Source organism: Scardinius erythrophthalmus (assembly GCF_964197995.2).
Source record: "Scardinius erythrophthalmus genome assembly, chromosome: 9".
Classification (NCBI taxonomy): Eukaryota; Metazoa; Chordata; class Actinopteri; order Cypriniformes; family Leuciscidae; genus Scardinius; species Scardinius erythrophthalmus.
The window spans coordinates 40,613,339-40,685,427 of NC_138229.1; the positions used below are offsets into that span (position 1 = coordinate 40,613,339).

The window sequence follows — 72,089 nt, forward strand, 5'->3', positions numbered from 1 at the left end:
GCAGACGTGACGTGAACACTCTCTGGATCAGCAGTCTCAGCGAAGCGAGATTCTGGCCTGGCGGTCTGGGGAATAGATAGTGCTGAGACTCGTGAAAATCTCAGGCTATTGGCTGCTCGGACAGATCTCAGTGGCAGATCGGCCAGCCTGGACATCAGTTCACTCCACCCTCGGATGGTTCCAATGGAAGTGATTGTGCTGGCTGATGGTGCGATCTGCAGTGGACCACATTCCGTGGACGACGGAGACACTGGCTCGGCGGTGGCCATCTTGTCCAGGGACACAGGCGCAGGGTCCGTCCTCCCATCAAGAGATGCCGATGTGGACTCAGCCTTCCTGTTAGAAGAAACCAACGGGTCTGACGTAATCCACTGGCTACGATTCTGCAAGTACTTTGTGAACCCCCAAAAGTCCAAAGTCTCCAGCCCCATCATCTCACATTGAGATAAAGGGTTGTCAAGGCAGTTGTTAAAAAGGTCCTTTAGTGCCGCATCATTGTACCCCAAACCTCTTGAGAGAGTCCAAAAAAATTGAGATAGTCCACCCACCGACTGGCCCTGCTGGCGTAAAGCCATTAAATTACTAAATCGTCCCCTCCTCTCCTTCTCAGTGGTTGGGGAACGGATACGAAAACCTGTACTGCTGGATCTATACATTTTGCTGGTATCCTTCTGTCACGACACGCACACGAAACGGCAATAGTCCAAGTGCAGTTTTATTTAGGGTAATCCGTATCATAATCCAGTAACAAGCAAAGGTCAAAATCCATATAGCAGTCCAAAACACAGAAAATAAACAGGTATGAAACACAGAGAAGCGGGTGACACAATACACAAGGATACCAGAACGAATGATACAACAGGCAGGGTATAAATACACAAATACTGACAAGGTAAGTGAGAACAGCTGAATGCAATGACAGTGATAAGTGCCGACAAAGGATTGTGGGAATTGCAGTTCATGAAGATGTGGTGACGGTATGGGGAGAGACCTCTAGAGGATAACCAGGGAACACCAACCAGACACTGTGACAGTTTCTACATATAAAGTTTTTATACAGTAAGACAGTTGTGATTGTGATCATTTTTTTTTTATTCATTGTCACCAAATGGGTCAATTCAAAGCCTTTATAAAGTCCCTCTTCCCCTGGAAACTGTCTCCTAATGGCTGACACACACAACACATGCAGGTAAGGGTCTAAATACTAGCTTTGCTATTGCCTGATACATGATGATAATAATCTGTACAGTATTGTGATCTGAGCATAGTGTTGTACATATCGTCGGCTAACGTGAATACATCTATAAGCTAACACTATTCTCTCGCCCTGTTCTCCTCACACCACAACTCACCGTTGTTCTGTCTAACCCTGGCCTGTCCTGCTCACTTGGCTTCATATCAGGCTCATAATTATGATATCATCATATATATCAATTATATGAATTATATATATCATACGAGTTAACATTTAGGCTACAATTCCCCCAGCTTTCCGAGCTGTCATTGCGATCCATTGCTTTCCTATTGTTTACTTTGACCGCTCTCCCTCACGTTACGTCACTTCCGGTTCGGCGGTTTTCAAATGCGGATGTAAAATTTTCTCACAAAAACGACTCCAGAAGCATAAATAACGTTTTATAAGTATATGTTTATATTTAAATCTAGTTCCTACATTATTTTTCTATACATTGGCTTACTGGGTACTCTAACCTGCAACATGGGCTTTAAAGGAGAACTCCGGTCAATTTTAACCCTCTGAGGTCGACAAACGCGCCGGCGCGTTTTGCTGGATTTTCTCCACATTGTAGCACTTTAAACTTAAATTTCTCCGTCATTTATGGTCATACAGAAAAAATAAATATAAAAAAAGAATCTGTGGTATTTCTACTTTTGTATGTGTCCACTTCCAATCAAATCAAAACATTGTGCTTTTGTAAAATAAAGAAAATAAACAGTGTGTGCGTTCTGCCTCTCCGTCGCGGTGAACTTTTTTTTCTTGAGCACGTCTATAAACTGAAACAAAACTCAGCGAATACTTGTTACACATTTATGAGCCATACACCTTTCTAAACATTTAAGTGTGTACTTTTAAATGATCGGATTCAAAACGAAAACAAATATTCTCTGTTTAAGTAATTTGTATAAAACCAACAAGATGTCCAGCTTCTCAAACGCTTCCTAATTATTTTTAATTCGGCCACGCCCACTCGCGCAAAAGATATTCACATGCAAATCTCCACAGGGAACGCGATCGCCCTCATTACCTCAACAACAAAACACTTCACTTCACTTTTCGTCGAGTTTGAAAGACGTGCCTGAGCTTACATTGGATTTACATCAGAAGAAGAAGAACGATATTTGAAGACAAGAAAGATAAGGTAAGAAATTCTTACATATTAGTTTGCTATTGTTGCATAAATTTCACATTGCAGTTGAACTGTTGCTAAATATATGGTGAATATTATAATATTTAGACCCGTGTTTACTGTTACTGTGTTTGTGGATATCTGCTCAAACGTAGATAGGCTATGTATATGGTAGGCCTAACCATAATGTTTTATATTTGATCGCAATCGCGTTTTAATGTATCATATTTTTGATTGCGATCGCGTTTTAATGTATCATATTTTTGATCGCGATCGCGTTTGAATGTATCATATTTTGGAAAAGCAAAACGCTCCAAACGGCTTCATGTTTTTACTATTATCTCATTTCATATCATCATAACGAATGGAAACATTTGAAGTAACATGATAATCAATATATTTTTCTCTAGCTTAGTTGTTACTGAAATCTTTTTGAAAATATATATAGGCTGCTAGATTGTTATTATTTTATGCAGCACTGCGCATAGCCTATACCTACAAGGCACAACAAACCTGGTGTTCATTATATATTGTTGGAAACATTTGTGTGAGTGTGTGTGTGTATTCTGTGAATTAAAAAGCAATTTTAACAAGAAAAATCTAAAATGTATTCCCAAAATCGTGCAGGCCTTTCTCTTGATATCAGTATGTTCACTTTTTTTTTTTTCAGGGCCCAGATGCCACTGAGTCCTGCTGACTTCAACATTCACAGTACATGTCTCTGTACATGAACATGGTAAAGTGAAAATCAAACACCTTAGAAAATGAAAGGTATGTACAATGTTTTTAGGAATGGCACAAAGGTCTCTTTCTTCAATAAGTGCTTTTTTGTTGTGTATCTTTGGATTATGTTGTGTTGTAAATAAATCCAAACAATTTTAAAAGCCATTCTTTTTTAAATCTCCTCATTCTTTGTGCAATGGTGGTCAGAATGATGGGCCCTGATAAGCTCCTAATAGGGCCATTAGGGAGGTTCTTTGTCTTTCTCAGGTGTGGAAAGCTTTCATATTAATGAGGTGATCCGCCCCTTCGCATATTGCTTTCTAACACAAAACACGTCGTAAAATTTTTAAATCAATATATTGTCTTCTCTGAATGAGCAGTCAGGGTGATTCTCACATAGTTTTAGAGCAAATATTCTAGGCTACGTGATACAATTTTCAAAAGTCTTGTGAAGAAATAATCAGTATGGGTTTCATGACCTTATTTCAGTGAGAATTTATTTTTGTATTTTCACAAACCACGCATAAATGTCATTATCTCAAAACTACAAACTTTTACATACATGCTGCTGATATATTATTGTAGCAGAGTTTGTGCTGAATACAGTGTAATTAGACTTTAGCCATGAAAATGTCACAAGTAACAGAAATAACCACAAATGTCAGAGCATGTCAGAACACCTCCAGGGCCCAGAAAACAGCTCAGACCTCAGAGGGTTAACATTGAGCTCATTTTTTTTGTACATTTGGAGTGCTGTCAATACAGAGAACAACTACAAACATCGGTGTTGCCTACACCGAGTTATTCTATTTTTAAAATTTGCACCCTGTTGACTTCAATGGGGCAAGTACTAAACCTGCTTTTAGCCTCTTAACATCCTTGATGTGTCATTACAAGTGCACAGAAAATGTGAGTGATTCCTTCTGAGTGAACACGAGTGAATCTGACTGCAGTAGATGTGAAAGATATGTATAAAAATGATGTTATTTCAGCCAGCGCACATACCTGTATTTACATCCTGTTTTCGGTCTAAGTCCATAGTAATCGATTGTCGAGTTCACGCGCGTGATCATAGGTAACTAAACCTATGCGCGTGAACTCGACAATCGACTACTTTGGACTTCAACCGAAAAACAGGATGTAAACAGGTATTTGCGCTGGCTTAAATAGCATCATTTTTATACATATCTTTCACATCTACTGCAGTCAGATTCACTCGTGTTCACTCAGAAGGAATCACTCACATTTTCTGTGCACTTGTAATGACACATCAAGGATGTTAAGAGGCTAAAAGCAGGTTTAGTACTTGCCCCATTGAAGTCAACAGGGTGCAAATTTTAAAAATAGAATAACTCGGTGTAGGCAACACCGATTTTTGTAGTTGTTCTCTGTATTGACAGCACTCCAAATGTACAAAAAAATGAGCTCAATGTTAAAATTGACCAGAGTTCTCGTTTAATAACACCAGTTACAGCGCGAAATAAACATGAATGAGCATTTGAAAGTATGTTAAGAGGTAGAGTACAACTTATCGAAATCCGTATCATGTGACATGGAATCGCTCAATCAGTGTTTCAACCGTGGAAAGACGTCAGTAAATCAGCTTGTAAACAATGTCATGTAACGTCACATTTACCTCAGAAAAAAACATATCCAGTGACCATAAACTCGTTATTCAGCTAGAAAAATGAACTCTAGAGGAGCCTTTTGCTAAATATATGCACCATATTACATATTCATTATAATTTTTAATGTTCTTCTATTTTTAATGCATGTTTGAATAAATCTGGCAGGTTTTTATGACACCCACCATTTAAATGTTTATATTTCATATAACTTTATTATTATAAAAATAAATAAGTGTAATTTAAGTGTTTGTATACAAATCAGTTAATTTTTACCTTCAATATTATAATAGGCTAATGAAGCCTAGTAGGCTACAACTGACTCCCATAGTTAACAGCATTAGTTAAGAGATTTGTTTTCCCTGAGAAAATTTGCCATTTATTGTACCTGATATCCAAAATAATCAATATTAAATCGGAATCGAAATCGAATCGAATCGCAAGCTTATGAATCGAAATCGAATCGAATTATGAAATTTGTGTCAATACCCAGCCCTAATAAATACATTACCTGCAGGTTGTTGTTTTTTTGCCAATCACCTTATTTATATCTTTCCACTCAGTTGTAAAATGTATTTATAATATTATATTTATATATTTATATAAAAAAAAAATAATCAGTTAGCCTGCCTAACTACTGTAACAAGTGCCGGCTCTGTCTTTTTTGCGTGATGGAAACGCCTTATCCCTTGCATAAAACAAATTATTTTATTTCTAAAGATACTAAGTCTAATTACTTAAGGTGGTACTTAAGTGGTACAATTACATATTTTAATGATGTTAAAATATGTTCTCAGAGCTGTGCACTGTTTGTTTATGGGCAGGTTATGGAGTCAGTCACAGCATCTTTCAGCAAGGAGTGAAACGCAGGGCGGCGGTCTGAAGTTTAGCAGTTTCCCTGCCGAACACGAGCCCAGCTCCTGCAAGAGATCCGGCACCACTACCGTGGAAACGGGAGAACAGAGACCAGCTGATTACACTTGAATTGCTTTTAAAGGTTTAACTTTTGATTCTAAAAAGTTTGTTAAACGAGCTTAAATGTAGGCAGTATTGTACAAAACAAAATAAAATAAATGCTGTATTAAGAATTGTTCTCATCTGAAATAAAGGAAGATATGTAAACGAGTCATTGTCGTGTATTTTACAAAGGTTTAGATGATTACGTTAACAGTGTGTGTGTTTTTTTTTTTTTTTTACAGTAAGTTTGATTTGAGTCAGAAGTATGTGGTAATTATTTATTAATTACTAATGGGTTCCCTATATTTTCACTTTAGAATACTGTTTCAGATTATAAGTAATTCCTGCAGAATTATTTGATAATTATTTATTAATTACTAATAAGTTCCCTATATTTTCAGTTCCCCTCAGTCGTTGCCTCAAATGAATGAATGAGGCATTTATATAGCGCTTTCATATGTACTGCTGTACACCCAAAGTGCTTTACAATCATGTCGGGGTCACTCCTCCACCCCCTCCAGTGTGAGCATCCACTGGGCCACACACCAGCTATCAGTGGAGGAGAGAGAGTGATAGAGCCAATTCAGTGGATGGGGATTATTAGGAGGCCATGATTGGCAAGGGCCATTGGAGGGAATGTGGCTAAATACATTCATTTACTCAATGGCATGCTATGCTGAGGAAAACAGACACACACAGTACTGTATATAAAATATAAAAACTAATCTGAGATTAGTTATGGCAAGGCACTTGAGTGGGGTTCCTTTCTGAAGTTGATTTCTTACAGAACACACAAGCACACAGGCAAAAACCTCTTTAAAATGTATATGTATTTGTTAAAAGTTTAGGCCTATTTTCATAATACTACTATTATGAATAACATTAGTAAATAAGAAAGGGCCACAACTCAGTATAGTTTTGTATGACTGTTCAGTAGTTACTTCTTAGTTATTTTTCTTGAACCTTAATTAGTAGATAATTAATAATAGTTCTTCAGGAGGTATGGCAATTAGTTAGTTATTGATTAAATAACTGTTACTTAACACAATCATAAAATTCTATTACATACTGATTAGTTAACACATCTTCCTTAGTAGTTAACAGTAGTGACTTCTTAAAGTGTTCATAAAGAATTACCTATTAGTTCTTCAGTAATTCCTTATTAGTTATGATTTTATTGTCGGGTGACAAGTAGACTAGAGTGTTTATACATTTAGTGTTTTAGAACACCTTTAGTTCTGAAGTTAGCACCAGCATCTATTCAACAAAGAACGGTTCCATGTAGGGTTCAAAAGCACTAATATGTTATGTTTTTCACAGCTATAAACAGTTTATGCGAGTGCAACAACCTACCACAACAGCCTCAACACTTGGGACACAGAGACAATCGCAAATTGTCAGCGTCACAAAGGAGGTAACCAAGAAGGCAGATATATTGTGGTTACTTAAAGGTATAGCGGAGGATTTTTTTACTTCCGGGTGGAATGCCTATACTATTGGTCCTCCTAATTGTCAATCATTCTGGTGAATCAATCAAACTTTTCAAAAAGTGGAGAGGGCGGGTCTTATCTAAAATTCGGAAAGATCCTCCGATATACCTTTAAAGTGACACAGTCTTATTATTCGTACCATTCCAGTGAACAAACACGTGAGTTTAATTTCTTAAGTTAATCATGAAGGAGTGTTCATAAACTTATTCAGAAATGTCTTAATTGCAAAGTAAAGGAAATAAAGGTTGTTTTTCTTGTTCACTGTAGTGATAACAAAAGCAAAAGCAAGGCCTGCTTGATTTTTATTCTTTTCAGGAGAGATAATAGTTTTTATTTTATTTCTACAGGTCAGCTATTCTCTGGAATGTTCCCTGATAGTGAAATGTAGCCAGACAAAGTGCGCCTACATATGCATATCCCCATTTCAAAGGTCTGCTCACCAACAAACTAGAATCTGGAGATGTTGCTCTTTGATGCTCTTTGTAGAACGATTTTGGAATGGTGATCAGGTTCAGACACAATTTTTTTTATATTGAGTTCATGGGGCATACCAGAGCAGATGATCTCAAATTGGCCTTCAGGAAAGGCACTGAGGCATTGCCAAAGAAAAACATGTTGCAAATATCCATGGATTGACTAAATGTTAAATGGTCCTTTTACAAGGTGGAACAGTCCCTTGCAAATGAATATGGATTGAACCTCTTGAATTTGGGCAGTTATGGTCTGCATATTGTGAATGGTGCATTTCAGAAAGGACTTTCATCAACAGGTTTGAGGGTCAGTGGTTTTCTACGTGCCATATACAAGCTCCTACATGACTGTCCTGCCGTCAAAAGGAATATATTAAAGAGGTGGTACAATGCCCTTTTCACAAGATGTAAAATTAGTCTTTGATGTCCCCAGAGTGTGTATGTGAAGTTTTAGCTCAAAATACCCCACAGATATTTTTGTATTGCATGTTAAAATTGTCAATTTTTGAGGGTGAGCAAAAACACACTGTTTTGTGTCTGTTCCTTTAAATGCAAATGAGCTGCTGCTCCCAGCTTGCACTAACACAGACATACACTGAAAATTTCAAAAACCTTTAGCCTTTTATGCTCAAACCGGATTCAGACAATGATGGAGAGACTCAGTACACAAGTGACAACATGTAGAAAGCAACAGGACATTTCTGAATGGTTAGTTGATGAATTTATGTAGCTTATGTGTAGTTATCTTCTAGCCATTGATTAGCATATTCTGTCTTGAAAAGGCCCATTGGCCCCTCCTTGAACTGCCACCTTACCGTGGTGGAGGGGTTTGAGTCAGACTAAGATCGGTTCAGAAACCCCTTATGAGGACGATAAATTCAAGGACCGTGACGTCGCACGGCATAGCGCAGCTGGGGCCCCACCCTGGAGCCAGGCCCGGGGTTGGGGCTTGTATGCGAGCGCCTGGTTCGCATACAACCAAATTTCATTTTTTTTAAATATTTAATTTCATGTTGTTACTATGGTTACCTTTGACTTCTATTATAATAAACAAATTGAACCAAATACAAAATAAGAATTGTTTATTACATATTTTATATTCATTTTTATACATACACTTCCATGCACATGGGAAAAAAAGCTAACTATAGATTAATGATTACACAAAAAAAATAGTATAATACATAAGCAACATGAATAATCAACCATGTATATACAATAGGCTATACAAGAAAAATCCATGGAAACACATATGTTCCACGAAATAAATCAATGTAAAAAAAAATCATTTTGACTAATTAAAAATGTCCATCTTCACTTAACTTTAAAACATTTGTGTTTCAGGCCGATAGTAAGTCTAACATCAATGTTTCCAAGTCCAAAAGCTCTATCAGATGCCAAAAACAAACAAACAGTGCTAATATGCACTCATTGTGCTGTAATATTCCTGAAAATTATGATCCTAACCTTTATCTCTATACCGAAATCTCTGATGGTTAGTTATTCAGCTATTTTGAATCATAAAATGTTGAAGTCCGGGATGCCGTTAGACTGGAGACTGTAATGTACACTATGGCTTTTGAAAAGCTTAAATGTGTGACTTGAATCAACAGTGTTCATAAATGTTTGTTGAGTATTCTCATGAAACAAGATAGAGGAAGTAGAAGTAGAGCCTTCGACCCGGAAACAGTATTAAGGCCTGTTCACACTCGGCCGAATTTTGTGCGCGATATTCGCCGACGTTTAACGCCTCATGACTAAACAAAGGGCGCCAATGTGAGTGTGCACACCGGCGCGAAAAACGGCACGCGTAAAAGCGTCATTTTTTTTAAAACGCCTCGGGTTCGTTTTTTTTGGTTTGACGCGCCGCGTCAAAAACTATCTGACCAATGAGATTGGCGCTTTTGTTCACGTGTCTGGAGCTTCTGTTACAGTAAAACACAACTTGGGGGCGCTCAAACACAAAACGGTCTTGCCGAGCACACATACGTAACGGCGAAGAAGATATACGCCGAGTAGCGTCTACACTGCCGGGAAGAAATAAGACGAGGAAGATGCAAGGCAAGATGATGGTAGAGCTGCTGGTCTCGTTGGTGTCGGAACATAAAGAACTATATGACAAACGCGACAGCGACTACAAAAATCTTGATAAAAGAGAACTGTTATGGAGTGGTTTCTGTTTTACATTAAGCACCATCTAATGTCAGGGAATGAATTTGCATGTTCACTTGGCTCATCGTCAGCGAAAATCGCTTGGGTGTGAACAAAAAACGCTTTGGAAAACGCTGGCGAATAACGCGAGCCGATATTCGTCCCGGTGTGTAGGGCCCTTTAAGGTGCAGTAAAATTATCTGTTGTTCTGTGAATGTTCACTGGTGAATTCCAGTCATTTCAATAAGAATCCACACGATCAGCAATTTCGTTTGTGGTCAAAAATGTCACTATGGGACCAAGTTGGTCACTGGAATTCGCTAGATTTGACCAACAGAAAGCTGCTTGAAAGTGACTCCTGTGTGAGCTGTGCTTCATACATTACATCACTAAACTGCTGGCAATGTTCAATGGACTTTTTTGCCTGTGTAATTTCACGAAATTCAAAAATGTGACCGCACCTTTACTCGCTTCAACATAAAATGCAATCAATAATGAAATCTTCACAAGGGACATGTGAGGTACTTAACGAGTTAGAAAAGTGAAAAAGTGCATCAGCTTCATTTTCTGTTTGTTTTTCCTCTTTTCTGGTGGATGGTCCAGGCACTTCAATGATTTTCAGGTCTACATGAGGATTTTTATTCTTGTTCAAACTTGTATTTCAGCTTACTGAGATCCCTGCAAAGTACAAAATTTACTGTTAGTAAGGTTATTAAAGTGATAGTTGTGAAATTTAAATAATTTCCTCAGACTTGTGATGTTCCAAACCTGTTTGACTTTCTGTCTGTGGAACCCAAAAGCAGATCTCAGGCATAATGCAACCCCAGTCACCATTCAATTTCACTGCAATGAAACACAAGCAGAAAGAAATTGTGTAAATCATTCATGAAACCATTCTTATGTACACTTGTCTAGTTCAATTCAATGCAACAATTTACAGTTTTTTTTTTTGTTCGCTTTGGTACTATTTTCACAAGTTAGGTGTACATTTTCCAAACTCTTAGTGCTAATATCACAACAGATCATCAAAAGTGCACTTTTTTCAAACATTTCATTATGTTTTCAATTGTGTTAGGACAATACACAAAATCACAAAGTATCCTTTCCACTACACAAAATAAGTGTTTCATCTACATACATGTTTCATTCACAGTAACTGCCTTTCATAAAGCTCTTACTACCAAACTTTTGATTTGCATCTCTTCTTTGTTCAGTTTACAGTTTTTTTCAATCGTTTACACGCAATTTTGAAAACCGGGTTCTTTTTTTCAAAACAGAATCACAATTATCCAAACACCACACTCAATTTGCATAATTCCTAGATTGTTTGCAAAATGACACACTTCAGTCAAAACATATACACATATTTGTGAAAATGCTATTAGTTTTCATTTAACCAACACAGTCCTCAATGATCAGACACTATTGCAGCCAGTTTCACACTGCTGTGATAAATAAAAAACACATTTGTAAAAAACGAATTTTAGGAAATAGCATGTGCTAGATTTTTGGCCAGACATTGTTATGTAAGGGATAATTTAGATGACAAAAAAATAAAAAAATAGTGACATACCCACAACATTCTCCATGATTAGTTTGAGATATAGGGAGAATGTACACAAATAGGCTATAAACTTTACAAAGCACTGCACAACACTGATGCTGCAGACTGAATATCTCAATATTATTTATTATATTTCAAAAGTATTTATTTCAATACTTACACAGTATTTCTTACTATAATCAGTTACAGTAATCAACCAACAATGAAATCAATGAAACAAATAAAATCTGTAGACAAATAAAAATTACTGCATGAAGTACATACACTTTGACTCTGAAGAAAAACTACTGTAAAAGCAACAAGAATACTGTAACTAATCATCATCTCTCCGTCTGGCTGGATCAGGCCATAAGATTTCATCCACATCACAGGCTATGTCTTCAATGGCATAAGTCCTTCCCTACCTCTTCCTCTACCTAGGCCTCTTCCTCTACCTCCTTCTTCTCCTCTTCCTCTATCTCCTTCTTCTCCTCTTCCTCTACCTGGGCCTCTTCCTCTACCTCCTTCTCCTCTTCCTCTACCTAGGCCTCTTCCTCTACCTTCTTCTCCTCTTCCTCTATCTCCTCCTTCTCCTCTTCCTCTACCTAGGCCTCTTCCTCTATCTCCTTCTTCTCCTCTTCCTCTATCTCCTCCTTCTCCTCTTCCTCTACCTAGGCCTCTTCCTCTATCTCCTTCCCTACCTCTTCCTCTACCTAGGCCTCTTCCTCTACCTAGGCCTCTTCCTCTACCTCCTTCTTCTCCTCTTCCTCTATCTCCTTCTTCTCCTCTTCCTCTACCTAGGCCTCTTCCTCTACCTAGGCCTCCTCCTCTATATCCTTCTTCTCCTCTTCCTCTATCTCCTTCTTCTCCTCTTCCTCTACCTGGGCCTCTTCCTCTACCTCCTTCTCCTCTTCCTCTACCTCCTTCATCTCCTCTTTGAGCTCCCCCTCTCATTCTCACTCTTCTTCTTTTTCTTCTAGCTCCTTCCATCTTTGTTGAAGACAGGTGAACTCACCTGCTGCCTTTTATAGCACACCTGAGTGCTGCGTTTTCAAATTAGCACATGTGTGCTTCCACACCTGGTGGTTGTGTTTATCCAATTCGTTCATTAGTGTTGTCATTGGCAATCCAGGGCTTTGTAATGACAAGGAAGTAACCTCACAATCCTTAACTGTGTCTAAGGTGTGAAAATGTGTGTAGAGTTTTACAAATCACTATGTGTAATGTTTTGCAAAAAGGGTGAAGCAGACATTGTGTGTAATGTTGTGCAAATCTGTGGAGGTGTTTTGCTCCTTGGAGTAGAATTTTGCAAATTGTGTGGAAATTTTTATTTTAGTGTGTAAACAATCGTAAAAAACTGTAATACATTTGTCTATTATTTAATCCAACTGATCTTAATGGTTAATCAATGAATCATTTGGTACACCTATAGATTTCAATAGATATTGATTCTATATACAGTTTCTATAGAACTTGTTTGCAATTTCTGATATGGAAAACCAAATGTAATGAATTATTTTTACATAAGTGATTTATAGATAATAACCTCAAACGTGTTCAAAGTGTGTGAACACGCATGTGTGTGTGTGTGTGTGTGTGTGTGTGTGTGTGTGTGTGTGTGTGTGTGAGAGAAAGATACAGAGAAATGTGCCATTTGTGCAAATACTGTAAAGCAGAATAGAGTATAAGGGAGAGGAGACAGTCAATGACTGTAAAACATCAGATTGATCAGAGAAGCATCAGTAGAAGGGAGACAGATGGCATCAAATACAGCATTTTACATTACAGTATGTATGCTATGTGATACTGTAAACATGGTAGAGAACATAGACTGTAAAAAAATATGGACGTAGTGTCCGTGACGTCACCCGTAGGTTTCTGAAGATCATTTTTGAAGCCTAAAGTGGGCGGAGCCGGCCGTCGCCATCTTGGCCTTGCGTCACTCCCGGATAACAGAAAATGGACAAACAGGCGGGGCGTGAGTGGAGCTGAGGAGCCTGGCCTGGCTATCTGAAATCTCCTAGCTCGACGTGATCGAGTTAGCTGATGATGTAAAGCCAATTAAACTTTCCTATTTTTGCCCTTCGAAATATTATAATAGTTAAAAGACATGGCTACAAGTGAGACTGTGTATTACTTCGAGAGTGTTTGTGTGTGACAGTGATTTATGTGCATACATGTCCGTCACTCTTTCATGGTCCGTCAGCGCGGCATCGCTCAAGTTCGTAGAGAGCTTATTCAGTCCATTTTAAATTCTGATGTTGGCCGTCTCTCAAATGGGTTAAACCATAGATATATTGCCTCTGAAGTGCAAGTAAATGCGCTAGAAAATCCGCGCTCATTCACGGACGGAGAAAGCCGCCGATGCCCGCATGATTTCATCTGACGATACATAAGCATATTATAATCCATGTTCCATGGGAGCAGAACGAACGAGCATTTATTGACGTTTTAAATTTGAAAACCCCAAAAAGCAACGAAATTGTCAGACATCCATTAGTGCATGTTCACAGAGGAAAACAACTGAAATGCAGCGCTGGTTTTTCTCTCGAACGATAACGACGGAATCCAAAGACGTGAGCTTTGTAACCGTTACCCAAGTATTAAAATTGTATGAAATGATAATCCCGAAAAAAAGCACAAACACTGCAGAGATGGCAAGTTCAGCAGCTAACATTGCTGAGGTGAAGTGACGGCTAGTAACAGCAGACAAACGGCTAGAACTGACAGCGGCAATCCACCTGTCACTCAAGTAGCTTGGCCACACCCTTAAATTTAAATATTAATCAACTAAACGGACGAGTTATAAAATAATTCACCCCCCTCACAGTTGTTATGAAGGGCAAAATTAGCTGTATAGACCAAATCCACATACAGACACCAGGCTTTAAACACGTTTTTTTCTGCTGTAAAGTTGGTCATTTTAACATGGGGGAGATACAGATTTGACTCACTTCTGACAACAGCCTCAAGCGGCCAGTCAACGAATTACAGTTTAACTCACTTCCGTGTTGGTTTCAAGGGAGAGACGGGGAGGTTGCCGCTTGGTAGAGACATGGTAGTTAGATTACTGTAACTCAACCTTCATCTGTAAAGGTCCACTACAGTATATTCAGTCAAATAGTCAAAATCATTTACTGTATTCATTGCCAGCAAACTCTGTTCTAGCACAGAACATCATGGCTGTGCTTCATCACACCTAGATAACACACTGGATAGATACTATTACAAACATGGATAAAAAAATTACATAAGTTAGGTTATGCACGTGCATTTTCTAATGTGGCATAGCCTGTATTACAGTAATTAATTCAGCAAAAACGGTGATTTGAAATATGTATCTTGCATTGTTTGCTGTTGAATGAGCTGATTGTTAAAAGTACTAAATTGAAAGAAGATCATACTGTTGTGTTTCTGTGATTAAACCAAATGTTCGCATTACATATTACAATAATCTTGTGTTTGAAACAATGATTATGTGGACTGAAATCATGTGCAACTGACTGAAAGCATTACATCAGGTTTTGAAGGAATGACTTGCTGTGTTACTAGTGTGATCAGTTTGGATTTTTGTACTAAGAGTTAAAAAATGTACACCTTTACTTGTGAAAATAGTACCAAAGCGAATAAAAAAAACTGTATGTAGAAATGGTTAAGCTCCAAAAATGTACTAGAAAAGATCCTAAAAACTAGATGTACCGCATCGCGGTACAAAATATGACCGCCGCTCAGGCCTGCACTGGCTTTCCACAAAAATAAATGATGTGGAGTAATTTGGCTGTATTGCGTGTTTATGTATATACCTAAAAAAAGTAATAGTATGTGCATGTCTGTCTGTGTGTGTGTGTGTGTGTGTGTGTGTGTGTGTGTGTGTGTGTGTGTGTGTGTGTGTGTGTGTGTGTGTATGTGTGTGTGTTTGTGTATGTGTGTGTCTGTGTGTGTGTGTGTGTGTCTGTGCGTGTATGTATGTGTGCGTACATGTGTGCGCGTGTGTGTGTCTGTGCATGTGGATTTGTATGTGTGTGTATGGGTGTGTGTCTGTGCGTGTGGATGTCAGTGTGTGTGCATGCTTGCGTTTGTTTGTATTCCTGCATGTGTGTGTGTGACAGTATCATCCTAAACCAGCAACCCTTCGCTCAACAGCACCATCTACAGGCCGATGAGTGTACAGTCACTAAATGTGCACATAAATGAATTTATTTTATACCCCCCCATGGATGAAATTCTACAAAACTTAGCAGAGGATACCCCCAGAGGATGTCAAGTTAATCATACACATGAAATATGGTGCAGTTCTGAACATCTCCACTGAAGATAGGGGCGATTAAAGCAGAATAATATTGCATTTTCATTTTTTATGTGAGGGGCGCAAATCACAAATGAGTGATTATGGGCTAGGTTGATGTGGGCCCTTAAGAGCAACATACCATAAAAATTTCTTCATCCTCGGTGCCACGGTTCAGGTAGTTATTTAGGAAAAACTGCATTTTTTGGGTTTGGGGGGGCCCAGCGCGGGGGGGAGTGGCCCCCGGGGACCAAACGAAATTTTTCCGTAGAAGTCTAGTGGGGCTACATGCCCACCAAATTTCATGTTCCCCGGTGCTTCGGTGTCCCTGGTATCGTTGACGAAAAATTTACGGGGGCCCCAGCGCAGGGGGGGAAGTGGCCCCCGGGGACCAAATGAAATTTTTCCGTAAAAGTCTAGTAGACCAACATACCATAAAAATTTCTTCATCCTCGGTGCCACGGTTCAGGTAGTTATTTAGGAAAAACTGCATTTTTTGGGTTTGGGGGGGCCCAGCGCGGGGGGGAGTGGCCCCCGGGGACCAAACGAAATTTTTCCGTAGAAGTCTAGTGGGGCTACATGCCCACCAAATTTCATGTTCCCCGGTGTTTCGGTGTCCCTGGTATCGTTGACGAAAAATTTACGGGGGCCCCAGCGCAGGGGGGGAAGTGGCCCCCGGGGACCAAATGAAATTTTTCCGTAAAAGTCTAGTAGACCAACATACCATAAAAATTTCTTCATCCTCGGTGCCACGGTTCAGGTAGTTATTTAGGAAAAACTGCATTTTTTGGGTTTGGCGGGGCCCAGCGCGGGGGGGGAGTGGCCCCCTGGGACCAAACGAAATTTTTCCTTAGAAGTCTAGTGGGGCTACATGCCCACCAAATTTCATGTTCCCCGGTGCTTCGGTGTCCCTGGTATCGTTGACGAAAAATTCAGTAAGGTGACGAAAAAAAAAAAAAAAAAACTTTGACAATCCCTATATGACCGCTTTTCGCTTTAGCGGCGGTCATAATAATCAGTGAGTTCACAACTCATGTGTTATGGGTTGTGTTGTAAGTCTTCTGAAGCCATATAATAGCTTTTTCCTTTTTTTTTTTTGTCGAAAAAGACTAAACTTGAAGTTATAATTCAGAGTTAAAATGTCTATTCAAATGCAAATGATAAAGAAAAAATGCATAGCATTATTGGCGCCAAACCTATTATTTTTCTGAGTAACATGAATGAGATTTGAGAGCATGAGGGAAGATTTTCAGAGAATAACTGATTAAAAAACACAAGTACACAGTCAAACAATACAATTTCACACAGAGAAAGTTCATAGTAATAAAGTACTTGCATTTGGTGCTGGTAACTTACTGTAATTCAATGTTGCCACTGAAATGTTCAGATTATTTTAGAAATGTAACGTTACTGGTTGTTCTGGGGAAACAAAATAACAAAGCTGATTATTCACAACATAATATTTATTGATCAGTAAATGGCTTTAAAATGGTATTTGAGAGAATGATGTCCATGTTAACAAACAAATTTAAAAAACTTGTAATACATTTTTTGTTTGTCTTGATGTAAGTAATCAACTCAGTCATTTTCATGGTGATATCTAAAGGTTAAAATGTTTACCCTATTCACGTAAGAAAAAGAATGAATAGGCGTATGAATATGATATATTTGGGTCTTTTTCTAAACTTTCCCCTAATGGGATTCTTCTGAGCTTTTTTTTCCTTACTCAGGACATATTGAGGATACAAAATCAGTTGAGTTTGCTTCTGTTGCAATTTGTTCAAGGTTGACCCCCATTTTGGCTTAAAATGACTGGACTATAACCCTATAGGAGCTTTGAGGCACTTAAATTACATTTTGAAGTTCCTTGAGTATCCGACAGGATATTTGAGGCTCCTTTCATTTTTACAGTGTAGATGAAGTTATGGTATACTATAGTGACCACTGTCATAAAAGGTTTAATGAAGCTAAATGTAAGACATTACGTCCATCTTAACCCTCTGATGGTCTTTATTTATGTCTACACTCTGGGTTTTGGGGTCCCCAGAAAATAACATTTAATTTTGTAACAAGATAATAGTTTTTTTTTTTTTACAAATATAATTTTATTCTGTTTGTTAATGTTTTTACTCAACATTTGTGCAGTTTTTGGAGAATTTATGATATTTTTTAAATTTCTATAAATAAATTAATAAATAAATATTTAAATAGCCTTTTTACAAAAAAACAGCATTTGATGTAAAATTCACTTTATAAAAGACCCAGATTTCTAACTTTCATTCATGGGGATAACATGGATGATTTTAAATGGTTTAATGTAACATTTTTGCCCATTTTTTGGAAAATGCAGTTTTAAAATAAAAAATAATAATTTTAACCACTAGATGGCTATAGAGCTCCAGTATATGCTATTTGCTATTAGACTACCTGAAAGATATATTTTCACAAGTTGGATTCAGTTGGATTCATATCTAAATATTATAAAATCACAATTATAACAAAAATAAAATATTTTTGTCAAAGTTTAGCATTTTTTTGTACCAAAACCCCCCCCAGTTTTTCAATAATGTTACATTATGATTAGAATCAAACCTGAACAAAATGTTACAAAGAGAAATGTTGGAGTCTTAAGATTTTATCATTTATTTCAATCATTTATTTTTAATCTAATTCTAGATTCTAGACACACACAATTGCGTGTGTGTGTGTGTGTGTGTGTGTGTGTGTGTGTGTGTGTGTGTGTGTGTGTCTGAGAGATAAAGAGAGAGAGAGTGTGTGAGTACACATTGTCGATGTGCCAGTGTCACCACACCACTTTATATTTGAAGTGGTTTAGCATTTTGGATGATTTTATTTGACAAATTATAGCCTTACAAATGTTCCTGTGTGTGTATGTGTGTGTGTGTGTATGTGTATGTGTGTGTGTGTGTGTGTGTGTGTGTGTGTTTACATTTTCAATATGTCAGTGTCACCAATTTATTTTTGTGGTGGTACTGCATTTTGGATGATTTTATTAGACAAATTATAGCCTTACAAATGTTCCTGTGTGTGTGTGTGTGTGTGTGTGTGTGTGTGTGTGTGTGTGTGTGCGTGCGTGTGTGTGTGTGTGTGTGTGAGAGAGAGTGTGCGAGTACACATTGTCGATGTCAGTGTCACCACTTTATATTTGTGTTGGTTCTGCATTTTGGATGATTTTATTTGACAAATTATAGCCTTACAAATGTGTGTGTGTGTGTGTGTGTGTGTGTGTGTGTGTGTGTGTGTGTGTGTGTGTGTGTGTGTGTGTGTGTGTGTGTGTGTCTGTGTCTGTGTGTGTGTGTGTGTGTGTGTGTGTGTGTGTGTGTGTGTGTGTGTGTGAGTACACATTGTCGATGTCAGTGTCACCACTTTATATTTGTGTTGGTTCTGCATTTTGGATGATTTTATTTGACAAATTATAGCCTTACAAATGTGTGTGTGTGTGTGTGTGTGTGTGTGTGTGTGTGTGTGTGTGTGTGTGTGTGTGTGTGTGTGTGTGTGTGTGTGTGTGTGTGAGTACACATTGTCGATGTCAGTGTGACCACTTTATATTTGTGTTGGTTCTGCATTTTGGATGATTTTATTTGACAAATTATAGCCTTACAAATGTGTGTGTGTGTGTGTGTGTGTGTGTGTGTGTGTGTGTGTGTGTGTGTGTGTGTGTGTGTCTGTGTCTGTGTGTGTGTGTGTGTGTGTGTGTGTGTGAGTACACATTGTCGATGTCAGTGTCACCACTTTATATTTGTGTTGGTTCTGCATTTTGGATGATTTTATTTGACAAATTATAGCCTTACAAATGTGTGTGTGTGTGTGTGTGTGTGTGTGTGTGTGTGTGTGTGTGTGTGTGTGTGTGTGTGTGTGTGTGTGTGTGTCTGTGTCTGTGTGTGTGTGTGTGTGTGTGTGTGTGTGTGTGTGTGAGTACACATTGTCGATGTCAGTGTCACCACTTTATATTTGTGTTGGTTCTGCATTTTGGATGATTTTATTTGACAAATTATAGCCTTACAAATGTGTGTGTGTGTGTGTGTGAGTGTGTGTGTGTGTGTGTGTGTGTGTGTGTGTGTGTGTGTGTGTGTGTGTGTGTGTGTGTGTGTGTGTGTGAGTACACATTGTCGATGTCAGTGTGACCACTTTATATTTGTGTTGGTTCTGCATTTTGGATGATTTTATTTGACAAATTATAGCCTTACAAATGTGTGTGTGTGTGTGTGTGTGTGTGTGTGTGTGTGTGTGTGTGTGTGTGTGTGTGTGTGTGTGTGTGTGTGTGTGTGTGTGTGTGTGTGTGTGTGTGTACATTTTCAATGTGTCAGTGTCACCAATTTATTTTTGTGGTGGTACTGCATTTTGGATGATTTTATTTTACAAATGATAAGAGAACAGTTTTTATAGTCTCAAAAATGTATTCCTCTATATATGTGTGTGTGTGTGTGTGTGTGTGTGTGTGTGTACACGTGTGTTGTGATTCTGCATTTTGGATGATTTTATTTGACAAATTATAGCCTTACAAATGTGTGTGTGTGTGTGTGTGTGTGTGTGTGTGTGTGTGTGTGTGTGTGTGTGTGTGTGTCTGTGTCTGTGTGTGTGTGTGTGTGTGTGTGTGTGTGTGTGTGAGTACACATTGTCGATGTCAGTGTCACCACTTTATATTTGTGTTGGTTCTGCATTTTGGATGATTTTATTTGACAAATTATAGCCTTACAAATGTGTGTGTGTGTGTGTGTGTGTGTGTGTGTGTGTGTGTGTGTGTGTGTATGTGTGTGTGAGTACACATTGTCGATGTCAGTGTGACCACTTTATATTTGTGTTGGTTCTGCATTTTGGATGATTTTATTTGACAAATTATAGCCTTACAAATGTGTGTGTGTGTGTGTGTGTGTGTGTGTGTGTGTGTGTGTGTGTGTGTGTGTGTGTGTGTCTGTGTCTGTGTGTGTGTGTGTGTGTGTGTGTGTGTGTGAGTACACATTGTCGATGTCAGTGTCACCACTTTATATTTGTGTTGGTTCTGCATTTTGGATGATTTTATTTGACAAATTATAGCCTTACAAATGTGTGTGTGTGTGTGTGTGTGTGTGTGTGTGTGTGTGTGTGTGTGTGTGTGTGTGTGTGTGTGTGTGTGTGTGTGTGTGTGTGTGTGTGTGTGAGTACACATTGTCGATGTCAGTGTGACCACTTTATATTTGTGTTGGTTCTGCATTTTGGATGATTTTATTTGACAAATTATAGCCTTACAAATGTGTGTGTGTGTGTGTGTGTGTGTGTGTGTGTGTGTGTGTGTGTGTGTGTGTACATTTTCAATGTGTCAGTGTCACCAATTTATTTTTGTGGTGGTACTGCATTTTGGATGATTTTATTTTACAAATGATAAGAGAACAGTTTTTATAGTCTCAAAAATGTATTCCTCTATATATGTGTGTGTGTGTGTGTGTGTGTGTGTGTGTGTGTGTGTACACGTGTGTTGTGAGCAATATAATTTAGCATTGTGGATGTTTTTTGCATTGGTGGAAGTGTGCCACTTTATTTGTGCCATTTCTGTCGATGTGTTCTGCGTTGTTTCTGATTTTGATGATGAATTTTGTCTATTTTGATTGCGGGGTCTCTGGAAGACCACGAGTGTCACAATTTTTGTCACGCTAACATAAAAACAGATATCATTCCACTTAATTTTTTTTTTTGTAGATCTAGAAAGTGTTAAGAGCCGTAGAAGGTTTCATACCATTTGGACAAAGGGAACATTTTTTTTAATTTGAGTAAAAGTCATTTGGGGTCCCAAAAGACCCCATAAACCATCAGATGTAAAGGTAACAAACTCAGAATAATGTCCAGTATGTCAAGTGTGTCCTTTCTGTAATATTCCTTCAGCACCAAAAAGAATTCAAAAAAAATATTGATTGTTTTCAAAAGGTTTTCCTGAACACTCTCATCTTTGTTCGGACAAACACCTGCTATATACACTTGCAGAAATATGCATTTGTCTATTGCATCATGAAGTCCCTGCATGACTAGAGTTAATGGATGTAAGTGAATATGTCCTTTACCAAAACACCCGATGAGCACTGACACTTTTTTGATAAAGGCATTAGACAGACATCCAGTACAGTTTATGAAGATGAAAAGAGAACACAAAATGCTTTAACAATATGGAAAAAGATAAATGACTATTTTCAATATTGGTTCTGCATATACCTGTATCAATGAGATCACGAGGAGGAGTGAGACTTCACATGAAGACTTGAAACTGTGACAGAGCAAAGGGTGCACCTTGCTGGACACATCCTACACATGCCCAAACAACAACACCCAAAGACAGTGATGAAGTGGACACCACCAGGAGGATACAGGAGACAGGGAAGACCAAGGAAGACACGGAGACAGATGTTTCACGAAGACCTGAAGAATGTCAGTGTCCCATGGGAAGATGTGGAGAACTTGGCCACGGATTGAATATGTTGGAGGACACTTGTTGCCCAATGTGCCCAGCACAGCACTTGGTGATGATGTTGTGAGTTTCTCCATAACTTTGGGATATTTTTCTGTAAAGAGTGTTGCATAATTAAATGTTAAAAGGATTTTTTTTTTTTTTTCGGATTATGTCAGTATATCAGAACACCGAATAGTAAATCGCCCTTGACGTGCGCACCTGGTCTCACAGAATTCCGTGAAATGAACACGGCCCCTTAACTCAAAATCTGTGGCAGTTTCACGGAATCGCCGAAAATTCGTGATGGGCCCACGGAAGTGATCCCTATGTAAGTCAATGACAGGCAGCATCTGTGGTCCACACACGGATTCCCTGATTCAACACCTGCGCTTCCACAATTGAAGTTGTTGTATAATTTGGAAACGTATCGCTTTATTCTGGGTTTACTTTAAAAATAAATCACTTTAAAGATTTATTCGTCGTTTGATCGCTTTTTAATTTTAATTTTTTATTTTAATGATATTATTTCGGTCTTTTTGTCAGGGAAGCTGGATTGCTGTGAGACCAGGTTGCAGTGGGAACGGGCAAGGGGCGTCAACTTGCGCGCACACGAGACATTTACTAGACCAATTCATTCTTCATGAGACACATGAAAAAGACAAGCTCGAACTGAAGACCGTGAAGCTCTCGATGGGTAACCATCACGGCGATCCCAACATGACCCGTGAACACATGGTCAGTAACTGGACGGCCGTGAGGAGAGACTCGGGGTTCGCGGCTCCGGTGCTCGCGCTGCTCACGCTCATGATGGTCATATTGATTACTGTGATTGTATGTGGCAACGCACTGGTCATCGTCGCCTTCAAGATGGACAAGAGTTTGCGCAAACAGAGCAATTATTTCCTACTAAACCTGGCAATCTCAGACTTCCTCGTTGGTAAGTAAAGTTCACAGAGAAGTTTCATGGTCAGTGATTTTTAGTCAGAATCAGAAATGTGCCAGTGTTTGACAGGACTCTAGGGTGAATGCTACAATTTAACAATGTGAAGAACTGGGTTGTCTGAAATATTGCTTTCAGAGAATACAATTAATTGAATAAACATTTTAACTTTAATAATTGTACTAGTTTTTGGTAAAATTAATATTTAGTAAGATTATTATCTATTAATAAACAATAGCCTCTAATTTCAGGTTGTATGTTGGTCGATTTTTTTTTTTTTATCACACGACATACGCTTATATGTATATATTACTTGTATTTATCCATAATACTCAAACAAGTGTCTTAAGAAACCTAGATTTAATAGAGTTCAGCACTGAATTGAAGTGAGATAAGTGCGGGCAGCCATGTTCTGTTGCCCTTATTCTTCACATCACTGTGCATTTACTGTAATTGTTTGGGCAAAGAAAGAAAATATTGCATGGCTTTCAATTATTTTTACATTTTTCTCTCCGTGTATTATGTCAGAATCTTGCCTCGTCAAATCATGGTGTTAAAAATAATGCTCTAAATTCATTAATCACTGTATGTGATGTATTACATATGTGTCTGTTCTAGTGATGACAAAAACTGATTCTTGATGATTCCTATATGCCATCACAGTAAAATAAAAATCAAACAACTGTTGAGGAAAGCCAATGGTGTGAAGCTAGAAAGTATTTGAATGAAATCCCTTTAAGGCAAATCAGTCTTGTTCCACGTAAACATGTTTATGCTACAGATGGTTCAGTGTTGGTTGGCTTCTCATGACAGTCTCTATACAAAGAATTGCTTGTATTCTTGTATTCTCATCTTTATTGTCTTGCCTGTATTGATTGGACTGGTTACGCTCTTATTTCTCATTCGGAACCTTGACTAATTTTATGTGATTGGATATGCACTTTGAATGGGACCTTTTCTTATTGTACTGTAAGGAACTTTATTGTCTTTTATTGTATTTGAATTGTATTGCTACAGTATAACACATCTCCACATACAAAAGAAGTAATTCTTCTCTGCCTGCTGGTTACTATATTGCTTCACATTTATTTTTGATGCAGAATCACATTTACCGTTTTCTTATTCATAAGTGATTTGCATTACATTAATACATTCATGTGCAGTTAATATGAATAAGTATGAATGGATATTTTTTTACTTTTATAGTTTTAAGTGCATTTGTTTGGTTCTTTTTTCAATCTCAAACAATTATTTTATTTGTATTATTAAGAGGTTTGCACAAGAGGTAACTGTAAATGTGCAAACATTAAACTGCTGAAATGACATGTCTTGCTTTGGTCTACACTGGAAGTGTTCGATTGACTCTTCTAAATTATAATCACTAAAACTAAATATATTAAAAAATAAATAGAAATGACTTCCCAAAAAAACTACACTTAATTTAACAAAACATTAACGAAACTAACTAAAATAAACTGAAATTTATAGGAAATTTGAAAACGATATAAAAAAAAAAATAATTTAAAAATGCAAAAATCAAAACAACCTTCTTTTTTCTTTTTTTTTTCTTTTTTTGCAACATGTTCATTTTGGTCACATGGATTCACTGCGTTGACAAACAGAAAGCTGCTTGTTTTCAAAGTAACTTCTGTGTGAACTGTGCTTCAGGCATCACTACAGTACTGACAATGGACCCTTTTTTTCATAATTTTGCTAATCTGACCTTATCTTTACTCTTGAAATTGCAATGACTGTAAAAAAAAAAAACAACAAAAAAAAAAAACACCTGAATGGACAAAATGTTGCAACAACACAAATGCTCTTCAGCTTTATTTGAAGAATGACTGTAATTGTGGCTTCTGATTGGTGTTTCCCACAGGTGCCTTCTGTATACCCGTGTATATACCCTACGTCTTGACAGGGAAATGGATGCTGGGTAAAGGACTTTGCAAGCTGTGGCTTGTCGTAGACTACCTTCTCTGCACTGCTTCTGTCTTCAACATCGTACTTATCAGCTACGACCGCTATCTCTCCGTTACAAAAGCGGTGAGGCCTAATTTTATGCACGGAATCTTATAATATGGAGTGAAATATAGCATATGTGCATTCAGTTATAGCAACGTGTATTCACTGTGACTCAATATTCTTAGCTCATGACAACCAGCAGAATAAACAACAGCAACAAGCTCTATTCATGAAACTCATTCATTTAGAAACGCATGCACAGTCACTGTGATTCATTTGCTTTGTTCACTGTCTGACTTACATGAAAGCCGAACTTATGGAGTACCTCATAGAACTGAACAAGATTATGATAATCATGCTTCTGTATTGAGGGGATTGATTCTCACATGAAATACCTAGGGCTGTCAACGTTAATGCATGTGATTCATTTAAAGTCCTTAACATGTTAAAATAATTTAACCCAAATAAATGACTGAAGCACGTAAAATTAACATAACGTTAATGTTTCAGACAGCTCGGAATTTGGCTTTTTCCCATCTCGTTTTTGGAAATAACATCTGGAATGCCACTCAAAGTCGGACATTCGGCCTGTGAACTCGGGGTGCACCGATCATCACTTCCAAGATATCGGCTGCTTCCAATGAGCATAAATGTAGGCTACAAACAAATCTTAACATTAGACATTAAGTTTAATACCTTTATTTTTCGTCAGCTCTTTTCGAAGCGATTTTATGTTATTTTCATGTTATGTTATTTTTGCCATAATTGACACAAAAACATGATATGCTCTCAATGTGTCGTGGCGACATCATGTGGTCAACGTGAACTGATTGCCTGGAACTCACTGAGGTCTGAAGTGGGACATTTATTTTGGGATATTCCCACGTCCAACCTCATATGAAACATAGTCGGAAATCACACTGAGCATCTACAATGGCACAAGCACCTGTAACCCTGGAAGTTGGCAATTGAAATCATTTTAACCGTTCAAGCCGATTTCGCTTCTTTGTTTGCCAGAAACCGCTAAACTCTGGGAAAATGTTCTGTCCAATGATCCAGTTAGCGAATTTATTCAAGCAGTCCAAAAAAGCGCCAATGTACAGAAAACGAGGCTTATTACATCAGAGTTGGCAGAGATAATAGACTCACGTTGCGTGTTCAGTGAATTATTCATTCCAGTGTGTGTTTCGCTTTAAAACACGAGCTCTGTCATATTCTGTGATTGTTTATGAAGAGCACGATCCCTTACGCATCGCGCTGTGTGAAATATATGGAATTGCAGAACATCCCTCAGCTGTATGGCCAGATGACACGCAAACTGCGTTTCTCAGCTGGATAAAGCAAACCAGCGTCTTGCTAGTAAAGTTTTGATGGATGAGGATTGCAATCAAGGTATAGACGATTGCAGTGACTTACAGGAGTCGTACAGTAAGCATGTGTGAGTCCATTGTATTGATGCACAAACAAATTGTGTATGCTGTCGACGCACTGATCGCACATTGTATTTATGTACAGACACATTTCACTACATTCAGGTTGTTTCCACTCGCATCCAGGATAATATTTTGATTTGTCATGTGTATGTTGCTGTTTTTAGTCATTCTGAATGGATCTGTGTACTGTAGTGGGTATATGCAGTCAGGTCAAGGCGGTTGGTTTAGGGTTTTTAGTTTTTTTGGCATGTAGTCCCGTTCGTTATCGCAACTTGACTTGTCTAAAATGTAAACAAGCTCTTTGCTGTTGCACTAAACATACTATACACTATGAAATAAGAAACGTTTTCCTGTAATGTTTTGGTGTGCATAAATGTATGAATTATATGTTCTCCTTATATCACTTGGTTATTTTGTGTCCTTTTGGAGTCTCCAGGTGTCCTTTTTTTGGAAAGACATACATTTACCTTGAAAACCATCTGGCAGAAAATAAGTAATTGTAATAAGTAATTGCACATATTTTAGCATGTTAAAGAGCAATTCAGATGCTTGTAACCCTGTTCTATTGACACTCTTGTGGTCATTTTATCCTTTTTTTTAAAGAACTGCACTGTCTCTAATGTCGTACTCCATCAACCTTTCTAAATGGTAATGCAAGTCTGTTAGTTGATTTTTGTGAGGATGCTTCCCTTCAAATCACTGTCACTCAGTTCAGTCCCAGCGGTAATGCTGGGATAAGTCTCATGATAGGAAGGGGTGGCAGGACAATGGAGTCCCACTGACAGCACATGATAAGCCAAAGCTGATGCTGATTGTGCCTCATCATAACTGGCTTTAATCCACTGCTAAATCCCATGTGTCAAGCATCTTGGCATTTGTGTAGTACTTTTGTTCTGTGTTGGGGTTGGCATAGCTCTTTTTCCTTTTTTTATGTTACCCTGCAGAACATATTTGATGATGTAAAAAAAGGACTGAAGTGTAGTAAAGTACAATATGAACTAGCAAACATACATTCCCTTAAAAACATTTTGCATTATTATCTGCTTTATTATTATCTTCCATATATTGGGAGTGTCCATACTACTTGTATTTATCAGAACACCCTGACAACACCTATCAGCCACCACAACAGTAAGGATTTAGTAGGAATAGTCTCGTGATCGTGGAGTCTAAACCAACATGGCAGCTTCCGTGGCAGATGTGTTTGTTTGCTCCGATCTTGTACGCTGTATTTTAGTGTGTTTTTTTATGTATCTTGTTTTTGTTTTTGTTTTTTTACAGAGCAGAAATGTTATGCACTATAATGATTCTGCATATACCGGTTTTTAGAAGTGGGAAGTTCGGATCATTTTACGGACTCGGATCTTTGAATCTCGATCAGCAAAATTAACAAATCTTTTTTTTTTTTTGAGTTATTTCGTTAATTTCAGCAGAATATAATTAAAATGTCATGTTAAATAGCCCACCACATCTAGTACTTACGAAAATGTTGATTACATTTGAAAAAAAATATATAAGAATATTATAAGAAATCGAAATGTTTAATTAATTGATTAGTTGGGTCTTAAGTTCAGGCTAATGCAGTCTGTTAGTTCACCTCACCTCCTGATCCAAGACGTTCTTTCTTATACAACTTCAAACTGATCACGTCTGTTCCCCGCCTCGTGTCTTCGGGTTCGAACTTCGAGACACACTGAAGTTCATTTTGTGTTGAACATCCCATAGTTTCTGTATATGAAACAGAAATGATTAGTTCGAGTCTTCGGGAGTTCGGGTTCGGCTCGGCCGGGTCCTCCGAGTCTTTCGTTCTTCCTGTCAGTCCCATAGAGAATATGCTGTCAGTACCGGAAAGAGAAATTATAAATTCATCGAGTCTTTCGGGTCTGAGTCTTCGTTCTTTTGTCACGTGACCGCTGGTATCTCGTTACAAATACAACATTAGATTTGTATTATTGACTGTATAATTATATATAAGAGAAGGACAGGGACAATAACAAGATGGAACTTTTTTTATTTTTCAGATAATGTTTATTGCTCATATATTTTGATAATTGTATGTTAATTCCTAAATATAAAACAATATACATTCAGACACAGTCAATAATACAGATCTAATGTTGTTTTTGTAGCGAGATACCAGCGGTCACATGACAAAAGAACGAAGACTCAGACCTGAAAGACTCAATGAACTAATCATATAGTCTCAATGGGACTGACAGGAAGAACGAAAGACTCGGAGGACCCGGCCGAGTCAAACCCGTACAGAATGTACAGAAACTATGGGATGTTGCGCGCATGCACGGTCAACACAAAATTAACTAATCACTCTCTGAGACAACTCTGTAGTCCTGAGTCACATTAGAAAATGAACGAATCATTCATGAACGACACATCACTACCGGATTTATACCTCTGAACCTGTACTGCATTGTTTACATCACACGTAACCACCGCGATCCCAGAGAAGGCCTCTTAGCTCAGGTGAGGATGCCGACCCTGCGCAGATCCCTGCGAAGGCAGAGACGCAAGCGAGGAAGAGAGGGGGACTTCATGTCAAGCTAAAAGCTTGCGCTGACCGACCACGGCTACCCAGCCTCTTGCATGCTTACGTGCGATCACTGGACAACAAATTTGACAAACTGAGTATCAGGATTACAACGCAATGGGAAATTAGTGCTCTAATTTTTGCAGAGACTTGGCTATCAGCCAAAGTCCCGGAATCTGCCCCGCAGTTACAAACGCGCAGCTGCCTCCAGTAAGACCAGAGGGGAGGTGTGTGTGTGTGTGTGTGTTTGTTTGTTAACAACTCATGGTGTGGAGTACATGTTGTTTTTAAGCACTGTTCACCAGATGTTGAGATGCTGCTACAGAAATGCAGTCCCTATTATCTACCATGGGAATTTAGTGCTGTGTTTTTGGCTGCTGTTTTCATTCCTCCGCATGCCAACTCATCAGCAGCGCTTGGCAAACTCATGACGCCATCAATGCGCTGGAAACGGTGCACCCCGATGCTGCTTTTGTTTATCGTGGGCGACTTCAATCACTGTAATCTACGGACTATATTGCCGAAATATTTTCAGCACGTGCACATTCCCACAGATGATCAGAATATGCTGAATCATGTTTACAGTAACATCTGAGATGCATACAAAGCCGCGCCCGCCCTCATTTTGGACTTTCTGATCATATTTTTTTGTTCCTATACCCAGCCTATAGACTTAAAGACTTAAAGTCCCCCTGTGGTAAACATCCAGCTTTTAATGTTGTTTATATGTCTATGTGGTGTTTTTAATATAACAAACCATGACAAACCAAACCATGACCAATAAGACAAACCATGTGTAAATTCATAAGACGACACCATTGCTGAGTATTTTCTCCTTAAAAACTGCAGTGAACCAAAGACAGTCTCAGGCCCTGTTTACACGAGAACGCTCGCGGGTGAAAACGTAAAAATATTTTATCAGATGTGGCTTTCGTTTAGACGGCGACGGCGTTTTTGGGGCTTAAAAAAGCAAAAAAGTGAAACCACCCTCCAGAGTGGAAATCTTAAAAACGCTCCACCGTCGCGTTTCCGTCTAAACGGTAAAAACGCAAAAGTCTGCTAGACAGTGAAGGCACCGATCAGTGCTTCACATTGCCACCTAGCCGCCTGGAGTGCATACTTCATTGAATTTCACACACTTTTGCATCACCGTATGCACGCAGATTTCCCCCCCATAACGCTCGTCTAAACGCAGAATAAAAAGTGATTACTTTTGCGTTTTCTCTTCAGATCGTTTCCGTGTAAACATACCCTCAAAAACACGGTTTGAAATCGCTGGTGTTTCTGACGTCACAAACTACCTTGTAACCAATCAGATCAACGTGTGATCGTCAACGAGTGGATCTCTGAGCTGCTGTGAGTGAGCGGAGGCGGGGCTCATTTGCATATTCATACAACCCCGTATACTAAATGAGGCAAGGGTGTCGAGTTTTTCAAGCTCATTCAAGCTATTTTAAGGCAAGATTTTTTTTTTTTTTTTTTTTTATGTCATTTTAAGGTATACAATTATTGACTTTAAGCAAACAAACCCAACTGTTAAACAAGTTAAACTCTGGTCTCCAGAAACGGAGTGCATAATGCAAGACTGTTTTGCTCAGACAGACTGGGAGGTGTTTAAATCTGCAGCCACACTGGAGGATTCTTCCATCAAAATATAAGTGTATGCTGAATATGTGACTGCATGGGTACATAAGCACTGGCGTCGACAACATTGTGCCCATCATACAAATCAGGAGGTTTCCAAACCAGTAGCCGTGGATGAACAGTCAGGTGCGCAACATGCTGTGTGCTCGATCTCTTGCATTTAGATCAGGAAACACAGAGGAGTACATTGCAGCGAAGTACAAACTAAGGGAGACCATCATGAAGGCTAAAAGGCAGTATAGAGAGAAAATTGAGAGCTTTTACTCTACTGCTGATGCTAGGTGGATGTGGGCAAGGCCTGCAACACATCACAGACTATAAGAGCACTTCAGATGTAAGTAGCTCCACTGTCACCCTGCCTGAACAACTAAACCAATTTTACGCCCACTTTAAGACCTCCAGCAGCTATACACAGAGGGGCCATTTGCACAGCCAGATCGCACAACCCCCCTTTAACTGTCTCACTAGCTAAAGTACACAAAGCCTTAAGGAGAATTACTCCTCGCAAGGCTGCAGGCCCGGATAACACCCCTGGGCAGGCCCTTAGGGGATGTGCCTCAGAGCTGGCTGATGTGCTCACCTCTACTTCAATCTGTCACTCTCACAGGCCACGGTTCCTGCCTGTTTTAAAACTACCACCATTATCCCAGTTCCAAAAAAGAGAACAGTGACCTGTTTGAATGACTACAGATCAGTTACAATCATAATGAAGTGTGTGTACACAGAGCAGTGTACCGTAAACCCTGGATTCCTTACAGTATGCCTACTGCCCGAACAGATCTACCTCGGACACCATCTCAGCAGCCCTTCATATAACCCTCTCACATCTCGGAAAACAAAGACGCTTACACTAGGATGCTTTTCATTGACTACAGTTCCACTTTTAATAGTTATTCACTGATAAACTGTTACAACTTGGACTGAACTCTGCACTTTGCAATTGGCTGTTGGATTTCCTCACTGGAAGGTCACAGTCTGTCAGAAATGGAAATATCACATCAAACAGCATTGTGATGAACACTGGTACCCCAAAAGGAGATGTCCTTTGTCTCACACTTTGTCTCATACACACTGTTCACATTCGACTGTGTTGCTAACCATAAGGATAACATCATCCTGAAATTCACTGACTACACCACAGTTGGTGGATATATCACTGGTGGTGACGAAACAGCATACAGGGGCGAGGTAGCGAGTCTAGTGGAATGGTGTGAAGAAAACAATCTCACTCTCAATACAGACAAAACCAAGGAGAAGATCGTAGACATGAGGAAGGAGAGGAGAACTCATCAGCTGCTGATCATCCATGGGCCTGAGGTGGAGATGGTGAGTTGTTTTAAATCCCTGGGCTTCTACATCAGTCACTTGACACCACTCAGCTGGTCAAGATAGCACACCAGCAGATGTACTTCCTCAGAAGATTGAGGAAATTCGGCATGGCACCAAAGAGTCTCAGCAGCTTTTACAGCAGCGTCATTGAGAGCACCTTGACCAGCTCCATCACACTGTTGGGAGATTTTACTTTAGATTACAGGATTTACCTTTCTCAAGTATCAAGTGGAAAAACCTTGCATTGGCTCTTATAATACATGTACATTGTATTACATATTTGAATAGAGAATCATCATCTGCTTGAACATCTGCAGATCTTCCATTCTACAGACCTTGTGTTTTCGGATCCAAGTGTACCCGTGAAGACGGGTAAGTGGAGCACAGTAATATCGACTCTACATTTCCCACTCCCCACTCACAGAAGAAACGTGCTTAATTTTCATGAAGGATTGCTTCCGCACAGACGTGCTTCAACGAGCATGTCAAAAATACTGCTGTGGCTGAACAAATAGACATAAATGAATCCTCTAGAAGTAGAAAGGCAGGTGGTGCTGGGGAGGAGGACTATGTCAGAGAAACTTTGATAGTGTTCTGCAGTGAACCAGTTTGCAGTAACACTGAAATAAGTCTGTTTAAAATAGGTCTGATAAGTCTGATTAAACTAGTCTGCCTATAGTAATCCTGAAGGCCTTGAATAGCTTGTTCAAGGTGCTTGATTAGGTTTGGGAGTGGGACCTTGAATTGGTTTTATGCCCAGCTCCACTACTTCCTGAACTTCAGCCAGCTCCTTTGTTTCCTGCCTGCAATTATTGGACAAACTGATTAATCCAGGTGTGCCTGACCTCAGTAACAATAATCAGACACACCTGGATTAATCAGTTTGTCCAATAACGGCAGACAGGAAACAAAGGAGCTGGCTGAAGTTCAGGAAGTAGTGGAGCTGGGCATAAGGCCTATTGAGGTCTAGATTTGAAGAACCCTGATTTAATGCTCGGGAGTTTAAAAGCTCACTGGCTGACAGATTACATTTCAAGAACCGCTCAGCTCACTCCATGCACCTCACCGGCTGACAGAATGACCATGTGTCCTTGATACGCGAGAACAAACCTCACTGGTTCTTGTGCATCAAGCAAGTAGCGCTGAGCTCTCATTTGATGTATGGCTTATAAGGTTTTTATGTAAGTAAAAGCCTTAATTAAATCTGTTCATTATATAAAGAAATTGAGTCTCTTTAGAAGGCCCCGATTAAAATGCTTGATTAATATGGTTTACATGATAAAAATCAATATGAAATGAGTGACTCAATCCAGTCTTTTAGGATGTCTTTATGAACTTTATGAAGCTTAAACATTTTAATCTTCTTTAAACTTTAATCTTAATTTGTGTTTTGAAGATGAATGTAAGTTTCATCAGATTGGATATTAGATGAAGTCGGGCTGTAACATTCAGGCAGGCAAGGAGAGTTGAAACGAGGATCTAATTCCAGCTTCATGAAAGATAATTCAAGAAAAGTCACACAGACCAAAATCCACAACAGCTGTGTATAGACACCAAGACAACAACCGACACCTAACCGAGGAAACTGAAAAGTGTAAATACACAGAGAAAACGATGAACGAACTTGATCAGTAACTATAGAAGCAAATGAGTATGTATTTGGAAACCTAGATAACAAAGAAAACTAACTAAACACAGAATATTAGACCACTGATTATCAGCAGACACATAAAAATCAAACCTGCTGCAATCTTATATTAGTTTGATCAATGTTTACCTATCAGCATCTCTGAAAAGTTCTCACAAACTGCCACTACGCATTGCCTGCTTAAAGTCAATGTGAAACGCTGTTTGCAGCACACTTTGCTTCCATATTCTAATATATTTTATAAAATAAGATAGGATATTCAACGAGAAAATTGTAGACTTGATCTCACTCACTGGGAATTTATTGGATTGTGAAAAGTGGTCTCTATGTGATATATGGTTAAAAATAAAAATAAGAGGGCTTGGTCAGCCAAAAATAAAAGCAATTTCAGATGTGAAACAAGTCCATCCCGATGAAATATTACCTATACTTTTTATTTGAGATTGCATGAAAATAGGACAGAAAAAGAAAATAGGTTTGATATCTTGTCGAGTGCTCGAGCTATCCATCATGGACAGCAAGCCAAATTCGTTTACCTGGCTTCATCTAAATATGCTTTATCTCACTGAAGGAGATGCGGAGGATGGGAAACTTGCCAGACCACCTCTCCAAATATATGACCCACTTTTTCAGACAGTGTGCTGCTGAACGTTTGATGGATTGATGGAAATAAACCACTGGATCATCTGGTAGTTCCAGCGCAGAGGTATCGGAGGTAAACAGCCTTCTGTAGGTTCTTAAGCTAAAGTGGTTCACATATCACACAGCGATGCTCAACAACACACCTGTTCTCCCCACAAACTAAAGGAATTATTATTATTTTACTGCTTTTTGATCTTCGCTCATAGCACAAAAGACGACCACTGTACTTAATAGAGCACAACAGTAATAGTGCTTGAGCTACTTTTGTGAAAAATACAAATGTATATAATTCATTGTTATAATTTTTTTCTATTATTATTAGTAGCTAAAAAAAAAAAAATCTAAAGTAATAAGTAGATTATCAGTGGTGTAAACTAGGAATATTAGGCAGCAACAGGTGTGAACCTGGTTGGCTAGGATTGTATTTTCATTTAGGCACTGTTGAGTGGAGAGGTGCATAAACTACTTTTACTGTAGATAAAATAATAACCTGTCTAACTAAAGAAACATCCTGGGATGGCCTGGGAACACAGATATATAAAGCAGTGGATAGTGTTGAATATTTACTTCAAAGGTTCCTCTGATGTTTGGTTAGACTCGGGTCAGAAAGCGTCCTTGAAAATGTCTTGTTTTGTTTCCCCACACAAGCTCTTAACATCAGAGCAATGACACGAACATAAATCACAAAACGTAACGTGTGCCTTTAATCTGCAAGACAGCCATGTTTGATCTCACAGACTGCGGCTTCAGCTTCAATCAAAGCCGGTGAAGAAAGATTCTTTCTATCGGCGGCAGCACTATGACGGTGCACACATACTCTGATATTGTCAGCAAAATAAAGTGTTTGTCCTCATTCGCTACTGTGGTTTATTTTTATTTTTTATTTGGTTTCTATGTGGTGATCCTGGTTCAGTGGAGCAATGCCACACTTTGTTGTCTTGAAATTAAATATGCTAAGAGATTATTTGTAATTAGCACTCTGATAATGGATTAGTAATAAATTCTAAACTCTTTATTCTTTTTATCTCGTCTTGATAATTGCTTGGTTGATTTATTGACTTTTCAGTTAATTTATCGATTGCTATAGTTATTTTGTAACACTTTTTCATCTGAATTTAACATTTTGTTTGAGAGTTAGAGTAGTGAATAGTGACAAAATGACAAATAAAGTAACAGCAAGTAGTGTGTAAAAAGTATTGAAGAGTATAACCATGTCATCTCACAGCTTGGCCTCTTTATTTGCTGAAAAGGTTGATCGCTGCTGCAGCTCTCAAACGCCATGTGTTCACTTACATATAAATATGGTGTGCTAAAAGTAATGTGGAGTCTGTGTTGAGATATTTAAGTGTTAAAGTCCAGAGTGGATCTCTGAGCTGGTGTGAGTGAGTGGAGGCGGGGCTAATTTGCATATTCATTGAACCGCATATACTAAATGAGGCAAGGGTGTAGAGATACATTCAAGCTATTTTAAGGCAGGAGGAATTTTATTTTTTTCACAGGAAAAAACGTTTAATATGTCATTTTGGTGATCAAATATGAGTTTTAAGGGATACAATTATTGACTACAGTGGGACTTTAAGAGGGATATTTAGTATTTAACCAGAGATTTTGTTTATTTAGCACATAAATTAATGCATAAAAAAAGCTTTGAAGTGCAAAATATGAATAGGCGAATAATAGTGTGGGATAGAGCCATGTCTCCTGTTCATCTGATGATTCACTTGCAGCACTTATCAAAACAGCTGCATTTCCCAAAGGCATCATAAGCATAAGTAGATCATAAGAACATTGGCACCATACCCTCTTCGATCCACCCATTCTCCAAACTGCTTGTCCTCTGAAGGGTCGTAGGGATGCTGGAGCCTATCCCAGCATCTCAGGCTGAAGGCAGGGAAACAACCCGGACAGATGGCCAGTAAAATTTGGAGTTATTTCACAATAAACAAATGGAATCTCACTTTCATTGGTAGTCCGTTACAAAAATGAACTATAGTTTTACTACAGTAACCATTGTTTGACTAATTAAAAATAACCATGGTGTTACTTCAAATACTAAAGGTGTACTTGTATCTTATTGTAATAAGAGGTCCACTGGAAGCAAGTTTAAGTAGAACCCAAATGCAGTTTAATGAAAATCAGAAACAGACATAGAAACAAAAACATGGCGAGGCATGGCAAAAATAAACTCAGGAATAAGAACTTACTATGTGGTTACATCAGCAATACAAGACCCTGACACACGGCAAACATGAGGGCTAAATACACACAAGACTAATGACTAGACAAGGGACACCTGTGAACAATGATCAAACAATCAGACAATAAACTCATGACAAGACACATGGCAGGATCACATGACTACAAGGGATCACATGACAGACAAGGAAGCAAACATGACAAAAAAAGAACCAGACCAAAACCGTGACAGAATCCCCCCCTCTAAGGGCGTCTCCCGACGCCCAGCAACACAAAAGTCCAGGTGGGTGGTGGAGCGGAGGCGGCCCCGGGGGAGGGATGGTGGGCCAGGCCCGTGCAGGGGGACAGGGCTAGGGACGTGGCATGACGTGGACGGAACTGGGTCGTGACGAAGCTTGGGCGGACCAGGGCCGTGACGAAGCTTGGGCGGACCAGGGCCGTGACGAAGCTTGGGCGGACCAGGGCCGTGACGAAGCTTGGGCGGACCAGGGCCGTGACGAAGCTTGGGCGGACCAGGGCCGTGACGAAGCTTGGGCGGACCAGACAGCTCCGGCGGCCAGGGCGGACCTGACAGTTCAGGTGGCCAGGGTGGACCAGACATCTCCGGTGGCCAGGGTGGACCAGACATCTCCGGTGGCCAGGGTGGACCAGACATCTCCGGTGGCCAGGGTGGACCAGACATCTCCGGTGGCCAGGGTGGATCTGGATGTGTGGGAGACCATGGCGTCGCCGCCTCCATGGTCCTATCCATGATCCTATTACCCCCTCCCAAAATTTTCTTGGGGAGAGCCAGGGGGTATAGGACTGGCTCAGGCTGGGCAGACGTGGCGAGATCAGGCGCTGGCTGGGCAGACGTGGCGAGATCAGGCGCTGGCTGGGCAGACGTGGCGAGATCAGGCGCTGGCTGGGCAGACGTGGCGAGATCAGGCGCTGGCTGGGCAGACGTGGCGAGATCAGGCGCTGGCTGGGCAGACGTGGCGAGATCAGGCGCTGGCTGGGCAGACGTGGCGAGATCAGGCGCTGGCTGGGCAGACGTGGCGAGATCAGGCGCTGGCTGGGCAGACGTGGCGAGATCAGGCGCTGGCTGGGCAGACGTGGCGAGATCAGGCGCTGGCTGGGCAGACGTGGCGAGATCAGGCGCTGGCTGGGCAGACGTGGCGAGATCAGGCGCTGGCTGGGCAGACGTGGCGAGATCAGGCGCTGGCTGGGCAGACGTGGCGAGATCAGGCGCTGGCTGGGCAGACGTGGCGAGATCAGGCGCTGGCTGGGCAGACGTGGCGAGATCAGGCGCTGGCTGGGCAGACGTGGCGAGATCAGGCGCTGGCTGGGCAGACGTGGCGAGATCAGGCGCTGGCTGGGCAGACGTGGCGAGATCAGGCGCTGGCTGGGCAGACGTGGCGAGATCAGGCGCTGGCTGGGCAGACGTGGCGAGATCAGGCGCTGGCTGGGCAGACGTGGCGAGATCAGGCGCTGGCTGGGCAGACGTGGCGAGATCAGGCGCTGGCTGGGCAGACGTGGCGAGATCAGGCGCTGGCTGGGCAGACGTGGCGAGATCAGGCGCTGGCTGGGCAGACGTGGCGAGATCAGGCGCTGGCTGGGCAGACGTGGCGAGATCAGGTACAGTATAAACCGACCACACACGCCAAATGGCTGTGGCAAAAATGGTGAGTGTGGCTGTCATAGAAGGCTCAGATGTAGCAGCAGCCATTTTGTTCGAAGGCATGGCGTGGAGAGACTCAGGCATGGCGTGGAGAGACTCAGGCATGGCGTGGAGAGACTCAGGCATGGCTGTGGCAAAATGAGACTCAGGCATGCGTGGAGAGACTCAGGCATGGCGTGGAGAGACTCAGGCATGGCGTGGAGAGACTCAGGCATGGCGTGGAGAGACTCAGGCATGGCGTGGAGAGACTCAGGCATGGCGTGGAGAGACTCAGGCATGGCGTGGAGAGACTCAGGCATGGCGTGGAGAGACTCAGGCATGGCGTGGAGAGACTCAGGCATGGCGTGGAGAGACTCAGGCATGGCGTGGAGAGACTCAGGCATGGCGTGGAGAGACTCAGGCATGGCGTGGAGAGACTCAGGCATGGCGTGGAGAGACTCAGGCATGGCGTGGAGAGACTCAGGCATGGCGTGGAGAGACTCAGGCATGGCGTGGAGAGACTCAGGCATGGCGTGGAGAGACTCAGGCATGGCGTGGAGAGACTCAGGCATGGCGTGGAGAGACTCAGGCATGGCGTGGAGAGACTCAGGCATGGCGTGGAGAGACTCAGGCATGGCGTGGAGAGACTCAGGCATGGCGTGGAGAGACTCAGGCATGGCGTGGAGAGACTCAGGCATGGCGTGGAGAGACTCAGGCATGGCGTGGAGAGACTCAGGCATGGCGTGGAGAGACTCCGGCATGGCGTGGAGAGACTCCGGCATGGCGTGGAGAGACTCCGGCATGGCGTGGAGAGACTCCGGCATGGCGTGGAGAGACTCCGGCATGGCGTGGAGAGACTCCGGCATGGCGTGGAGAGACTCCGGCATGGCGTGGAGAGACTCCGGCATGGCGTGGAGAGACTCCGGCATGGCGTGGAGAGACTCCGGCATGGCGTGGAGAGACTCCGGCATGGCGTGGAGAGACTCCGGCATGGCGTGGAGAGACTCCGGCATGGCGTGGAGAGACTCCGGCATGGCGTGGAGAGACTCCGGCATGGCGTGGAGAGACTCCGGCATGGCGTGGAGAGACTCCGGCATGGCGTGGAGAGACTCCGGCATGGCGTGGAGAGACTCCGGCATGGCGTGGAGAGACTCCGGCATGGCGTGGAGAGACTCCGGCATGGCGTGGAGAGACTCCGGCATGGCGTGGAGAGACTCCGGCATGGCGTGGAGAGACTCCGGCATGGCGTGGAGAGACTCCGGCATGGCGTGGAGAGACTCCGGCATGGCGTGGAGAGACTCCGGCATGGCGTGGAGAGACTCCGGCATGGCGTGGAGAGACTCCGGCATGGCGTGGAGAGACTCCGGCATGGCGTGGAGAGACTCCGGCATGGCGTGGAGAGACTCCGGCATGGCGTGGAGAGACTCCGGCATGGCGTGGAGAGACTCCGGCATGGCGTGGAGAGACTCCGGCATGGCGTGGAGAGACTCCGGCATGGCGTGGAGAGACTCAGGCATGGCGTGGAGAGACTCAGGCATGGCGTGGAGAGACTCAGGCATGGCGTGGAGAGACTCAGGCATGGCGTGGAGAGACTCAGGCATGGCGTGGAGAGACTCAGGCATGGCGTGGAGAGACTCAGGCATGGCGTGGAGAGACTCAGGCATGGCGTGGAGAGACTCAGGCATGGCGTGGAGAGACTCAGGCATGGCGAATATTGTGGAGTTGTGGAGTTCTTCATCAAACCTCACGTTCTCCACCTCACCCACTGTGTAATTAGAACCAGTTAAAAACAAAATAAAGTCTATTTGCTGGCATAGTGTAGAATGGTGATCAAATGAAGGCATTAACTCAGCGAGTTCATAATCCAATCCATTTTGAAAGCACCATTTTAAATAAGTCTCATCCCAAGATACCTGATCCGTGAAACATAGAAAATCCTTAATGTACGCTTCCAGGGGACGATTCCCCTGCCGTAGATTTAGGAGTGCAGCTGCTGGGTTCATGGTTGGTCTTGTATTATGTAATAAGAGGTCCACTGGAAGCAAGTTTAAGTAGAACCCAAATGCAGTTTAATGAAAATCAGAAACAGACATAGAAACAAAAACATGGCGAGGCATGGCAAAAATAAACTCAGGAATAAGAACTTACTATGTGGTTACATCAGCAATACAAGACCCTGACACACGGCAAACATGTGGGCTAAATACACACAAGACTAATGACTAGACAAGGGACACCTGTGAACGATGATCAAACAATCAGACAATAAACTCATGACAAGACACATGGCAGGATCACATGACTACAAGGGATCACATGACAGACAAGGAAGCAAACATGACAAAAAAAGAACCAGACCAAAACCGTGACACTTATAATACTAACATGCACATGTTATAAGGTTACTGCCCCAGTGAGAAGCTAAAGCCAGGCTCAGACTACAGGAGTTAAGGCCAATTTATGTCTGATTTACCCCTCCCGACATGCAGAGAAATAAATCGCGTCCATAGCATCGGTCGGTTCTGATGTTCAGGCCAGATTATCTGGTAATGTGAGGCATTTTTTTCTGTTCAAATCTTAAACCTCCCGATCTGCTCACGGACGCATCAGGGCTGTCCTGACAATATCAAACATGTTTGATATTTAGGATTTTTAATCAGGATGATTGAGATTATGATTACTTCAATACTTCCACAATAGCCAATGAGAGACAAGTCTACAAGGAGACGGAAGTGAAGGAACTTTTGAAATGGCAACCGCACACAACAAGCAGCTGTACAAGTCCGGTAGACAGCGGATAAAACCAGGAACAGCTAGTCGAAATGTGGGAACAACACAACTGCCTTTATAATGTCTCCTCACATGTCTACAGCAAGTTGCCTTGACACAGTATCCATTTTGTTTACATCCACTTGAGATCACGTGTGGTGTTAAATCTGGCACGATAATCTTAAGAATATTTGAAGTGTGTGATGCGCCACAATTTTTAAATCTGGTAGTGTGTGCAGGTTTGAGATTTGAAAGAAAAAAATTCTCCTTATGTGCGTGATGCAACAATCGTTTTCACAAAAGATTTCACAATCGGTTAAGATTGAAAAACTCGAGCCCGGCTTAAAGGTGAATTTTTTTCTTATAGTGTACATGAAAACATAAACTAATAATTTGCAATTACTGCTTATTGAATCTTAAAAACATGACTTACAAATAGAATGTTAAGTGGGTGTAATTAATCTTTTTATCTTTAGAAATTATGATTTAAAAGTTAAGTTTAGAAGTATTGGTATTGTTTTGTATTGGTATTGACAATACTTGCCTTGAAGGTATCGGATCGAAAAGCAGTATCGTTCATCCTTCAAGGGTGTCTTCACACTAGACATCACTTCAGTATAGCATTTAGAAAAAGTGCTGTGTTCAGTTTGAAGTCAAGTGGGACTTGGTAAAGATTTGGAAAAGGTCAGTGGGTGCATGTGGACCCCCAACACTGCACATTTTGTGTGTCTCCCTCATCTTACACATCTGATTCAGCTCATCAGCTCATAGAGATTGCAAGACACATTAAGACTGATAAGACTTTTTACGACCCTAAAAGGAATGAAATGTATAAACGTGTCTAATTTTCCTATCTCATGATTTTCTTTTTATGTGGTTTGGCCTATGTATTCATTTAGCTCTTTTGGATTAATTTTTCAGACTTGCATGCTAGAGTTAAGTTAACCAAAATCATGTGTAGCAAGTTTAGTCTCTATAAACTCCCATCTTCGTCCCCCATTTGCTAATTTACATAAAAGTTTGCTAACTTTGCGACGCATTAGTATTATAAGAATCTTGAAGATTCTTTTGTTAAACACCCAATCAAATTACATATTCAAAGGCCTGCTTGAAAAAAAGGTTGTAAAGAAATTCCCTCCAAAGGGAACAACTTCTTATTGGCTCAGAACCCTCCAAAGGGTGTGACATCTTACACTTTAAAAATCACTGATCACAAGATCACGTCTCTTAGTCTATCCATCCATCCATCTTCTTCCGCTTTTCCGGGGCCGGGTCACGGGGGCAGCAGTCTAAGCAGAGATGCCCAGACTTCCCTCTGCCTAGACACTTCCTCTAGCTCTTCCGGGGGGACACCAAGGCGTTCCCAGGCCAGGCGGGAGACATTGTCTCTCCAGCTTGTCCTAGGTCTTCCCCGGGGTCTCCTCCTGGTGGGACGCACCCGGAACACCTTCCCGGGAAGGGGTCCAGGAGGCATCCGGAACAGATGCCCGAGCCTTGTCTTTCCATTCACCAAAGATCCTCTGACTACCACTGGTTCTCTCTCATCAAGAAAACATCAGCAAATATCAACTGGAGCCTCAACAAATTGCATCAGGACAGTTTAATTCAAATGGGCGAGACATGCAAGTATCAAACTTAGTCTCATTATTTGATACATTAAGTATCCTTACCCCTTTTAAAGAAGGGCGTGTTAGAACTAAACTGATGGTTTGCTCAAGGCTGTTGATCTGCTGAATTTCAAACAATGCTATAACTTCTTGCTTTCCTGTATTCTGCTTCAGCTCTCTTTCCCTTGGTAAACTGTATGCATGTATGTGTATGTTAGAGTAGTTTAAATGTTTAGTCTAGTTAATAAAGACTTGGTCATGTCACATGCAATGTTGTCCGTGTTTCAAGCTCATTATTCTGGACTACCTAATCATGCAGATTTTGACTATTCTTTTTAACTCTTTAATGAAAATAATGTCAAAGTCAGTTAGAATAATCAAATGTAACAATTTATTATGTCAGGTAAATGTATCATGCCAATTACATAATCAATTCAAAGATAATCAATACAAAACATCAAAAGCTCTGGATTAAAGAGAAGAGATGCAAACCCGACATTTAAGAAATACATGAGGCTGAGAGTCTCGGCCGCTATCAGCCTCACAGGCTAATCTGAAGTACAGAAAGGGCCCCGATCTTCTCGTTGCATTCCATTATATAGACAGAAACTTCTTTCACATGGAAACATGTGCTAACAATGGGAATTTACATTCAGAGTTGACACCTTTTGGGGTAGGAGACCATTTGTCTAGAGACCACCTTCCTTTGTGTGCCAGCTATCTCTAAACTCTTAAAAACCTTATTACCTTTTGTTTTATTTATTTGGAAATGAGACATTTCAAATGATACCAAACATGTATAATACTCAATGATAATTATTCACATCAAACCATATGTATTTTGGGGTAATTTTCATGTGGTCTCAGCCTGAGAGAGGGGGAGTGGGGGAAGAGGGGAAGAGATGTATTCTGAGGTGAGACTTTGCGTCTCAAATGGTGAGTTTCGAGTTTCCGGTCCCGAGTGAACGCTGGCGCGTTTGGCTGCCGCTACTCTCCGGTGTTTTTGTTTGTTTGTTCCCAGTATATTTGTTTTATGTTTTGTTTTATGTTTCGTGCGCTACTTTAAACGTTACCGGATCTGTGATAGCATCACAGCATAACATCATTGTAGCAGGCGCTGGACTGAGCCGTGTTTCCTTGGAGGCTTGCTTATTTCGTGCTGGATTGCTAGACCCGGCCAGGAGACCTACTACGCATATTGACTGATACCAAAACGTGGAATTATTTCATTCATCTGCTTGGATTGTTTGGCTCGGTTTGGCTCGGTCAGACTGCTAAGTGTTTCCCAAACTGACGGGCAGCTGCTGCTCCTCCCCCCCTTTTTCCCTGTTTTGCTTTATGCGAGCAAAACGTTACCGAATCTTCAAACGTTACCGGATCTGTGATAGCATCACAGCATAACATCACTGTAGCAGGCGCTGGACTGAGCCCTGTTTCCCTGGAGGCTTGCTTATTTCGTGCTGGATTGCTAGACCCGGCCAGGAGACCTAACGTACTACGCATATTGACTGATACCTAAACGTGGAATTATTTCACTCATCTGCTTGGATTGTTTGGCTCGGTCAAGACTGCTAAGTGTTTGCCAAACTGAAGGGCAGCTGCCGCACAGCCTATTTGAACTGTTGTTGCTACTCAAGGGATTTGGCCACCTCCGTTGCTTGTCCCTTAGAGTGCAAAGTGGTTGCCCTGTTGGCTAACGTGTTAAGTTTACAGAGGTTGGGTCTGAGTGCATGGCTATTTGATGTTGTGTTTGGTACACTTGTTTGGACTGAGCTAAATGGTTTTCTACACATACCCCTTCCTAATGCATTTAACAATCGTGACGCTGCTCTGGTTTCTTGTCTATGGGCCAGAATACTTATGCTACGGAAAGCCTAATTATACACATGGGCTCCTCTATGACTCTGGCATGGCATTAAGATACTTGTCAACTTATCTCCACTACCTCAGGAACAAAGTCTATAAAATTCCAGATGTTCTCTGTGCACACCAACATCTTGGTCTGCTGCGTCATCCCAAATATTTACATAGGGGCTCTGGTCGGAAGTTTGCTCGCTACCACCACTCTAACAACATCGATTCACTGTGGAGTTTGTCTCGTAGAGAGACGTCGCCTATTGCGGGGCGAACTGTCGACTTTGAGAACTTACACTCCATAAAGCTGATAAAAGCCTCTCTGGACTACCCTGCCTCTAGAAATGCGCAGTTTGGCTTGTTTAATGTGCGGTCTCTTAACAACAAAGCACATTTTACCAATGATGTCATTACTGATGCTGGTATTGATTTATTTTGTTTGAATGAAACTTGGCAGATACCAAATGATCTTATTACATTGAATGAAGCTACTCCTCCTGGTTATGAGTTTGTTGCTAAGCCACGTTTAACTGGCCGAGGAGGTGGCCTTGCTGTGGTCTTCCGCTCCAGCTATAGGGTTGTATCAGTGCCCGTGCAGGATTATGCATCATTTGAATGTCTAGCCTTGAAATTCACTGGTGGGTTACCGCTCCTGTTATTACTTGTTTATCGGCCTCCAAAAATGTCTTCTGTTTTTATTAAGGAATTTTCTGAATTACTCGCATCTGTTAGTCCTATGTACTCATCCATCCTGGTGCTTGCCGATTTCAATATACATGTAGATTCTGGAAACTGTAATTTTGCTGTACAATTTCTGAATCTGTTAGACTGTTTTGACCTCACTCAGCATGTTGATTTCCCTACCCACTCAAAAAGCCATATATTAGACCTTGTCTGCACCGCCGGCATCATGCAAACTAAGGTGTGTCCTAAAGATCTTTCTGTGTCTGACCATAGAGCCATTATGTTCAATCTTGTTGTTCCTGAGCCTCTCCATCGCCAACGTGACTCTCGCTCCATCACATATAGGAACACTAAGAATATTACTACAGCTGCTCTGTTAGACACTCTAAATTCGAAATCCATCATGGAGCCATTGGATGTTTGTATTGATGACTTAGTCCTGCTGTACAACACACATCTTGCTGACTCTTTTAATCTTCTTGCACCCCTGAAGACACGCCTAGTCTCCTTCACTCACTCTGCTCCATGGTTCACACCTGAGCTTCGTAAAATGAAGGCGGCTGGACGTCAGCTAGAGCGACTTAGTCGGAAGACTGGTCTAACCGTCCATGCCCTGGCATACAGTGATCATGTCTCCACTTACAAAGAGTCTCTCAACCAGGCTAAGACCATGTATTACACCACCATCATTGACAGAGGATATAACAATCTGAGAGCCCTCTTCTCCACTATTAATAAGTTAACCCAACCTACTAAAACTTTCCCACTTACCCCATCCACTAAACTCTGTTGTGAATTCCTTGAATTCTTCCACAGCAAAATTAGCTTGATTTATAAACAGCTTCAGACAAACCAGACCACTCAAGATTCTCCAAATTCACCCCTCTTACATGGTGTCCCCCAGGGTTCTGTCCTAGGTTCCCTGCTGTTCATAATTTACATCCTTCCCCTTGGCCAGATAATACAACATTATGGTATCAATTACCATTGTTATGCAGACGACACTCAGATTTACATTCACACCAATCCCACTCACACATTATCATTATCCAATCTGGTTAGCTGCTTAAATGCCATTAACAACTGGATGATTCAAAACTTTCTCAAACTCAATCAAGATAAGACAGAAGCTATTCTTATTTCCACCCCTAACATTCTAAAAAAACTTAAAAATCTGCAGCTATCTATCCCTGGATATTTCACTACAACTTCTGCTGAAGTTAGAAATCTGGGCGTAATCTTTGATCCTACTCTTTCTTTTGAGTCACATATTAAAAATATCACCAGAACATCTTTCTTCCATCTCAAAAGCATCTCCAAACTACGCCCCTCCCTCAACTCATCTGCAGCAGAAACACTTATACATGCATTTATCACATCAAGAAAAAAAAAACGGAAAAAATCCTAAATAGGCTGCAGTATGTCCAAAATTCTGCTGCAAGGCTTCTCACCCGCACCAGGCCCTGGGATCATATTACTCCTATCCTCCAGCAGTTGCATTGGCTTCCTGTCCACTACCGCATCCATTACAAAATCCTTCTCCTTGTTTATAAATCCCTACATAATTTGGCCCCCTCCTACCTATCAGATCTCCTCACCCCATACCTGCAATCCCGCACCCTTCGCTCTAGTGATGCATGTCTCTTAGCAGTTCCTACATCTCGGCTTCGCTCCATGGGTGACAGGGCCTTTAGTGTGGCGGGTCCTAAAATGTGGAATGCCCTGCCGCTTGAGATGCGCCAAAGCACAAGTGTATCCATTTTTAAAACTAAATTAAAAACACATCTTTTTAGTTTAGCTTTCTTGTCAGCCCGCTGATTTTGCTTGCACTGTCTTCACCTCGTGCTCAGTGCACTCATGTATGCCATTTGAGGGTGTTTATATTTTCTCTGCATCTTGGCATTTTATGTACCGTGTATGTAATCTATGTCCCAAGCTGACTGTACTGTCTATACTGTCAGTGAATTCCATCATGGATGTAGCTGCATTGTATTTTAGTTTTTTGTATGTTCTTTACTATACCAATTTGTACAGTGTCCTTGGGTACCTTGAAAGGCGCTTTTCTAAATAAAATGTATTATTATTATTATTATTATTATTATTATTATTATTCAAATGTTAATTTCCTTTGTTGTCTCAGAGAGCAGCTCTCTCTTCCAGTTCTTCCAGTTTTTCCAGTCTTACAATAGTCTGCCATGCAATGAAGAATATTTGTGCTACCATCATATGAGAAAACATGTGATGAACTGGGATCTCTTGTGTTGCTTGGTATAGTATAAGATCCACAATAGCAGTATATAGGAAATGCATTAACTCTACCTTGATTGGATTATATGGAAAACTGTATTTAAGGCTGTCAGAGACAACAAACTGGAGTTGCTCTACAGACCAACTTGGCTTTGTAATAAAGTCATCGCATGGTATCAAAATCTCAAGACTCTGAAAGTGATTTTTCACAGAAACAAAAGAAGCAACAGCACTAGCTGGGGCGAGACATGTGATTTCATTGGGTCCCTCTGCCGTTTGTCACTAATTGAGCTGGAATAATTAACCATTGGACTAAACCATTTTTATGGAGGGGAGAGAGAGAGATTTGCTAAACATATTTAACTAAATTGCATGTTTTTGTGGTTTTCATTAAACTCTCAGGTATACAAGTTGACACTGTAATATACACTATAATGATTCATATAAGAGTAGGGGAATATGTAGCATACTACTGGATTTAGTGGGCCCCTGGACAGTGGGGTCACCAATTTTCACCCCACTAGTGATGGCCCTGCCTGAAGCTCAATAAGGTTTTTGGAGACATGCTCACTTTCTACACATCTTTCTTTCAGTCCAAGTTATGATGCCATAATATGTGAGCATGTTCACGTTTCCTGGATTACGTTTGGAGCGGTGAGGTATGAGGATGTGTCCACTAGATCTCAACACCCTCTCTGAGGGCACACTGGTTGCTGGGTTCCAGAGAAATGATCTTGATACTTTGCCAAGGAGAGTTCACTCTTGATCATGAGCATGAGGAGGCTGAGACAAATACAATGTAACCTCCACTGGCACTCTTTCTTATTGATAATAATAATAATTTATATAGCGCTTTTCTCTGCACTCAAAGCGCTTTACATAGAAGGGGGGGAATCTCCCCAACCAGCATCCACCTGGATGATGCGACTGCAGCCATATTGCTCCAGAACGCCCACCACACACCAGCTTACTGGTGGAGAGGAGACCGTGATGAAGCCAATCAGTGTATATGGGGATGATTAGGAACCCTACTCTTTCAAAAGACATCCTGGGATTTTTTGTGACCACAGAGAGTCAGGACCACGGTTTAACGTCTCATCCGAAGGATGGGTGCAAATTCTCCGTCTTTGACCCTTTGTTGTTTTGCTGAATTTAAAAAAAAAAAAAATAATAATTTCAGCAAGCAAGGCGAATATTTGTCTTCGTTATAGCAGGAGAAGGGACAGTGCTGCTTCCTTGCTCTTGATCAGCAGGTAATTCCTGCGGCAGCAGTGATGTCATTTCCACCAGGTTAACAGCTTCCTCTACAGTGAACCTGATGGTCAAGTCAAGTCACCTTTATTTATATAGCACTTTTTACAATACAGATTGTTTCAAAGCAGCTTTACAGTGATAACAGTAAAATAATGCAACACAGTTTGTTTCTGCTGTACAGCAGATCTAGAAGAAAATAACGTCATGGTCCAACTTAAGTAAGTTCAGTGATGGTTCATTTTTGTTGTATAAAGTTATTAATTTGGTTATATATATATATAAAACTTTTGACCAGTTGTGTGTGTATATATATATATATATATATATATATATATATATATATATATATATATATAATATATATATATATATTAGTGTTGTCACGATACCAAAATTATTGTTTCGATACCGATACCAAGTCAAGTATAGCGATTTCGATACTTTTTCGATACTTTTCCTGAAAAGGGAGAAACACTCTCAAATATCATTGCTGTGCTTTATTTTAAAACCGGGACAACATTCTAATCGTATAACACACTAATAAATGAACATATGAACAGCAGATATATTAAACATTTGAACAAAATATGAAATATCAAAATATAAAAAATAAATTAGAGCAATGACATTCAAGGTAATTTTTTTTTATAAATTTAGCAGCATTATCTCATTTATCATAAGAAACATAAGAGCTTTATCTTGATTCTGAACTTTGAATAAAAATATGAACAGCGATTATATTAAACAATGTTTAATATTGGTAACATATGATAAGCCTCATTGGTGATATATTTGACATATGGGGAGAGAGTTGTGGAAGGCCTATACTTCATGTTAAACGTAAATATATAGCAGCAAAGACAACGTCGGCAGTGTTGACGGCAAAATAGGCTACAGAATAATTCGGTCTGAATTGAGAGGTGCAATATTTGAAAATCGATCATTTTTTTTTAAATTACATTTATATTGTATTTATGTCAAAACTTTCAAACATCAAAATGTCATTTATTAATATGTATTCGTGTCAAAATGACATAGAAACATATTTTCCTATTCTATTTTGCTATTCTATTTCTAACGCTTCCAACACGCTTGCGTGTTGCGTGAAAAATAGGCGTCGGTTCTATTCTAGCATGCACGCGTTTTCCGCGCGTCTCGAGCTGCGCCCAGACGCGTGTGTCACGCAGGCAGTTAACATGGGAGCCGAAATAAAAACGGACACGACACGCAGCCAGTGTGTCGCCGGCCTTACAAATCTGGAACGTGGTCATTCTTAGAAGTATCGATACTAATAAATTAAGGAATCGTGACGTTTTTAATTTCCGATTTACTTTACACCGTGCAACAGAGCAAGGTAGGCAACGTACTTCCATGTCACTCCTCGCGTCAGACGTCATCTTTTTCAACGAGTCGTGGACCACTTGTGCTCGCACATGCAACCATCTCGCTGTAGTGTTTTGTCACATGACACTGACAACGGCAGGTTCTTTGCTGCGTGCGTCAGGAAAAAAACACAGACGTCCATAGGGAGGCGTTTTTTTTTTTTTTTTTAAGTATCGATACTGATAAATTTAGGTATCGTGACGTTTTTAATTTCCGAGTATCGCAATACTTTTGAAGTATCGTACACCGTGCAACACTAATATATATATATATATATATATAGCCACTCTGGAGAAAACAGTGATGTCATCATCCAGCTCAGTTCAGTTCTCATATAATGGTGTCAATGCTGTCAGATCAATAATATTGTTGAATATTAAGTGTCCCCAACTAAGCAAGAAAAAAGAAAAGGCGACAGTGGCAAGGAACCAAAACTCCATCAGTGACAGAATGGAGAAAAAAACCTTGGGATAACCCAGGCTCAGTCGCTCAGCCCTCCTCTGGCCAACGAACGAACAGTGAATGATTATGATTCAGGCAACATTACAGGTCAGAAGTCAGATTAGATCAGAACATTCAGAATATTTATCCAGTTCCATCTGGTTGAGGATCGGAGTTATCACGCCGGTATGGAGATGAGTTTGTTGAGGATCAGTGCCCAGATCCGGCTGACTACAGTAAATCTCGGAATAAACAGAAAGACTAACATTAGCGTAGATAATGGTGTCATCCTGGTTTGGAGAAAAGTTGCCCTTGAAACGGCGATCAATGAAGCAAGCAATGTCAACCAACTTATTGACTTTCTCAGAGGAGTATCGGTGTTGCAGATCATCCATCATTACCTTTTTCATTTGTTTTGTGAGGGCATCATCTTCCTCCTTTTCATTCAGTATGGCAGTGAGGTGCTCTATAACAGGCTTCGAAGATAACAGGGTGGTCTGTGTTTCAGAAGAAGTCATTTAGAGGCCCCAGAAGTCCACAGACCGTCTCCAAAATGTGCACATCACTGTCTTTTGGCATTAGATGCCATGAGCTTCTGTCTGCTGCGAGCACTGCACTGCTGTTCCAGAAATCTCTCAATCATTTTGAAAGTGGACCCCCATCTCGTCACTACATGATGAATGAGTGATTTTTCAGGAATGTTCAGGATTGCCTGATTTTTTCTAAATTCTCTCTTTCTTTTCCAGCTGCGAGAGATTCCCTGTATATCATGCCTGCATACTCTTACAGCTGAGTCAACGCTTTGAATTTTGAGCACTTTGGCTATAGCTAGATTTAAGTTATGGCCAAAACAGCCAAGCCAAACACAGAGTTACATGGTCGGTTGGTTGCATGGTCTGTTGTGATGCTAGACAAACACTTATTCATGATTCGTCAGTCCTGCAGTATGTTTACAGATACATCTAAGATGTTGTCAGCTGTGTGGTCCTCTGGGGGAAACACAGCTTAGAGGCAGGAGGGCTTCAATTCCCAATCTGGAGAGAGGCAATGCACTGTAAAGCGGATGTCTGGTTCTCCACTACCTCCATTGCTGGTCCAAACATCAGTAGTTGCAGAAAACCACACCGCTTCTGCCAGTTGTTTCTGCACCTAGCCCTGACTTCTGTTTTCTTTTGTTCTCATCTTAGGGATTTCATTCTTTAAAAAATTCCCAGACAGGTTTTATATTTTATGTTATTGATTTCATGTGAAAACATATACTACTACTGCTAAGAATAATATCAAATAATGCTATAAAATTGATTAGTGTTATTTCAGTCTTGATGCACATATACACATAAGGACAGATAGAGCGCGAGTGTGTCACACACACGCACACACACACACACACACACACACACACGCACACACACTCTCACTCTCTCTCTCTCTCTCTCTCTCTCTCTCTCTTGTACAACACACTTTTTTTTTTTTTTACACAATTGTGGAAGACTTAAACAAAAGTAGAAGTGATACCAGCTTTATTTCATTATTGTACTAAATCACAGAAACACAGTCTGCTCTCCCCAGCTTTGTTAAGTAACGTGAAGTGGGAAACTAGCTGATGTTAGCCATGTTATCTGCCTCGGTAGAAAGCCAATAGTATTTACAGTTTTTTACAATCACTTAGTTACTATTTTCAGAACCTTGATGCCATTTTTCACAACTCTAGACACAAAACTCACAACCAATGATCAAAATGCACATTTTTCAAAACTCTAACCCTTTTCTCAATTGCTTGGATACAATACACATAAAACTTAGATCATTTTTTCATTCTTAACATCAAAGTACTACTATTTCAAAAGGCAATTCACACATTACATTTCAAATGAGTGTCTATTCATTTCCTTACAATGATCTAACTATCAATTGATACAACTGCTCAAAATGATAAGTAACTGTTGCATTACTCTTAATGCATAGTTGTATGGAAACAGACAAACAATCTTCCATGTTTACAGTAAATCATGAACAGTTTGTTCAATGTTTGTTCAATCATGAAAGTTTCAAGATAACGAGATTCATTGTCACCAGTTAGCGTGGAGCATGAACCAATTAGACTACAATATCCATGGATGTAGCCTAATATTTTACAGTATACAGTAATAATGCTTCATCAGACACTGTGTCTATGGTCCCAAATACTGTACCAGCTCTTCAGACTATTTACAGTATTGACAGCACTGCACTGTATATATTCAGGCCTTTGTAATTGCTTGTCCAATTCTGCCAACTCGTTACTGATGATTGAGTGCACATTGTGGAATGAGTATATAAAGAGTTGATTGGGATCCAATTGCAAGAGCATAGTGATATGTAACATGGAGCCAGCAGGTGATCTAGATCACAATGGAGGTCAAGCAGTGGTGGGAGGAAGACGTGGAAGACGTGTTGGTCAAAGGAATGGCAGGGGACAGGCACCCCTTCTGAGAGGTGTGGGGGAACGTGGTAGAGGACAGGCACCCCTTCTGAGAGGTGGTCGTGGGCCTCGTTTGAGAGGTGTGGGGGAACGTGGTAGAGGACAAGACCACGGACCAAGACAGCGGCAGCAACAGCATAGAGTGTCCAATGAAATTCGGGCAATAGTTGTAGACCATGTCATAAATCATGGCATGACAATGACTGAGGCGGCTACAATGATACAACCAAACCTCAGAAGGTCAACCGTGGCCTCAATAATCAGAACTTTCCGCAATGAGAACCGGTAAGTTATCAGCATGCACTAAACATTATGCTACTCTCAATTGTCAAATGACTGCATACCAATGTGTATCACAGAATAGGTGATGAGACCAAGTGTCTTCTTACTCTAATGTTTCCTGTAGAATTGAGACCAGGCCAAATAGTGGAGGCAGAGGCAAAATTCTAACTGACCAACAAGAGCAGGCTGTGGTCGATTTGGTTTGGGCCAGAAATGATATTCGCCTTACAGAAATTCGCCAGCATATCTTGGACAATGAAGACATGTTCAACAATGTGGGATCCATAAGTTTGCCGACTATTGCACGCATACTGAAAAGGCACCAGGTATCTATAAAACAACTATACCGTGTGCCTTTCGAAAGAAATGCAGACAGAGTGAAGCAAATGAGGACTGAGTATGTTCAGGTAAGTTCAGTTTCAAGATGGCTGTTGTAAAAACATTCCCAAAAATTCTACATTGTACAGTAATCTCTAAATCTCTTTCCAAAATTTATTTTTAGAGGGTGATGGAGCTGGATGCTGATGACGACCATCACAAATTCATATATTTGGATGAGGCAGGTTTTAATCTGGCCAAGACAAGGAGGAGAGGTCGGAATTTCATTGGCCAGCGGGCAACCATCCAAGTACCTGGACAACATGGGGCCAACATTACCATGTGTGCGGCTATATCAGAAGATGGTGTGGTGGGACGCAGACCTCATATTGGACCATATAATGCAGCTCTCCTTGTCACCTTTCTTGAGAGCTCGATCAGGTTTGTAGAGCTGAAGATGTCATTGTGTGGGACAATGTCAAGTTCCATCATGCTCATGTGGTGCAAGCATGGTTTCAGGCCCATGCACAGTTTACCACCCTGTATTTACCCCCATACTCTCCCTTCCTTAACCCGATTGAGGAATTTTTCTCCGCGCGGAGATGGAAGGTTCATGATAGGCACCCTCATGAACAAGTCACTCTTCTCCAGGCCATGGATGACGCCTGCAATGACATCACAGCAGACCAGTGTCAGGCCTGGATTCGCCATGCCCGAAGGTTTTTCCCAAGATGCTTGGCTAATGAAAACATCCATTGTGATGTAGATGAGAACCTGTGGCCAAATCCACAACACAGAGTTGATGACAATGTAGAAGTACAGTAATCACTCCTGTTTTGTTTCTAGTACAAGCAAGCAAGAACACTGCATTTGATGTTTTACAGTACTGTCTTTTCATTTCTATTTCATAGATGATTATTTTTGATGATTAGTTTTATAAATAAACCTATGTTGTGATTGTACTGTAGTGTTTTGCATCAATATATTAAAAACTTTGTTCAATGATTCCACTGAGTCTGTAGTATTCTCTCTACTACTGCAGTACTTTTACAGAGATGTATTTACTGTACATGTAGTGCCATAATGAAACCTGCATCACCTATTTTTTTCTACAATATTTAATGATTGTACGAACAATAACACAGTGAAACTATCGGTTGCTTGTGTGTGGGTGATCTATAGTTATGTTTCAATGGTATTTCACAGTAAATTAGTTTTTTGAACCAATGATTGTGCAAGTGCAAGATTTCTTTAAAGATGTGAATGCACAATGCAATGTTTTGCACATTAGACAGCCTGTGTTACAAGTGTTAACCGTTTTGAGTTTTGTGTCTAGAGTTGTGAAAAATGGCATCAAGGTTCTGAAAATAGTAACTAAGTGATTGTAAAAAACTGTATTTCACCAGTGCTAAACATAGCTCTCTTAGTTGGTTGCAAATGTTCATTTCAAAACAGTGTTACCATTAACACATTGCCTCCTCTAGTAGCCACTCTTCTTAACACGTCTTACAAGCTGGATGTCCTTGGGCTTCAACTCGGGCTTGAGGAGCGGTTAAACAGAAGATGGATGCACGTTTTCTCAGTCCTGTTAACAAAGCTCATGTGCCATTTAAAAAGCATGTTTAAAAGCATGTCAATTCCTTTGTTTTCCCCTCAAAAAAATGGCTGTTTATGTGTTAAAATAATTGATACTTGTGACTAAAAAATCACTATAGATTTAGGCAATGTGTATTTTAATAAAAAAACACAAAGCCATTTTTTAATTTTAAAGAACACCGAAGCCTCAAGTTTATAATTTTTTTGCATTAAATAATTGTATAAAACAAAACTGATAAAAACAGTGGTTTAACTTTATTCAATATTATTTCCCTGATTTCAGGTATCTTATCGTGCCAAGCAAGGAATGACCCACTTCGCTGTGGTGAAGATAGCAGCGGTTTGGATTCTGGCCTTCCTCTTGTACGGACCGGCCATCTTGTTCTGGGAGCCGCTGACCGGCAGGAGTCGCGTGCCGGACGACGAGTGCTTCGCCGAGTTCTACTACACCTGGTACTTCCTGCTTTCTGCTTCAGTGGTTGAGTTCTTCTCGCCTTTTTTATCCGTGGCTTTCTTCAACATCAGCATCTACCTCAGCATCCGTCGGAGGAGGCTCGGCAGTAAAAGAGAATCCCCTTCTCCAAAGCGGCAGGATGCCTCGGCTCTGTACGGGAAGAGGACAGGCGTGAGCGTGCGGATCTACTGGAACTCACTGACACTCAAAAAGACTGAAGACAGCAAGAAGAAGCGCTCGGAGAGCGACGGTCTGTCCATGCGGTGCGTTCAGCGCTCGCGTCTGAGGCAGGACAAGAAGATTGCGAAATCCTTGGCGATAATCGTGTGTGTTTTCGCAGTGTGCTGGGCGCCGTACACTCTGCTGATGATCGTGCGAGCGGCGTGCAGAGGAGACTGTGTGTCGCATCACTGGTACGAGGTGACGTTCTGGCTGCTGTGGCTGAACTCAGCCATCAACCCGTTCCTTTACCCGCTGTGCCACAGCAGCTTCCGGAGGGCCTTCGTCAAGATCCTGTGCCCTCGGCAGAGGACCACCATACCCCTGACGGACCGTCCATCCAGCGCACACAGATAGTGTCTGAATCATCAGCGCACATGTACTGGAAACAGTGTTTAAAAAAAAGATGATTTAAGTGCCTATACAGTTAAAGGAATGTTCCTGGTTCAAAACAGGTCTGTTGACAGCTTTTGTGAATTGCAGCATTTGTTTTTTGACTTATAATCTCACAATTCTGACTTTTTTTCTTGCAAATTGCAAGTTTACATTTCACAGTTCTGACTTTTTTCTCATAATTGCACGATTACATCTCGCAGTTATGACTTTTTTTTCTTTATACACCTAGAAAAGTAGTTGCACTTCAAAAAAGTATTCTAAATGTATTTTATTTGGGGAACATTTTTATTTTAATTTATTTAAAGCTACACTGTGTAGGATTTTCTCCCATCTAGCGGTGAAATTGTATATGACTACCAACTGAATATTACTTTCTAGCCCCTCCCGTTCCGAGGGCGTTTTAACTCCTACGGTGGCCGTATTATTTCAGATCTGCTGGCATTTGCGAGTAATCTCCCCCTCGCATTCGTCACGATGCCACTGAGTGTAAAACCATGTATGTACCTCTTTGGCTAATATATTTTCAAGATGGAGGCACAACATGGCTGCGACTCGCTCGTATGTATTCTAAATGGCAGATTCTACGCTTACGAGAATACTTGATTAGTTGGTAGAAGTAATTAGACATTAATGACCACATATAATTTTAGAAAGAACAAAGTTTTTTTTGCTAAGAATCAACTTAAAAAAAATACACTGTGTAGCTTTAAAGGGGTCATGACATAGACTTTTAATCTCACAATTCTGACTGTTTTCTCACAATGGCAAGTTTACATCTCACAGTTCTGACTTTATATCATGCAATTCTGACTTTATAATTCGCAATTGACCGTTTGCAAAGACTCGCCCCCTTTAGTTACTGTTGCAAAATACATTGTGGAGCAGAGAGGACACTGACAACGCGCTGACAGACAGGACAGGTTACCAGGTTACTTTTGATATGAAACAAAGTCTCAACTTTCAAATTTGGTTATTTTTTTAAGAAATGTAAACAATAAATACCATTTTGTGTCTCTTTAATGTGTCGTGACAGATCTCTGTAGAGCCTCAGTTAAAGCTGCTTGTGAACCGATCATCTCTTCCTTATAGTTAATTTATAGCATCGTTTTAAACATGAATGAACATCAGAAGGAATGTTGTTTTAGCTTGTAGTAATCCTCCAACGTTAATCTACTAACTCTCCTGCTTTGTCGGACAGAAATGGCGGATTCGGCGGATGGCGGATTATGATTGGTCAGATCGCCTGTCAATCAAACTCCCTGTGAAGGGTCAATAGAGCTGGTAAGTCCCGCCCCTTCCGCTAACCCCACTGGACCTCTAGGTTGAAAAATCGTCAATGCAAGTGAATGGGAGAAAATAATTATTTTCTGGTCCCGTTTGAATTGTGCCATGAATGTGAACATATGTTGTCTGTGAATTTTTAATATAATTTTTCATGTAAAGAATTCTACAATTTAGCGGGTAGAAGTTTGATACGGTTAGACTTTGTGTGAGAGCACTTTGTGGACTACAACTCATCGCTGCTTTCGACGCGTTTGAAACGTCAACACCACTCGCACACGGACACTAGCTCACGGATCCCGCTAAACATGGCTGTGTCTTTGGTGCACTTCACCGCCTTCTTTCAGGGAGAGGACAAAATCGCTGAGGTTGGCGAAAACCACGGGTAAGTCAACTTTATGGGGTGACGTCACATAGGCGACATGTAGTCTTTCTCGTTATGTCTTTTCCACAACTGCTAGCCGAAGAATCATACCATATACTGTCAAACTCGTAACATGAAAAATTATATAAAAAATTCACAGACAACATATGTTCACATTCATGGCACAATTCAAACGGGACCAGAAAAGAAATTTTTTCTCCCATTCACTTGCATTGACGATTTTTCAACCTAGAGGTCCAGTGGGGTTAGCGGAAGGGGCGGGACTTACCAGCTCTATTGCAACTGTATTACGCAATTATGAGAAAAAAGTCAGAATTGTGAGATAAAAAATTGCAATTATCTTTTAAATTGTTTTATTCCGTGGTGGAAACAAGCTTCCATAAATAAATGTTATAATACACAGTTTAAAAAAATAGACTTATAATATGTGTTAATAATATGTGTTAACATTAGGCTGGTGTCATAATATCAATTTTTAACACTTTTTGCAGGAAGCTTACACAATCGTTCAACTTCGCTGTAATGACAATGCATGGATTAGTAAACCCGGAAACTTATATTACATAACTAGATGTTCATACACCTAGAAAAGTAGTTGCACTTCAAAAAAGTATTCGAAACGTTTTTGTTTTTTTGAAAAAATATATATATATATTTTTTTCATTTATTTAAAGGGGTCACAGCATGGATTTATTTTAATATGTTCCTTGAGATTTACTTAGAATGATCTATTAATGATGAATAGCTATTTGTTGTGTCATGACTCCTTCCAGGTTTCAATTGTTTTATTTTAACCCTTCACAAAGTCTGGTTTATGAATTAAAATGATTTTACAGTGGTTGGAGATTATGCTAGATAATGACAGAACGTGAAATATATTGAACCGAGAACATTCCTAAACTGATGATGAATACACGATGATAAACATGATGATCCGCATCAAAAAGGGTCCAGTAGGGGAGACCAGAGATTGTAAAAACAAGGTTTCTGGGAGCCGTGTTGTCATGGTGTACATTATGTATAGTTTTTGTTTCCAGTGTCACATGTGCCAAGAATTTATATTTACATCAGCACTGATACTTTTAGAAATATAATAATAGAAGTCATATATTATCATTTCAAGTAAAGTTTGCATTACATTCATGAAATACTACATACTATACCTCAAATTCTACAACTGCCAGAAATACACTATTAAAAAATAGTGTTCTTAATCACTATTTTTGTCTCTTTTTTACAGTAAAAAATATGCTTAAAACAGGATAAATGTAATATTATTTTTTACGCTTCTTCTTGAACTTTCAAAGGCACTAGAAGCGCATTAAATTTTCTCCAAAACAAACACATTTGCTGAAGCAACCATGGCATTTTAGCTTGCTTAAGTCTTTGAGCTCTTTTCTCGTGACTCGTGTTTCACGTGAAGTGCAAGTGCAATGCTGTACCAGGCAGGGCTTTTGTTATTTTATTTTATATATTTTTTACCCTAGCTATGGCCTTGGTACCAGGTGAGCTGTTCACAACGCTTTAGAAAGGCCATACATGTGCTGCAACCCAGACAGCAACATGGATTCCTCACATACCAGATGTGGGCCGGATCTGGGCCGACACCATGTTGCTGTCTGGGAAATGTCTAAATGTATTAGTTGCACTATGGTAAAAGTGTTTTGAGATCATAACAGTATTTCATAAGGATCGGCGTAAAAATGAGTCTTTATTAATCAGCAATCTGCCCCTGTGATTGTAATTTGTGAAAAGAAATATTTGTTGCTGTTTTACTGCCACTAGTGTTCATTTCAGCACACTGCAGTCAATTGGATGTATAGTTTTGCTAAAATGTAGTTAGAGTCATGTTTTTCAAATGAGGTTTTTACCATGTGCCATGGATTAAATCAACATGAGGCACAGCATAAACGGTTTAGGTTAGTTACGGTCTGTACTTGTTGAAAAACGTGTCTGATGTTTTATACACCCTAACTGAATCGAGCTGTGAGCTCTTTAATAAGCGGCTCACTCATTTCATCATTTTGATTGATATGTGATTGACAGTGATGACGTCTGAGTGTGTTCGTTGTTTTCTTTGTAATTAGCCACTCCATTTCCTGCAGTACGAGCCACTCAGGATCCGTGCCGTGATTGCGAGCATGAGAAGTGGGCTGTGGGCATTCACACATTGACATGGCAATCAGCCAATCAGAGTGACTGAGACTTTCCGCTATATCTCGATGGTCTACCCTTACATTCGCATCACGCTATAGGAGCACAAGGGCCTGATAGGGGGGGTTAAGTCACATGGAGGCGTAATTTGGCACAGTTGTCTGAAAAAAAAACTAAATTAAAATAAAAAAATCAAACACAATAAATGCTGACATTGTCTTCCATTATGTGCAACATACACATCTCAGAAATATGTTTTAGTATTTCATAATTCGCACTCTATGTATTATTACAAAATACTACTGGTGCCGTCAATTCTTGAAGTTTGCTTCTGAATCAGCTTATTAATCTGTATATAAACACAAACATTTACATGATTATGACCCTCGGGTGTTACAGTAAGCAGTGAGGTTATATACTTAAACAGATTAAGCTTGTTTAACTGTTCTTCAGGTACTGTAGATCTTATGTGCATTTTGCTCCTAATGAAATCTGTGTTTTTATTGTTCTTATATTCAGTATTATAATGGCTGCTATATGTCATTTAGTGAACATACACGGTCATTTAACATTATACATTATGAGCTCTGTGTAGTGTTTTTCCTAATCTGATTTAAATTATATATAGAGCTATTGTTCTGATAGGAATTTTTCAGAAATGAATCCACATTTTGGTGTAATTTTGAGGGATCAAAAAACTTGTTTATAGTGATTTTGGTTTTGTGGTTAAGATTAAACTGTACACATTGCCAGTCAGAAATTGGACATTCATGCACATTTATTTGCCTATTTTCAGATTTCAAAATAATACTAAAGAATGGGAAGAAAAATACAAAAATGGGAAATATGTTGTGGAAAATGTTTTAGACCCTTTGCCTTTTTGTGTGAAATGTGTGGCCACCTTCTTTCAATGTCCGTTCCAACTTTTGACTGGTAGTGTATATTTAGGCTGAAGTTAAAACATTAATTAACTTAAAGTGTGTGAGACCAATAAATGTCATATACTGTCGCTGTTCTCCATGTCACTGCCTCGTGCAATAACACCATATTACAGAGAGACCGATATAATCACACTTCCGGTCAAAGTAATTCAAAATAAGTAAACGAAACACATGTACGAGTGTCTGTATTAATCCTGTATAGTATACAGACAGACAGATGTTCTGTTGGGCTTGTTGTGCTGACTGGGTTTGTCCTTTAGATGTCACTGTTGATCCTTCTCTTGAACATCAGTGTAATTTTGGGGTTTAACAGCATAACTCAAAACTCATATTTGAATCCATATATTTTTATAGTTTGTATTTCAACACAATGATTTAATTAGGATATAGTTTACTTCAGTAGAACATCTGCTCATCCATATGAAATAATAAATCATGGTCAGACATAAGAATATTCAAGGACGTCTCTGACATCACAGCGAAATCTATTCCTCTGAGAATCAACATTTAACAACAAAGATATTAATTTAGTAAGGATTTACTTTAATCTCTGAATGTTAAGTTTTGAACTCAAAACAATCCGACTTATTCCAAGCCTACAGGTTATGTGTAGCATTTGATAGATTTCCATTTAGTCAGATAAATTAGTAAAGTTTTTTTTATAATATGATGCGCTTCCAATGTCACTTGACAATATGAGTTGCTTCCATAACCCATAATCCAAGTTTAATGAAGAGGTTTGTTCCATACTACACAGAAATGCTGTAGAATTATCCTCAGATTTTGATATTTTGAGTTTTTCATGGGATGTGTGTACATTTTCAAAACTCTTCAAAATTGATCACACTTGTAACACCGTTAGTCGTTCTTTCAAATCCTGATCTCTTGCTTTCATTTGGTTTAATCACCAAAGCACAAAAGTATATATATATATATATATATATATATATATATATATTTTTTTTTTATCAATTCAGTCCTTTTATCAATCAGTTGTTTGAGTAGCCAACAATGCAAGATACACGTTTCAAATCACCCTTGTTACTAAATTAAAGATGTCATAGTAATGCATGCTACAGTTGACACATTATAAAATAGGCTTGCATTAGTATGTAACTGACTAGCTTCTATAATGTATGTAATGGTATTATCTATACATTGCTAACAGTCTCACTCCTAATAAAACTGATGTCTGCACAGCCATTGATTAGTCTCTCTTGTGTGCTCTTTGTTAACATTTTAAAACATTTTAGAAGAGATGGAAATTAAAAGAGTGATTGTAAAAGCATTATGAAAGGCAGTTACTGTGAATGAAATACTTATTGTGTGATAAAAAGTGTTCTGTAATCTGTTATCAGATTAGTATGAAGAGTTAGTACTATGCATTTAGCACTTGCTTGTAAAAATAGTAGCAAAGCAATAATAAAAATCCCTGTAATGTGGATACAGTTTTTCACTGTAATCTTCAAGTCTTCCCTGAGGAACGTCACAGCAAGAAGTGATAATGACATGAAACATAAAGAAAAATGTGACATGCTTACATAACATTTCCCATAAATATCCCACACAAGACATTATTCTGTTGTTCTTTAATGCTCATCTCCATTTTAATGACATGAGAGTTTAGAAAGATGCTGCTCCATTTTGTTCCATATTTAATTACGTTTCACTTGCTTTCTTCAAAAGAAAAGCAGAATAAAAGACAAATATCAAAGATAATAACAAAGTGAATGGAGTGGTTGATCAGGAGTGCTGTTTGTCATGAACAATATGCTGTTTTAACAATGAGCTGTTTATCATTGACTATACTGAGCGTTTGGGGACCTAGAAGAGCTGCTTGTAGACGAAAAAAAATAAAAAAAATTGGCTCTGAATAACAATAAAACAGTAGGCTAAAATGCCTTGAACCCAACCATACAAGTCAAGAAAACATTTTAGGATATATACCAAGTTCTGTCATGAAACTCTAGATGGCGCAGGCTGATGGGTCTTTAACGCAACCTGATGACTTTTATATCATTAACTACATGGCACAATCTGATTGGTTCCTGTCGCATCTGCAGCCAATGAGCTTGCTGCTCAACATTTAAATTGGTAGTTAGCGTTCACTATAGGGATGTCCCGCGTGACGTCACGCCATTTGGAGCAGCCATTTTGACGGTATAGAAAATCCTTAACCGCTGGTCATAATACAGGTCGTCGTGAAATATTCACCAGAGAATGTCTAATATGGCTCTATATTCACCTATTTTTCTATCATGCCCGAGCGATGCTGTGATACCGATAGCCTGCTAAGCTTGTGTAAGCTTTTAATGAAGCTCCGGTGTAGCGTGATGGGAAGTGAATAAGGTAACTTAGCTGTAAATGTCACCGAACTCAATGTCAGGAAGTTTTTCTGCACATTTAATGTCTGTAAAAATAACTTGTGGTGCTTCATAAGGATCTATGATTACTCATTCCTTTATCTTCCTCTTGTATATTTCTTTTTGTGATGACATGACGTGAAGAGTTGCCCAGCTGACGGCCGCTGTGCTAATAATAGATAATGGTCAGTGTTCGTCTAAACCAGTGACCGTGACGCTGAAGTGTGTGAGAGAACAAATGAAAAACATCAGTGTGAACCACGAACATTTATTTATTTGAATTAAATATTTAAATTTTAATCATTCTGTGTCATTTTTCAATGTCAATCTTTTCATTATTTACATGTTTATGCCCAAAATGCTATAATATTCAAAGTAGTTGACTGTCATTCTCCTCTACCCTGTGTACATTATTGATTAAATAGCCTAACGTTAGCCTATTTAACATTGTTACTAGGCACGATCGCGAGCATTCATTCAACTATTTTAAAAGACTGGAATAAACACCAGCACACACAAGCAATCTTTATAGTCAGTTTAATAAAAAAATGTAAACCCAACAGGTAAGAAATGTCAGAAAGAGAAGAAAAAAAAAACTGTTAATGGGAAGACGAGCATATGACTGCTGCAGCTTAGTGGATAAATATATTTAGCCTATTTATTATTCAGAATGCACAGTTGGAAAGAAAATATATTTATAGGAACATTACAGCAGGCTCAAGATAATTAATACAGTGACCATTATATACTATTATATTATTTTAATCAATTCACAGTCATAAAACATGTGATAATCCGCATTCTCATGTATGTAGGTGCGCTGAAGTATTCCGTCAAAATGGCTGACACGTAGCTAGAGGTCACGTGACTGGGAGATCCCTATAGCAGTTTTCAGTGCTTTAAAGGCACACTATGCAGTTTTTCGTTTTTGTCAAACAGCGACCCCTAGAGTCTCTGTGGAGTACTTGTATTTTATGTTACTGCCGTGAATAGCACTCACGCAGAGCCGTCTCTGCACTCACAGCCTGATCCCCTGCCTGTATCCCGGTGCCTGTTCGGTAGGATGGAAGCGTCGGACATCGAACAGGCAGATAGCCTCCGAAGATGTCTACTGACGAGGTAATGTTTCACGATTTCATACAAATATTAGGCTACTGCATAATTGTATGTTGTGCTATCGAAGATGAACTACTGATGATGGTTTCATAACATTTGGCTGTTATGATGTCGCTAGACATGATTATTGCAATTTATCCTAATAGTTTGCAAATTGCACTCGTCTACACTATTTACAACATCTAGGCTTATTTATGTCCTGATAATTATGTGAGATATTGACAACTGTTCTCATGATAATCACAGGAATCAACGTCAGCCTTGTCTGATATCCCTCGAGCGATTGAGGCCACATCAAAGAAGCAGAAACCTCCGCGGAGGAGGCCATCGAAAGGGGGGAAGGGCGCAAAAACTCTCGACCCTGAGGAGCAGTCGAGGCTGCAGGAGCTGCGCTCATGACGTGCAGCTGAAATGAAGGTTTGTTTATTATTGGTCAGCACATCCTTTTAGATACTTTCAGCCTTTTCCCCAAATATATACAGTCGTGCTCAGAATTAATCATACCCCTGGTAAATATGATCAAAAATGGCTGTAAAAAATAAATCTGCATCGATTATCCTTTTGATCTTTCATTAAAAAAATTGGCAAAAATCTAACCTTTCATTGAAGTAAAATAATTGAAAGTGGGGGGGGAAATCACATTATGAAATACATTTTTTTTCTCCAAAACACGTTGGCCACAATTCATACCCCTAGAATTTTTTAGGAATAAAATATCTCTGAAGTATATTCCCATTAATATTTACCTTTTTTAGCACACCAGGGTGACTAGGAACATGAAATTGTCTAGCTATGACTTCTTGTTTCACAGGAGTTTAAATACGAGGAAGCACAAAGGACAAATTCCCTGAATCATCCATCACAATGAGTAAAGCCAAAGAATACAGTTCTGATGTGCAGCAAAAGATTGTTGAGCTGTAAGAAAATAGCTAAAGAATTGAAAATCCCCATTTTGACCATCAGGGCAATAATTAAGAAGTTCCAATCAACTAAAGATGTGACGAATCTGCCAGGAAGAGGACATGTGTCTATATTGTCTTAATGGACGGTGAGGATGAAAGTTTGAGTGGCCAAAGACTCTTCAAGGATCACAGATGGAGAATTGCAGAGATTAGTTGAGTCTTGGGGTCAGAAAGCCTATTAAAAAAAAATCCAACAACCCTTACATCCCCACATGTTGTTCAGGAGGTTATCAAGAAAAATGCTCCTCGCTCATCCAAGAACAAACCCCAGCATATTCAGTTGTCAGACACGACTGGAACTTCAAACGGCACAGGCTCTGGTCAGATGAAACTAAAAAAATAGCTTTTTGGCAGCAAACACGCTAGATGGGTTTGGTGCACACAAGGATAAAAAGTACCCCATGTGTACAATTTAATATACCATTGGATATTTAAAGGGGGGGTGAAATGCTCATTTTCACTCAATCTCCTGTTAATCTTGAGTACCTATAGAGTAGTATTGCATCCTTCATATCTCCAAAAAGTCTTTAGTTTTATTATATTTTTTAGTGAAAGATAGACTGTACCGAGTCTTTCCGGAAAAAACCGAGCGGCTGGGGGCGGGCCGTGTGGGCGATGTGCTAAAGCTGTGCTAACGCGCCGAGCTAGTAACGTTAACAACACAGAGACATTTGTTCAACAGTGTTACTCACCGCCTGCGGTTCCAACGCACGACCGCGAACCTTTATCATTGTGACTGCTCGATCCTTAAGCATTAGACGATCTGCAAATCCGTGATCTGGGCTTTGTTTATAAAACAATCATCGTCGAAATGCAGGGAAACAGTCTTGCTCAACTCGTTTTTGCCCCGGAAAAACAAGCTGCATCCACTATCTCCCTTAACGCTGGGTTCTTTGGGAATCTGTGCAGGTTTGTCTTGCCCTGGCAACCAAAAACCCACTTCTTTGGTGACACTGACTTCCCTAAAGCCGAGCAGAGCGCTTAGATGAGGTACTGCTTTCGCTCTCTTGCTCTGGTGTACGAGTGCGCGCGCGCGCGCGATCTTACCGGAGAAGTGCCCTTAGGACCCGTATAAGGAAATTCCGTTATATCTGACGTCACACATGCCCATACTTGAAAAAAACTTTCCGAAACTTGTGACAAATTGGAAGGAGCATTTTTGGCACAGAAATAGTCCTTCAAACGTACAATTTAATTTTTGAAACTTTGTCCATGTTTAGCATGGGAATCCAACTCTTTAACAGTGTAAAAAACTCAGTATGCATGAAATAGCATTTCACCCCCCCTTTAATGTTGTGGCCTATTTTTCTGCTGGAGGTCCTGGACTTCTTATTCGGATACATGGCATCGTGGATTCTATCAAATATCAACAGATACAAAATCAAAACCTGATGCCTTCTGCTAGACATCTTATAATGGGCCGTGGTTGGATCTTCCATCAGGACAACGATCCAAAACAAACATCAAAATCAACACAAAAATGTGTTAGGGAGCCCAAAATGAAGCTTCTGCCATGACCGTCCCAGTTCCCTGACCTGATGAGTGGAGTGAACTGAAGAGAAGAAGCACCAACATGGATCTGGGAATCTGAAGGATCTGGAGAGATTCTGTATGGAGGAATGGTCTCTGATCTCTTGTCAGGTGTTCTCCAAACTCATCAGGCATTATAAGAGAAGACTCAGAGCTGGTATCTTGGCAAAAGGAGATTGCAAAAAGGTATTTAATAAAAGGGTATGAATAATTGTGGCCAACGTGTTTTGGAGAAAAACATTTATTTTATAATGTGATTTCAGCCACCCCCCCCCCCCCCCCACACACACACACACACTTTCAATTCTTTTACTTCAATGAAAGGTTAAAATTTTGCCAATTTTTTTAATGAAAGATCAAAAGGATAAACGATGCAGATTTATTTTTTACAGCCATTTTTGATCATATTTACCAGGGGTATGATTAATTTTGAGCACGACTGTATATACTAACTTACAACGAACATTTTCTACTTTTCCTCACTGAGAAGCACTACTGCTCAAACCTCATAGTTACAACGCGGACTGTTGAGCAGACGCGTCTCAAGCCTATTAGTGATCCAACGCCGGATACTCTTATAGGTTACTCCTGGGGATCGCGGCTGAACGCATCTTCTCCACACTCTTACAAACAAACTTATTTTTTTTTGCCTATCGTGCGTCTACTCTACACCCTTACCACTAAAAAGACGGATTATATCCAAGACTTCAGTCATAAATTAGTATTAATACTGATAGCATCACTGGTAGCGTCGTTGCTAACTTACTGTCCATCTGTTAAAATGGCGAATATATCAGATGTAAGTAGTCTACCTTTTGGTGCAGGTGAGGACACATTTGAGCTGCACGCACTGCAGTCTGAACTGGAAGCTGTTGAGAAACAGATCCACGACCTTTTATTGAGACAGGCCGAGCTGATAGACCGGCATTTGGCTCTTGAGGCATCACGCGCCGATGCACACAAATCAATGATTAACGTTACTAACCCGCTGACTCCGACCTCGTCTACTCCGTGCGCTTCTCAACATCGGTCCCGAGCGCCGAGGTCGCGATCAGCCATGGTCTCGTTCACTCCGGCTCCAACACGCCACCACGAAGCCTGGGTGGTTCCGCAGCGGAAGACGCGAGTCAAGTCTAGACCACCCTCCCGGTTTTCGAGTTATCCACACAAAACCGCTTCTCCCCTCTTCGCGAAACAGAACGCGATGCTGTGATCATCGGCGATTCCATCGTTCGGCACGTACACGCTACATTAGGTAAAAGTAAGGTGCACAGTCACTGCTTTCCTGGTGCTCGTGTTTCTGAAATCGCTGCTCGCGTTCCCGAGATTCTGAACAGTGACGAGCGCGTCGGAACTGTGGTCCTGCACGCGGGAGTGAACGACATCAGGCTGCGGAGGTTCTGAAGAAAGACTTTAGGAATCTGATCGATACGGTACGCAGCACATCGCCTGAAACAACGATCATAGTGTCAGGACCGCTTCCCACGTACCGACTAGGGCATGAAAAGTTCAGCAGATTTTTTATTTGCGCTAAATGAATGGTTAATGTCATGGTGCAATGAGCAGAAACTGCTCTTTGTAAATAATTGGAATCTGTTTTGGGAGCGTCCTAGGCTTTTCCGTGCTGATGGCTTACACCCAAGCAGATTCGGAGCAGATCTTCTGTCGGATACCAAAATGTTAAATACCTTTTGACTAGTAACCAAAAGTCCAAATCATAGTCTCTGCTGCACCAAATTAACTGATATAAATACTAGTGTAGAACATTGCAGAAACCGTGTCTATTCCTCGTTTAATGAGATCAAATAATAAATCTACTGCAGGATCTAGGAAAAATCTAATTGTTATTAAAACAGAAAATGTTGCTATTAGTAAACAAAAACAATTTCTAAAGCTAGGTCTTCTAAACATTAGATCACTCACACCTAAGGCAGTTCACTAGTTCACACTTACAAATAAGTTAGATAGAATAAATGCGTATTTGGCGTGCTGTCCGAGGAGAGGGCTCCGGGCTCGGTATTCGGCCCGAACCCAGAGTACTCCCCCCGTATTCCTGGCTGTAAAGATTAAGCCAAGAGTGAGGAGTCGGGGTGGTGGAGGGATGCTGAAAAACTGTCAAGGAATATTAGGTGAGTTGACAGTGTGGATATATATATACTTCTTGTCATGCTGATTAGGGTAGACATAATTGTTTGATGACGAGTAGATTGGATTGCTTATTTGAACGTGCTCCTCCCGAACTTTGTTTATAAAACATCATTTATTGTAAATGAAATAGTCAAAGATAATAGCATCGATGTACTTTGCCTTACTGAAACCTGGCTTAAACCAAATGATTATTTCGGTCTAAATGAGTCTACTCCAGCAGGATACTCCTATAAGCATGAGCCCTGTCTGATTGGTCGTGGCGGCGGAGTTGCAACAATCTATAGAGATATTCTCAATGTTACTCAGAAAACGGGTTATAAGTTTATTACATTTGAAGTACTTGTACTAAATGTTACGCTCTTAGATGTTAGAAAAACATCCCTATTATCTCTAGCCTTGGCTACCGTATATAGACCGCCTGGGCCTTACGCTGATTTCCTAAAAGAGTTTGCAGATTTTCTCTCAGACCTATTAGTCAATGTCAATAAAGCATTAATTGTTGGAGATTTTAACATACACGTAGATAATCCAAATGATGCGTTAGGGGCTGCGTTTACAGATTTATTAAATTCATTTGGGGTCAAGCAAAACGTCACCGGACCAACTCATCGTCTTAATCATACACTCGATTTAATTATTTCACATGAATCCGATCCAACCGATATAGATATCATTCCACAAAGTGATGATGTCACTGACCATTACATGGTAACTTGCATATTACTTACTGCTGTAATATGTCATGCGGCGCCGCGTTATCAACTAGGCAGAACAATCCTTCCAACCACCATAGATAATTTTTCAAATTGCTTATCTGATCTGTCTCAGCTGCTCAGTGAACCCAAACAAACAGATGAACTAGAAGAACTAACAAGCACTATGAGCACCATTCTCTCTGGAACATTGGATGTTGTTGCACCTATTAGATTAAAAAAGGTCAGAGAAAAAAGTAAAGCACCGTGGTACAACAATACTACGCATGTTCTAAAGAGAGAAACCCGTATTTTAGAGTGTAAATGGAAACAAACTAATTTAGAGGTCTTTAGAATCACGTGGAAAGACAGTATGTCACGTTATAAAAAGGCCCTAAAAGCAGCCAGGGCTGAGCATCTCCGCAAACTAATAGAAAATAACCAAAATAATCCAAGGTTTTTATTTAACACCGTGGCTAGACTAACAAATAAACAGACGTCACCCAAACAAAATATCCCCTTACAGTTCAGTAGTTCTTCACTGAGAAAATAGAAAGCATCAGAACCACAATTGTAAACGTTCAATCTTCAATTGCGCCTTATAATTCAGCCTCAATTATCACCCTGCAAGAACAATTACAGTGCTTTACAACTATAGAACAAAAAGAGTTAAATAAACTTATCACTTCATCTAAAACAACAACATGTTTATTAGATCCTATACCAACTAAACTACTGAAAGAAGTGTTACCTGTAGTGGAAGAGCCTCTCCTTAATATTATTAACTCGTCTTTAAGTTTAGGTCATGTTCCAAGAACATTTAAACTGGCAGTTATAAAACCACTCATTAAGAAACCACAATTAGATCATAATAACCTAGCAAATTATAGACCCATTTCAAATCTTCCATTTATGTCTAAAATATTAGAAAAAGTGGTGTCCGCTCAACTGGGCTCTTTCTTGCAAGAAAATGATATCTATGAGAAGTTTCAGTCTGGGTTCAGGCCGCACCATAGCACTGAAACTGCGCTCGTTAAAATCATAAATGATTTACTTTTAGCTTCTGACCAAGGCTGTATCTCAATACTAGTTTTACTTGATCTTAGTACTGCGTTCGATACTATAGATCACACAATACTCTTAGATCGACTACAAAATTATACTGGTGTTCAAGGACAAGCATTAAGCTGGTTCAGATCATACTTATCTGACCGCTATCATTTTGTCTATTTAAATGGAGAAAAATCGATCATAACTCCAGTAAACTATGGAGTGCCGCAGGGATCTGTGTTAGGCCTTCTGTTATTCTCAGTATATATGATGCCACTTGGAAATATTATAAGGAAACATGGAATTAGTTTCCATTGTTATGCTGATGACACTCAAATATATATTTCATCACGGCCAGATGAAAACGCTAAATTATCCAAATTGACAGAGAGTGTGTTAAAGATATAAAAGATTGGATGACGCGTAATTTTCTTTTATTAAATCCAGACAAGACAGAGGTAATACTTACCGGTTAAAAAAAACGCCCACAAAACCTCTCACAATACAACTTTAACATCGTAGGATGTCCTGTTACTTTATCCACTACAGTAAAAGACCTGGGTGTTATACTCGATTGCAACCTGTCTTTCGAAAATCATATTTCGTATGTTACAAAAACAGCCTTTTTCCACCTTAGAAACATTGCTAAGCTACGTAATATGCTATCAGTTTCTGATGCAGAAAAGTTAGTTCATGCATTCATGACCTCGAGACTAGATTACTGTAATGCTTTATTAGCTGGTTGTCCTGCATCCTCAATAAACAAGCTACAGTTAGTCCAAAATGCCGCCGCTAGAGTTCTTACTAGATCAAGAAAATATGATCATATAACACCGATTTTATCATCACTGCATTGGTTACCTATAAAGTTCCATATTAATTACAAGGTATTGCTACTGACTTATAAAGCCCTAAACGGCTTAGCTCCAGTCTATTTAACGGATCTTCTATCGCCCTATAATCCATCGCGCTCTTTAAGATCACTAAATTCAAGGCTTTTGGTCATACCTAGGATATCCAGATCCACCAAAGGAGGGAGAGCATTTTCACATTTAGCCCCAAAACTCTGGAATAGCCTTCCTGATACTGTTCGTTGCTGAGACTCGCTCTCCCAGTTTAAAACTAGATTAAAGTCGCATCTCTTCAGCCAGGCATTCATATAATATTTTTAATCTTACAGTTCAAACTACAATCCGGCCTCTAGTTCATAAACGCCAGAGGAGAACTGGCCCCCGACTGAGCCTGGGTTCTCCCAAGTTTTTTTTTTTCTCCATTGGGTCACCTGATGGAGTTTTAGGACACCATTAGGTCACTTGATGGAGTTTTTCGGTTCCTTGCCACTGTTGCCTTTGGCTTGCTCAGTTGGGGATATTTTGGGGATATTTAATTTGATTTTATCAATCAATAAATTCCACTAGAAACAAACCGTGTTGTATTATTTTAATTTAATACTGTGAAGCTGCTTTGATATGATC

At 40.1% G+C, this 72,089-nt stretch overlaps 1 protein-coding gene across 1 annotated transcript; it reads left to right on the forward strand.

Annotated features, from left to right (window-relative positions):
- Nucleotides 1–21,907: 21,907 nt before the first annotated feature.
- Nucleotides 21,908–55,953, forward strand: LOC308695646 (histamine H3 receptor; the record flags this gene model as incomplete). Its single annotated transcript, XM_081373828.1, has 4 exons — nt 21,908–22,024; nt 22,590–22,983; nt 24,866–25,032; nt 55,207–55,953. The coding sequence occupies 4 exons, from the start codon at nt 21,908–21,910 to the stop codon at nt 55,951–55,953; spliced, it is 1,425 nt and encodes a 474-aa protein (XP_081229954.1).
- Nucleotides 55,954–72,089: the final 16,136 nt, after the last annotated feature.